General features: G+C 47.5%; 1 protein-coding gene across 1 annotated transcript; it reads left to right on the forward strand.

Annotated features, from left to right (window-relative positions):
• The first annotated feature begins 15,524 nt into the window (after nucleotides 1-15,524).
• Nucleotides 15,525-42,067, forward strand: LOC139269173 (immunoglobulin lambda-1 light chain-like). Its single transcript, XM_070888274.1, has 5 exons — nucleotides 15,525-15,573; nucleotides 15,760-16,045; nucleotides 22,077-22,197; nucleotides 29,102-29,334; nucleotides 42,040-42,067. The coding sequence occupies exons 1-5, from the start codon at nucleotides 15,525-15,527 to the stop codon at nucleotides 42,065-42,067; spliced, it is 717 nt and encodes a 238-aa protein (XP_070744375.1).
• Nucleotides 42,068-72,089: the final 30,022 nt, after the last annotated feature.

The raw sequence follows: 72,089 nt of genomic DNA on the forward strand, positions 1-72,089 counted from the left end.
AGGAGGGAGAGAGAAAGTGGATAATTATGGACCGGTTAGCCTGACATCAGTACTGCGGAAAATGTTGGAATCAATTATTAAGGATGAAATAGCAGCGCAATTGGAAAGCAGTGACAGGATTGGTCCAAGTCAGCATGGATTTATAAAGGGGAAATCATGCTTGACAAATCTTCTGGAATGTTTTGAGGATGTAACTGGGAGAGTAGACAAGGAAGAACCAGTGGATGTGGTGTGTTTGGACTTTCAAAAGGCTTTTGACTAGATCCCACACAGGAGATTGGTGTGCAAAATCAAAGCACTTGGTATTGGGGGTAATATACTGACGCGGATAGAGAACTGGTTGGCAGACAGGAAGCAGAGAGTCGGGATAAATTGGTCCTTTTCAGAATGGCAGGGCCACAGGGCTCAGTGCTGGAACCCCAGCTCTTTACAATATACGTCAATGATTTGGATGAAGGAATCGAGTGTAATATCTCCAAGTTTGCAGATGACACTAAACTGGGTGGCAGTGTGAGCTGTGAGAGGGACGCTAGGAGGCTGCAGGGTGAATTGGACAGGTTAGGTGAGTGGGCAAATGCATGGCAGATGCAGTATAATGTGGATAAATGTGAGGTTATCCACTTTGGGGGTAAAAATGCGAAGACAGAATATTATCTGAATGGTGGCAGATTCGGAAAAGGGGAGGTGCAACGAGACCTGGGTGTCATGGTTCATCAGTCATTGAAAGTTGGCACACAGGTACAGCAGGCGGTGAGGAAGGCAAATGGTATGTTGGCCTTCATTGCTAGGCGATTTGAGTACAGGAGCAGGGAGGCCTTACTGCAGTTGTACAGGGCCTTAGTGAGGCCTCACCTGGAATATTGTGTTCAGTTTTGGTCTCCTAATCTGAGGAAGGACGTTCTTGCTATTGAGGGAGTGCAGCGAAGGTTCATCAGACTGATTCCCGGGATGGCTGGACTGACATATGAGGAGAGACTGGATCAACTGGGCCTGTATTCACTGGAGTTTAGAAGGATGAGATGGGATCTCATAGAAACATATAAAATTCTGACGAGACTGGACAGGTTAGATGTGGGTAGAATGTTCCCGATGTTGGGGAAGTCCAGAACCAGGGGACACAGTCTTAGGATAAGGGGTAGGCCATTTAGGACTGCGATGAGGAGAAACTTCTTCAATCAGAGAGTTGTTAACCTGTGGAATTCCCTGCCGCAGAGATTTGTTGATGCCAGTTCATTAGGTATATTCAAGAGGGAGTTAGATATGGCCCTTACTGCTAAGGGGATCAAGGGATATGGAGAGAAAGCAGGAAAGGGGTACTAAGGGAATGATCAGCCATGATCTTATTGAATGGTGGTGCAGGCTCGAAGGGCCGAATGGCCTACTCCTGCACCTATTTTCTATGTTTCTATGTAAATCTACCAAAGTTCCCTGGATTCTAGAGATGTCCCAGCAGATTGGAAAACTGCAAATATAACGACCCTATTTAAAAAAGGAAGGAGACAGAAAACAGTAAACTATAGACCAGTTAGCCTAACATCTGTCGTTGGGAAAATGCTGGTGTCCATTATTAAGAAAGCAGTAATAGGACATTTGGAAAAGCATAATTCAGTCAAGCAGAGTCAGCATGGACTTATGAAAGGGAAATAATGTTTGACACATTTGCTGGAGTTCTTTGAGGAAGTAATGTGCAGGATGGATATGGGGGAACAAGTGGATACGGTGTATTTGGATTTCCAGAAGGGATTCAATAAGGTGCCACATAAAAGAATACCGCACACGATAAGAGAACAGGGGTTGGTGCTAATACATTAGCATGGTTCGAGGATTGGCTAACTAACAGAAAACAGAGAGTCAAGATAAATGGGTCATTTTCTGGTCGGCAACCAGTAACTAGTGGGGTTTCACAGGGATCGGTGTTGGGGCCTCACCTATTTACAATCTATATTAATAACTTGAATGAACGGATTGAGTGTAAAAAATCGAAGAGCAAATTATTATTTAAATGGAGAAAGATTACAAAATGCTGTAGGACAGAGGGACCTGGGGGCCCTTGTGCATGAGACACAAAAAGTTAGTATGCAGATACAGCAAGTAATCAGGAAGCAAATGGAATGTTGGCCTTAATTGCAAGGGGGATGGAGTATAAAAGCAGGGAAGTCCTGCTACATCTGTACAGGGTATTGGTGAGACCACACCGAGAATATTGTGTACAGTTTTGGTCTCCTTATGTAAGGAGGGATATATTTGCACTGGAGGCAGTTCAGAGAAGGTTCACAAGGTTGATTCCTGAGATGAAGGGGCTGACTTATGAAGAAAGATTGAGCAGGTTAATCAGAACATAAGAAATAGGAACAGGAGTAGGACATACGGCCCCTCCGCCATTCAATAAGGTCATGGCTGATCTGATCATGGACTCAGCTCAACTTCCACGCTCGCTCCACATATTCTTGTAAACTCCAAAGAGTATGAGAGGTGAACTTATTGAAACATATAAGATTCTGAGGGGACTCGACAAGATAGATGCAGTGAGGATGTTTCCACTCATAGGGGAACCAAGAACGAGCGGGCAGAGTTTAAGTATAAGGGGTCGGTCATTTGGAACTGAGATGAGGAGGAATTTCTTCTCTCAGAGGGTTGTAAATCTGTGCAATTCTCTGCCCCAGAGAGCTGTGGAGGCTGGGTCAGTGAATATATTGAAGGTGGAGATAGAAAGATTTTTGAACGATAAGGCAGTAAAGGGTTCTGGGTAGCAGGCAGGGAAGTGGAGCTGAGCCCATTATCAGATCAGCCATGATCTTATTGAATGGCGGAGCAGGCTCGAGGGGCCAAATGGCCTAATCCTGCTCCTATTTCTTATGTTCTGATGATTCTTTGGCCTAGAATTTCCCTGGTCTAGCACCAGCTAATAAGAGGGTTTTGTTCAAATAATTGGTTCAAAGGCAGGAAGCAAAGGGTAATAGTTAACGAGTGTTTTTGTGACTGGAAGGCTGTTTCCAGTGGGGTTCCGCAGGTCTCAGTACTAGGTCCCTTGCTTTTTGTGGTATATATCAATGACTTGGACTTGAATGTAAGGGGCATGATCAAGAATTTTGCAATTGAAACTAAAATTGGCCGTGTGGTTGATAATGAAGAAGAAAGCTGTAGACTGCAGGAAGATATCAATTAAATGGTCAGGTGGGCAGAACAGTGGCAAATGGAATTCAATCCGGAGTAGTGTGAGGTAATGCATTTGGGGAGGGCTAACAAGGCAAGGGAATACACATTAACTGGTACGACACTGAAAAGTGCAGAGAAACAAAGGGACCTTGGAGTACAGGTCCACAGATCCCTGATGGTAGCAGGTCAGGAAGGTAAGATGGTTAAGAAGGCATGTGGAATACTTGCCTTTATTCGACGAGGCATGAATACAAGAGCAAGGACATTATGCTTAAACTGTATAAAACACTGGTTAGGCCACAGCAGGAGTACTTTCGTGCATTTCTGGTCACTACATTACATTACATTACAAGAAAGATGTGATTGCACTGGAAAGGGTGCAGAGGATGCAGAGGTTACATGGCTACGGACAGAGAGCTGGAAAGTGGGATGAGGCTGGATAGCTCTTGATCAGCCGGTGCAGACACGGTGGGCCGAAACGGATTCCCTCCGTGCTGTGAATTTCTATCATGGACAGATGCATCTACAACAGGCAGATTGTTGAGGACGAGGTCAAGTAGGTTTTTCCCTCGTGTTGGTTCTCTCCCCATCTGCTCTGGGCCCAGTCTGGCAGATATGTCATAGAATCATAGAATCACAGAGGTTTACAGCACAGAAGGAGGCCATTTCAGACCATCATATCCGCGCCACCCAACAAAGAGCTATCCAGCCTAATCCCACTTTCCAGCTCTGGGTCCATAGCCCTGCAGGTTACAGAACTTCAAGTGCACATCCAAGTACTTTTTAAATGTGGTGAGGGTTTCTGCCTCTACTAATGAAGGACCTAATATTCCAGGTCCTGACCTATATCCTGAAGGGTGGAAGATGCTTGTGCGTGTATTTTTTTTAACATGTGGTGACCGTTGCACACCAGCCTTCACACGGGCTCGACAGAGCTAGGTCTTGGTCCAGTGGCAAGGGTTAACCAGGACGACTGGAGACCTGCTCTGCTGTACGGACCGAGTGTGCACACATATCACAGTGTGGGCTGGCCCGTGCTACCCCTGGGCCCCTGGCCACACCCCCACGACCCTCTGGGTGAAGAAATTTCCCCTCAAGTCCCCTCCAATCACTTTAAATCTATGCCCCCTGATTGTTGAGCTGGAGGAGGAAATTCAGAAACTCCAACCCTGAGTTCAAGCACAGACCATTGCTTCTTTGAGTATGAATTGAAGCATAATTAAAGTTACATGCTCTGTTGAAGATTTTGTTCATGGGAAAAAAACTTATTTTATTGTAGGAGAGAGCAATTTCAGGTAATATTTGTGTGTCTGGCTAACAGAAATAGGTCCATCCTACCAACTCTTTCCATAATTTTATACACCTCAATCAGGTCTCCCCTCAGCCTCCTCTGTCCAAAGAAAACAAACCCAGCCTATCCAATATTGCCTCATAGTTAAAATTCTCCAGTCCAGGCAACATCCTCATATATCCTCTCCACCCTCGGTTTAACGTCCCATCCGAAGAAATCGTACTGTTAATGAAACACTGAAGGCAAGAACTTTGAAGTGGTGGGAATACTCAATGTATCAAGACAGGAACATTGTAAACATTGATTGTGACATCATGCACTCACAATCTCCCCATAGTATGCACAATGTGAGCACCAGACCCGAGGACAGAACCCAAGGAGATGTGCCCAGCACCAATCCAGGACAATGATCAATGTAAAGCCAAAGCTGAATGTTATCAGGGCTGCTTTGCCGATGATTGCCCTGTGATCGCGGGCACCAGCAGCACACACACCTCTTGTGGGTACAGTCGTGTTGTGGTTATGTTGCTGCAGAGCACTCCACAGGCCTGCACTAATAATCCCCACAATCTCACCATGGCCCTTTGACTATTTCAATTCAGCTCTTTTTTAAATTCTGGAAATAAAAAGCTGGACTCAGTAAAAGTGACCACAAAGCTGTCAAATTGTCACAAAAGCCCACTTGGTTCACTGACATCCTTTAGGGAAGGAAACCTGCCGTCCTTGCCACATAAAAGGTTGCTGCCCAAGATAAGAGCTCACGGGGTTGGGGGTAATATATTAGCATGGATAGAGGATTGGCTAACTAACAGCAAACAGAGAGTCAGGATAAATGGGTCATTTTCAGGTCGGCAAATTGTAATAAGTGGGGTGCCGCAGGGATCAGTGCTGGGGCCTCAACTATTTACAACCTATATTAATGACTTGAATGAAGGGACCGAGTGTAATGTAACCAAATTTGCTGATGTACAAAGATAGGTGAGAAAGCAAGTTGTGAGGAAGGCACAAAGATTCTGCAAATGGATATAGACAGGCTGAGTGAGTGGACAAAGATTTGGCAGATGGAGTATAATGTTGGAAAATGTGAATTTATCCACTTTGGTAGGAAAAATAATTATTATTTAAATGGGGAAAGATTACAAAATGCTGTGGTACAGTTCATTGATATCTTCCTGCAGTCTACAGCTTTCTTCTTCATTATCAACCATAGCCGAGTTTAGTATCATCTGCAAACTTAGTATCATCTGTAATCATTCTCCCTACATTCAAGTCTAAATCATTGATATATACCACAAAAAGCCAGGGACCCAGCACTGATCCCTGCCGAGCCCCACTGGAAACAGCCTGCCAGTCACAAAAACACCCATCAACCATTACCCTCTGCTTCCTGCCTCTGAACCAATTTTGGATCCAACTTGTCACTTTGTCCTGGATCCCATGGGCTTTTACTTTTGTGACCAGTCTGCTGTGTGGGACCTTCTCAAAAGCCTTGTTAAAATCCAAATACACTGCATCATATGCACTGCCCTCATCGACCCTCCTGGTTATCTCCTCAAAAAATTCAATCAAGTTATTCAGACACGACCTTCCCTTAACAAATCCATGCTGACTATCCTTGATTAATCCGTGTTTTGTTAAATGAAGATTCCTCCTATCCCGCCCCCGAGGTTAGGCTGACTGACCTGTAGTGACTCGATCTATCCCTTGCTCCCTTTTTAAACAAAGGTACCACGTTTGCAGTCCTCCAGTCCTCCGGTACCTGGGATTGCAATGTCAGCATCGCCCCTCTCGGCCAGCTCGGTCAGTAATGGTGCTACCGAGACACTCTTGGTGATGGACAGTGAAGTCCCCCACCCAGAGTACATTCTGTACCCTTGCTACTCTGCGTGCTTCTTCCAAGTGGTGTTCAACATGGAGGAGTACTAATTCATCAGCTGGGGGAGGGCGGGAGGTGGTAATCAGCAGGAGGTTTCATTGACCTGATGCCATGAGACTTCATGGGGTCCGGAGTCAATGTTGAGGACTCCCAGGGCCACTCCCTCCCGACTGTATACCACTGAGCCGCCACCTCGGGTGATGGAGGAATCTGGGACATTGGCTGAAAGGTCTGATTCTGTGAGTAGGACAATGTCAGGCTGGTGCTTGACTAGTCTGTGGGGCAGCTCTCTCACTTTTGACACTTTTGGTGAGGCGGACGTTGCAGGGTCAGCACTGAGCCTGGGTCCACTGTCCGAGCCGGTCCGAGCTGCTGTTATTCTGCCTGATTGGACAGTTATTATTAGAGACTCAGACCACAGCAGAAATCCCCCGTGCAAAAAATAACTGAAGAGACTGACAGATCGGAAGAATGAAACTTCAGCCACAGAGGAAGTGAAAGAGGGAGGTTGTCACAGCTGTACGTTTATTAGTGACACAGGAGAAAACTGCGAACTGCGCTCACAGCCTAGAATCTTACAGCACAGAAGGAGGCCATTCGACCCATCGTGCCTGTGCTGGCTCTTTGACAGAATTACCCAATTAGTCCCACCCCCCCTCTATTTCCCCGTAACCCAGCAAATTGTTCCTTTTCAAGTCTATATCCAATTCCCTCTTGCAGACCTGGGCCCACAGCATTAGATTGCCCCTAACCTGGGCACCACATTGGCATCTCATTCATTCACTGGGACAGGAAATGCCTGGTGTGGGAAATGGAGTCCAGGGCTCTGAACATTCCCTCTCCTCTCCTGAGGAAGTCTTCATGCTGGGGTCCAGTTCCATGGGCCCCGACAGCACATTCCGACCTCACCTACTTCCTCATTCCACGTGTGTAAGCCTGGACCCTATCACCAGGATATCTGACTGCAGGAGGCCTCACCACTGTGTCCAGCACTGTCCTCACCCGAAATCCACACACAGTCTGCATTGATCTGGGGCCTTTAACGTGCCAAAGGTCACAAGACACTTATCATCGCTGTTGTAAGAACGTGGGGAACGGGGGTTCGGGGGGCTTTAGGAAGGGTGATTGAAGGCCTGGGTGCAAGGATGGCGTTAGCTGGAGGAGAGAGAGCTGGAGAGGGGGAGGGATTAGAACATAAGAAATAGGAGCAGGAGTAGGCCTATGGCCCCTCGAGCCTGCTCCGCCTTTTAATATGATCATGGCTGATCCGATCATGGACTCAGCTCCACTTTCCTGCTTGCTCTCCATAACTCCTTATTCCCTTATCGGTTAAGAAACTGTCTATTTCTGTCTTAAATTTATTCAATGACCCATCTTCCACAACTCTCTGAGGCAGCGAATTCCACAGATTTACAACCCTCAGAGAAGAAATTCCTCCACATTTCAGTTTTAAATGGGCGGCCCCTTATTCTAAGATTATGCCTCCTAGTTCTTGTCTCCCCTATCAGTGGAAACAGCCTCTGCATCCACCTTGTCAAGCACCCTCATAATCTTACATGTTTTGATAAGATTACCTTTCATTCTTCTGATTTCCATTCAGTATAGGCCCAACCTACTCAACCTTTCCTCATAAGTCATTGCCCTCATCTACGGAATCAACCTAGTGAACCTTCTCTGAATGCCTCCAAAGCAAGTGTATCCTTTCTTAAATATGGAAACCAAAACTGCACGCAGTATTCCAGTTGTCGCTTCACCAATACCCGGTATAACTGTAGCAAACACTTCCTTGCATTTATACTCTATCCCCTTTGCAATAAAGGCCAAGATTGCATTGGCCTTCCTGATCACTTGCTGAACCTGCATAATAAACTTTTGTGTTTCATGCACCAGGACCCCCAGTTCCCGCTGTACTGCAACACTTTGTTATTTTTCTCCATTTAAATAATAACTTGCTCTTTGATTTTTTTCTGACAAAGTGTATAACCTCACACTTTCCAACATTATATTCCATCTGCCAAATTTTTGCCCATTCACTTAGCCTGTCTATGTCCTTTTGCAGGTGTTTTGTTTCCTCCTCATACATTGTGTTTACTCCTTTCTTTATATTGTCAGCAAACTTGGCTACATTACACTCGGTTCCTTCTTCCAAGTCGTTGATATAGATTGTAAATAATTGGGGTCCCAGCACTGATTTCTGCGGCATCCCACTAGTGACTGATTGCCAACCCGAGAATGAACCATTTATCACGACTCTGTTTTCTGTTAGTTAGCCAATCCTCTATCCATGTTTATATATTACCCCCAACTCCATGAACTTTTATCCTGTGCCTTTAATGTGGCACCTTATTGAATGCCTTCTGGAAATCCAAATACACCACATCCACTGGTTCCCCTTTATCCACCCTGCTCATAACATCCTCAAAGAATTCCAGCAAATTTGTCAAACATGACTTCCCCTTCATAAATCCATTCTGACTCTGCCTGACTGAATTATGTTTTTCCAAATGTCCTGCTACTATTTCTTTAATATTTTCCCAACCACAGATGTTAGGCTAACTGTTCTCTAGTTTCCTGTTTTTTGTCTGCATCCTTTTTTTAATATGGGCATTACATTTGCAGTTTTCCAATCTGCTGGGATCTCCCCAGAATCCAGGGAATTTCAGTAAATTACAACCAATGCATCCACTATCCCTGTCATTACTTCTCTTAAGACCCTAGAATGCAAGCCATCAGGTCCAGTGGATTTATCCGCCTTTAGTCCCATTATCTTACTGAGAACCACCTCCTTAGTGATTGTGATTGTGTGAAGTTCCTCTCCCCCCCTCCCCCCCATAGACCCCTGACTATGCACTGTTGGGATATTTTTAGTGTCCTCTACTGTAAAGATTGCTACAAAATATTTGCTCAGTGTTTCTGCCATCTCCATGTTCCCCATGTTCCCCATGACTAATTCCCTGGTCTCGTCCTCTAAGGGACCAACATTTATTTTATCCGCTCTTTTCCTTTTTATATACCTGTAGAAACTCTTGCTATCTGTTTTTATATTTTGTGCTAGTTTACTTTCATCTTCCATTTCTTAATCATTTTTTTAGTCATTCTTTGCTGGATTTTAAAAGCTTCCCAGTCTTCTGTCCTCCCACTAATTTTGGCCACCTTGTATGCCCTTGTTTTTAAATTGGATACCGTCCTTTATTTCTTTAGTTAGCCACGGATGGCTATCTTTTTTTTTACATCCTTTCCACCTCACTGGAATATATTTTTCTTGAGAGTGATTAAATATCTCCTCAAATGTACGTCACTGTTCATTAACCGTCCTACATTTTAATCTATTTTCCCAGTCCATTTTAACCAACTCTGCCCTCATACTTTTGTAGTCTCCTTTATTTAATCTTAGTATACTAGTTTGAGATTCAACTTTCTCGCCCTCGATCTAAATTTGAAATTCAACCATGATATGGTCTCTCATTCCAAGGGGATCCTTTACTGGGAGATTGTTTATTAATCCTGTCTCATTGCACAAGACCAGATCTAAGATAGCCTGCCCCCGGTTAGTTTCTTTACATACTGTACAAGGAACCCATCCCTTATGCACTCTATCAACTCTTCTTCAAGGCTACCCTGACCAATTTGATTTGTCCAATCAATGTGTAGGTTAAAATCACCCATTACAATCATACCATGAGAACTTCCAGTGCGAGTTGCTCCAAGTGAGCGATGGCTTCGAAGTGGGTGATTGGGTGATGGGGTGATGTCATCAGGACCCAGGTCGGCATTTGGAGCGTGGGCAGGAACATCGGCGGACCCAGGTAAAGCAGAGGAGTGGGAAGGTCGCGGGGAGGTGTGGTGAGTGATCGAGGTGGAGGAGCGATGAGGGATCGTGGCTGAGATTCAGTTGGTGATCGTGGCGGAAGTCCGGCAAATGTTTGGCGCAGAGGTGCGGCGAGAGATCGTGGCGGAGGTCAGGCGACTGTTTGGCGCAGAGGTGCGGCGAGAGATCGTGGCGGAGGTGCGGCGAATGTTGGTGACGGAGGAGCGGTGAGGGATCGTGGTGGAGGTGCGGCAAATGAGGGTTCGGGGCCCAAAAGAGCCGAGGGCCCAGGGGCAGCACGGGCCAGCCCACACTGCGATATGTAAGCGCACTGGGTCCGTGCAGAGCAGGCCTCCAGTCATCCGGGTTAATCTTTGCCACTGGATAAAGGCCTAGCTCTGTCAAGCCCGTGTGGTGGCTGATGTGCAACGGTCACCACGTTAAAAAAAATCCATGCACAGGCATCTTCCAGCCCCTCAATTGGAGTTCAGGACTGGATCATCGGGTCCTTCATTGAAACATCTGTGAACTCAGTTGGAAGCAAGTCATCCTCGTTCGAGGGACCGCCAATGATGATGATGAGTAGGTCAGTGAGGTCAGGGGCAGTAGGTCAGTGAGGTGAGAGGTAGTAGGTCAGTGAGGTCAGGGGCAGTAGGTCAGTGAGGTCAGGGTTCATATTGGAGTGAGGCAGGGTACGGACACTGCATTTTGGAAAGTTGGGGTTTATGGAGAGCGGATGAAGGAAGCCAGGAGGGGACAACGAAATAATCGAGTTTAGAGATGAGACTGCACACAGGGAGGTTAAAGTAATAGTGACCTCAGTCTTTATCAAGACACTCCAGAGTGAGGAACAGGCCTTAGGGGCTGGCTTATATACAGTGCTCCCAAGGGATGCTGGGATCCCTTGGGACTTCAGGGGATGTGCTCCCTGGTGGCAGAACATGGGAGTGCATGCTTTACAGATACACAACAGAGCCAAGCAGAGCCATGGGTTTCTTCCATCAAGGGGCTGATGTAGGGCGGAGATGGGCAATGTTGGAGATGGAAATAAGAGGATGTGGCGTACGAAGCTCAGTCTTTGGAGAACCAATAGGAAGGAGCCATGTTTCCTGGTCCCTAGTGGAGGAGCGGCACCCTTCAGTGAGAAAACCAAGGCCTGTCTGAGGCAGGTATTGTGACGGTCAGAGGTCCATTTTGTGGAAGGAGGAAAGGTCAGAGAGACCACAGACATTGTGCTCACCATGGACTCCGCCGCTGAGTGGGGTCAGCGGCCGGAAGGAGGCCAGAGCGTCGCCAGGGGCGAGGGAGGCCCGAGCGTCGCCGGGGGGGGGGGGGCGGGGGGAGGTAGGGAGGCCCGAGCATCGCCGAGGGGGGAGGGAGGGAGGGAGGCCCGTACTTTAGGGTGAGGAGTGAAGGTCGGGCCCAAACCTGTGGATGGGGCGGATCGGAGGCTCACAGCCGTTGAGTTCGCCGGGATAGGTTGGAGCAGCTGAGTCGGCCAATGGGGTGTGAGCAGCGAGGGTCCAGCTGGAGGGACATGGCAGCAGGCAGGTCGACCTGGAAGGTAGGCCGAGGATGGGCGATGGGTAGTGGGACCTTGCGTATGGGATTTTAGGGATTTCGGGGTAGGTAAAATACTTACACCGCAGTCAATCCACCTACGGCCCAAGCACCCAAGGCCCCACCCCACTGCTGGCCAAGAACGAGGAGACACCCATCAAGGACACTGAGGCAGTCAGAACCTGCTGGAAGGAACACTTTGAAGATCTCCTTAATCGAGAATCTGCCTTAGATCTGAGTGTCCTCGACTCCATCCCGCAGCATGCTACCCATCACCTTCTCAGTAAAACCCCAGCCCTGCACGAGGTTGAAAAGGCCATCTGTCAGCTCAAGAACAATAAGGCATCGGGGACAGATGGAATCCCCGCTGAGGCATTAATGTATGGCAGAGCGTCACTATTGACATGAATTTATGACCTCATCTCTCTCATCTGGAGGGAGGAGAGCATGCCGGGAGATCGCAGAGATGCAGTAATCGTGATCCATCTTTAAAAAAGGGGACAAGTTCGACTGCGGCAACAGCAGAGGAATCTCCCTGTTATCAGCCATTGGGAAAGTCATCGCGAGAATCCTCCTCAACCGTCTTCTCCCTGTGGCTGAGGAGCTCCTGCCGGAGTCACAATGCGGATTCCGTCCACTACGGAGTACAACGGACATGATATTTACAGCGCGACAACTGCAAGAGAAAAGCAGGGAACAGCACCAACCCTTGTCCATGGCCGCCTTTGAACTTACAATGGCCTTTGACACTGTTAACCGCGAGGGTCTGTGGACCGTCCTCCTCCGTTTCGGCTTCCCCCAAAAGTTTGTCCCCATTCTCAGCCTGCACCACGACGACATGCAAGCCATGGTCCTAACCAACGGATCCATCATAGACGCAATCCACATTCGGACCGGAGTCAAGCAGGGCTGCGTCAACGCACAAACCCGATTCTCGATCTTCCTGACGACAATGCTCCACCTCACACTATTGGAGAACCAATAGGAAGGAGCCATGTTTCCTGGTCCCTATTGGAGGACCAATAGGAAAGAGCCATGTTTTTGGTCCCTATTTGGGGATCAACAGGAAGGGGCCATGTTTCCTGGTTCCTATTGGGGGACCAATAGGAAGGAGCCATGTTTACTTGTCCCGATTGGGGGACCAATAGGAAGGTATCATGTTTCATGCGACCTATTCGAGGACCAATAGGAAGGAGCCATGTTTCCTGGGCCCTATTCGAGGACCAATAGGAAGGAACCATGGTTCCTGGTCCCTATTGGGGGACCAATAGGAAGGAACGATGTTTCCTGGTCCCTATTGGGGGACGAATAGGAAGGAGCCATGTTTCCTGGCCCCTATTGGAGGACCTATAGGAAGGTGCTATGTTTTGTGGGCCCGATTGGAGAACCAGTGGGATGTGGAGTGTGCATCCGTCATGTTGTAAATGTTGGATCATCGGCACCTGATCCCAGCAAAAATATCCTGACCTGGAGAGGGGCCATGGAAGGGGAAAGGATTCGTAGGTGTTGTGAGCGGAAAGGATGGAGCAGTGGGTCATAGAAACATAGAAAATAGGTGCAGGAGCAGGCCATTCAGCCCTTCTAGCCTGCACCGCCATTCAATGAGTTCATGGCTGAACATGAAACTTCAGTACCCCCTTCCTGCTTTCTCGCCATAACCCTTGATCCCCCGAGTAGTAAGGACTTCATCTAACTCTCTTTTGAATATATTTAGTGAATTGGCCTCAACTACTTTCTGTGGTAGAGAATTCCACAGGTTCACCACTCTCTGGGTGAAGAAGTTTCTCCTCATCTCGGTCCTAAATGGCTTACCCCTTATCCTCAGACTGTGACCCCTGGTTCTGGACTTCCCCAACATTGGGAACATTCTTTCTGCATCTAACCTGTCTAAACCAATCAGAATTTTAAACGTTTCTATGAGGTCCCCTCTCATTCTTCTGAACTCCAGTGAATACAAGCCCAGTTGATCCAATCTTTCTTGATAGGTCAGTCCCGCCATCCCGGGAATCAGTCTGGTGAACCTTCGCTGCACTCCCTCAATAGCAAGAATGTCCTTCCTCAAGTTAGGAGACCAAAACTGTACACAATACTCCAGCTGTGGCCTCACCAAGGCCCTGTACAACTGTAGCAACACCTCCCTGCCCCTGTATTCAAATCCCCTTGCTATGAAGGCCAACATGCCATTTGCTTTCTTAACCGCCTGCTGTACCTGCATGCTAACCTTCAATGACTGATGTACCATGACACCCAGGTCTCGTTGCACCTTCCCTTTTCCTAATCTGTCACCATTCAGATAATAGTCTGTCTCTCTGTTTTTACCACCAAAGTGGATAACCTCACATTTATCCACATTATACTTCATCTGCCATGCATTTGCCCACTCACCTAACCTATCCAAGTCACTCTGCAGCCTAATAGCATCCTCCTCGCAGCTCACACTGCCACCCAACTTAGTATCATCCGCAAATTTGGAGATACTGCATTTAATCCCCTCGTCTAAATCATTAATGTACAATGTAAACAGCTGGGGCCCCAGCACAGAACCTTGCGGCACTCCACTAGTCACTGCCTGCCATTCTGAAAAGTACCCGTTTACTCCTACTCTTTGCTTCCTGTCTGACAACCAGTTCTCAATCCACGTCAGCACACTACCCCCAATCCCATGTGCTTTAACTTTGCACATTAATTTCTTGTGTGGGACCTTGTCGAAAGCCTTCTGAAAGTCCAAATATACCACATCAACTGGTTCTCCTTTGTCCACTTTACTGGAAACATCCTCAAAAAATTCCAGAAGATTTGTCAAGCATGATTTCCCTTTCACAAATCCATGCTGACTTGGACCTATCATGTCACCATTTTCCAGATGCACTGCTATGACATCCTTAATAATTGATTCCATCATTTTACCCACTACTGAGGTCAGGCTGACCGGTCTATAATTCCCTGTTTTCTCTCTCCCTCCTTTTTTAAAAAGTGGGGTTACATTGGCTACCCTCCACTCCATAGGAACTGATCCAGAGTCAATGGAATGTTGGAAAATGACTGTCAATGCATCCGCTATTTCCAAGGCCACCTCCTTAAGTACTCTAGGATGCAGTCCATCAGGCCCTGGGGATTTATCGGCCTTCAATCCCATCAATTTCCCCAACACAATTTCCCGACTAATAAAGATTTCCCTCAGTTCCCCCTCCTTACTAGACCCTCTGACCCCTTTTATATCCGGTCAGATCCTGTCCTGTCGCTCCAGCTCACACTGATGGGGTGAGGATCTCCACCCTCTGCTGGGCCTTCATGAAACCAGCTTTCTGTCCAAACCGGTCCCCACTGAGAAAAGGCCCTTAATTTGGCAATAAACAGCCAGTGTACTGAGAGAGGCCAAGGGATGGCCACTGTGGGGAATGGGGCCTTACTCCAGGAGAATGCATGCTCTGGGGTCAAGGGTTAACATCCATCGGTGGGGCAGGGCACAGGGAGGTTTATTCTGCATTTCAGTATGCTGCACCGGGGAGTCTGAGGGGAAGGGAGAGTGGAAACGGGGAGAGAGAGGCTATGAATCAGAGACAGAGAGGTGTAGAGGAAAGCTGTGAGACATAGAGCAATGAAGGCTGAGAGAGAGAGAGAGAGAGAGAGAGAGAGAGAGAGAGAAGAACCGGGAAGGAGATGGAGGGAGAGAAGAAGAGGAAGTGAAATGTGCTGACGTGGCTTTCTCTGGGTGAAGACATTTACATACTGAGGGATGGGCAATGAGGCTCTCACAGGCTGCAGGTTTATAAAGCAGAGCCCAGTGAAGGGTAGTTTATCAGTAAGCAGGCACAGGGACAGGAGCAGACACCATGATTTCACCCATCCAGCTGATCTGGCCTCTAGCATTCTGCGTCGCAGGTACCAATCTCTCTCCTTCCACGTTTAATATCTCCCTGCTGTCGATTTCTGTCCAACTCTACTGACCAATGATTGAAGGGCAAATGCTGACACTAGAGGAGAGCTCAGTGTCTCGAGCAATCTCTCATTTTACAGCGTCTTTCTGTGACGTGCTTACTTCACTTTCTTTCCCCATTTCCCCCTCAGGTATCAGTGGGGACATCATCATGACCCAGTCTCCCCCAGTGCTGTCAGTGAGTGAGGGACAGACTGCAACCATCACCTGTACCGCCAGTGCATCTGTTAGCAGCAGTTATGTTCATTGGTATCAGCAGAAAGCCGGGCAGAAACCCACTCTGCTGATCTATTATGCAACAACTCGTTTCACTGGAACCTCCGATCGCTTCACCGGCAGTTACCAGTCCAACACGTTCACCCTGAGCATCAGCAACGTGCAGAGCGAGGATGTCGCAGTCTATTACTGTGGGCAAGGGTATAGCTACCCTCTACACTGTGATACATAGCTGTACAAAAACCTCAATATACACAGCCCCACCTCCTGTACTGACTCACCCCACAATTATATATAATTTATAATAATGGACACACAGCCCCACCTCCTGTAAGGTTTTACACATGACTGACACACAGCTCGATGGGAGTGACGGCAGGAATATTCAGCTGGAAGCTGCAGTGAATTGGGAAAGGATGGAGTGGGTCAGAGAGGAGTTGGTGCTGTGTCTTCATCACTGAGAATCTCACAGCTCTACTCTGTACATTCAGACAGCACGGAGACACTGGGTGTTCCCTGTGTCCTCAATCCAAATCATCTCACAAACCCCCCACTATTGAAAGGGCCACAACTTATAAAACCCAAAGCAGAAACATGAAAGGAAAGTGAACAAGTGAAATGTTCGTGCTCTTTCCCTGCCCACCCCACACTCGAGGCCCTGCGGTGCCCACCTGTCGCAGAAGGCCTCAGGCCTACCCTGGGCTCCGTCCCCAGGTCCACCCGGGTGTGGACAAAGCCCCCGAAGGGAGACAGGCAGGCAGTGCGGCCACCCCATGGGCCCCGTCCAACTGGGACCTGTGGATGGTCACCTCCGACCTGCCCACTCCACCCGCAGCGGGTGACCCGACCCAGGAGCAGGCGCACGGGGAGGCCCTCCAACCTGCCCACTCCCCCGGCACTGGGTGGCCAGGCCCAGGAGCAGGCCCACGGGGAGGCCCTCCAACCTGCCCACTCCCCCCGCACCGGGTGACCAGGCCCAGGACCGTGGGACTGAAGTGGAGCCAGAAATCGAGGAGCAGCCCCTTCAAATAGTGGCAGAGGGGCTGCATCCTCTCACACTCCACGTACACACGGGTCACGGACTGAGGAAACAGGTTTCTAAAGCCCCTGAAACTCGTTATTTTATAATGATCCCCGAGGAAGGCCTGTGTCAGCAACACAAACATCTCGCTTGCAGACGGAGCCCGTTGTTCAAGGGGCACAAAGAGGTGAGCCCTGTGTGACGGGGACTTTCATTCTCCAGCAATTCCGTGGCCCCAGGGTTACCGTCTGATGGGGCGGGAAGGGCAGCTGGGAGATTTGTCCCAAACACGTTGGATCTCCCAACTCTCCCGGGCACTACCACAGGCAACTCGGACACAAAGAGAGGGAGGGAGAGTGAGAGAAAGAGAGTGAGAGGGAAGGAAAGAGAGACTGAGGGAGAGAGAGGGAGTGAGTGAGGGGAAGATGCAGAGAGAGAGTGAAGGAGAAAGGGTGAGAGAGAGAGAGAAACCGAGAGAGCAACAGATAGAGTGAGACACTGAGAAAGAGACAGAGGGAGACACACACACACACACACACACACAGACAGAGAGAGGGGGAGAGAGACTGAGTGAGCCAGGGACGGAGTATATTGTACAGCTACTGCACTGGAAGCTGTCACTGTGGCTCACGTTCGGTAAAGGAACCAAGCTCAGACTGAGTAAGTAAACCCCAATGCTCCATTATTAAATCTTTAAATACTGAATCTTTCTAAGACACAAATGCTGAATATGCGAAGGTGTTTGTTTACATATGATTACATTTGATCCTCCCATCTTTCCTCATCTAAATCTATCAGCATAACCCTCTATTCCCTTCTCCTTCATATCCCTGTCTAGCCTCCCCTAAAATACATCGATACTATTCACTTCAATCACTCTCTCTGGTAGCCAGTTCCACATTCTCACCACTTGCTGGGTAAAGAATTTTCTCCTGAATTCCCGATTGGATTTCTTGCTGACTATCTTATATTGATGGCCTCTAGTTCTGCTCTTCCCCACAAGTGGAAACAGTCTCTCTCTATCCACTCTATCAAAACCTTTCCGAATGTTAAAGACCTCTATCAGGTCACCCCTCAGCCTCAAGAGAAAAGAGCCCCAGCCTGTTCATCCTTTCCTGATATGTACACTCTCGCATTTCTGGTCTCATCCTTGTAAACCTTCTCTGCACCCTCTCCAGTGCCTGTGTATGGGTTATATAATATGGTGGGGAGCTGCGGTGAATGAAAGGGTTAATTGAAGAGTGCTGTGTATGACAGGGAGCCCGGCTGTATTCCTTTACCACACTCCCCCTTTACCCAGCAAAGTATAAGTAACGAACTGTTACCCACCGTGTGGAGGAGATCTGGACGTTGACACACTGCGGTCCCGTCCCTGCACCATCCCCGGAAATCGCTCCCGAGCCTCCTGCCTGTCTCAGTGTGACAGACACAGTGTGTGAGACACGGTCAGAGTGTGGGTGTGAGTGAGTGAGCTCGCTGGGGGCAGTCTGTGCTCCTGTCACAGTCTCTGATATAACTGAGCTCAGCCTCAGCACACTGACACTCCCGAGGTCCCGCCTCCCCCAGCTCCAACTCTGATCTGTCCAGCCCCCGCTCACCTCCTGTCCAACTTCTGATCACAAACAGGGGCAGCAGGGCTCGCAATCCGGCGGCTGCAGTGCTCCAGGGTTGTGGGGAGACTCTCAGTTGCTGTTTCTGTGGCTCGAGTTCAGGCCGATATTTATCCCTCAATCTACATCACTTAAACATAGAAAATAGGAGCAGTAGTAGGCCATTCGGCCCTTCGAGTCTGCACCGACATTCAATATGATCATGTCTGTTCCCCTGTCTCAACATCATATTCCCGCTTTTTCCCTATACCCTTTGATGCCTTTTGTAAGCCAAGGGGTAAGCCATTTAGGACCGAGATGAGGAGAAACTTCTTCACCCAGAGAGTGGTGAACCTGTGGAGTTCTCTACCACAGAAAGTTGTTGAGGCCAATTCACTAAATATATTCAAAAAGGATTTAGATTAAGTCCTTACTACTAGGGGGATCAAGGGGTATGGCAAGAAAACAGGAATGGGGTACTGAAGTTGCATGTTCAGCCATGAACTCATTGAATGGTGGTGCAGGCTAGAAGGGCCGAATGGCCTACTCCTGCATCTATTTTCTATGTTTCTAGAAATCCATCTATCTGCCTCTTAAATATATTCAGTGACTTGGCCTCCACAGCCTTCTGTGGTGGAGAATTCCACAGGTTCACCACCCTCTGAGTGAAAACATTTCTCCTCATCTCGGTCCTAAATTTCCTACCCCGTATCCTGAGATTGTGACCACTTATTCTAAACTTCCCAGCCCGGGAAAACATCCTCCCCAGATCCAGTCTATCCAACCCAGTCAGAATTTTATATGTTTCAATGAGATCCCCTCATTCTTCTGAACTCTAGTGACTGCAGGCCCAGTCGACCCAATCTCTCCTTATACGACAGTCCTGCCATCCCAGGAATCAGTCTGGTGAACCTTCGCTGCACTCCCTCTATGGCAAGGATATCCTTTCTTAGGTAAGGAGACCAAAGCTGCACATAATATTCCAGGTGCGGTCTCACCAAGGCCCTGTAGTAAGACCTCGTTGCTCCTGTACTCAAATCCTCTTGCAATGAAGGCCAACGTACCATTTGCTTTCCTAACTGCTTGCTGCACCTGTATGTTTGCTTTCACTGACTGGTGTACAAGAACACCCAGGTCCCTCTGTACATCTACACTTCACAAACCATCACCATTTAAATAATACTTTGTCCTTATGTTTTTCCTACCAAAGTGAGTAACTTCACACTTATCCACAATATGTTACATCTGTCATGTGTTTGCTCACTCACTCAACCTGTCTAAGTTTCATTGCATCCTCCTCACAACTCATAATCCAATCTAATTATGTGCTGTCAGAAAACTTGGAAATATTACATTTGGTTCCCTAATTCAAATCATTTATTTATACATTGTGAATATCTGGGGCCCAAGCACTGATCCCTGTGGTACCCCACTCGTCACTGCCCACCACCCTGAAACACACCCATTTATTCCGACTGTTTCCTGTCAGTTAACCAATTTTCAATCCATGTCAATACATTACCCACAATCCTATGTGCTTTAATTTTGCACACTAACCTCTTTTGTGGGATTTTTATCGAAAGCCTTCTGAAAATCCAAATACACTACATCCACTGGTTCTCCATTACCTATTCTATCAGTTAGATCCTCAAAAAACTCCAGTATGTTACTTTCATAAATCCACGTGACTGTCTTTAACCCCGTTGATGTTATCGAAGTGCACCGTTATCACATCCTTTATAATAGACTCTAGCATTTTCCCTATTAATGACCGGTCTGTAGTTCCCCGTTTTCTCTCCCTCCTTTTTTAAATAGTGGGGTTACATTTGCCACCCTCCAATCTACAGGAACTGTTCCATAATCTATAGAATTTTGGAAGATGACAATCAATGCATCTACTATTTCCATGGCTACCTCTTTTAATACTCTGGGATGCAGATCATCAGACCCTGGGGATTTATCAGCCTTCAGGCCCATTAGTTTCTCCAGCACTATTTTCTTACTAATAATCATTTCCTTTAATTCCTCTTGTTCACTGGACCCATGGTTCCCTAGCATTTCTGGGAAGTTATTTGTATCCTCCTCCGTGAAGAGATTATTTACCTCAGTGCTGTGTGTGGGAGCTTGCTGTGCACAAATTGGCTCCCGTGTTGGCCACATTACAACAGTGACGACACTTCAAAATGTACTTCATTGGCTGTGAAGCACTTTGGGACATCCTGAAGTGTGAAAGGTGCAATATAAATGCAGGTCTTTCTTTAATTTCTCTTTTCTTTTTATTAACTGGGACTCGCACAATTCCCCTGCTGATTAAACCTGGACCCAGCAGAAAATCCCCAGAACACGGACTAACGTTCCATAAGAACATGGGAATTAGGAGCAGGAGGAGGCCATTTGGCCCCTCGAGCCTACTCCATCATTCAATGTGATCATGGCTGATCTTCTACCTCAACTCCACTTTCCTGCACTGTCCCCATATCCATCGATCCCTTAATATCCAAAAATCTATCGATCTCCGGAATATAGAAACATAGAAACATAGAAAATAGGTGCAGGAGTAGGCCATTCGGCCCTTCTAGCCTGCACCGCCATTCAATGAGTTCATGGCTGAACATTCAACTTCAGTACCCCATTCCTGCTTTCTCGCCATACCCGTTGATCCCCCTGGTAGTAAGGACGTCATCTAACTCCTTTTTGAATATATTTAGTGAATTGGCCTCAACAACTTTCTGTGGTAGAGAATTCCACAGGTTCACCACTCTCTGGGTGAAGAAGTTCCTCCGCATCTCGGTCCTAAATGGCTTACCCCTTATCCTTAGACTGTGACCTCTGGTTCTGGACTTCCCCAACATTGGGAACATTCTTCCTGCATCTAACCTGTCTAACCCCGTCAGAATTTTAAATGTTTCTATGAGGTCCCCTCTCATTCTTCTGAACTCCAGTGAATACAAGCCCAGTTGATCCAGTCTTTCTTGATAGGTCAGTCCCGCCATCCCGGGAATCAGTCTGGTGAACCTTCGCTGCACTCCCTCAATAGCAAGAATGTCCTTCCTCAGGTTAGGAGACCAAAACTGTACACAATACTCCAGGTGTGGCCTCACCAATGCCCTGTACAACTGTAGCAACACCTCCCTGCCCCCGTACTCAAATCCCCTTGCTATGAAGGCCAACATGCCATTTGCTTTCTTAACCGCCTGCTGCACCTGCATGCCAACCTTCAATGACTGATGTACCATGACACCCAGGTCTCTTTGCACCTCCCCTTTTCCTAATCTGTCACCATTCAGATAATAGTCTGTCTCTCTGTTTTTACCACCAAAGTGGATATATTCAAGGACTGAGCCTCCACAGCCCTCTGGGGTAGAGAATTCCAGAGATTCACCACCCTCTGAATGAAGAGGTTTCTCCTCATCTCAGTCCTAAATGGCCGACCCCTTATTCTGAGACTGTGACCCCTGGTTCTAGACTTCCCAGCCAGAGGAAACATCCTCCCTGCATCTACCCTGTCAAGCCCTGTCAGAATATTGTATGATTCAATGAGATCCCCTCTCATTCTTCTAAACACTAGAGAATATAAGCCTAATATACTCGATCTCTCCATAGGACAATTTCCCCATCCCAGATGTCCGTCTGATGTGTCTGCGTGTTTGTCACACGTGACGGAGCAGGAGTTCCACCAGCAACACCGGACGTTACCTCAGTGCCCGGCCCACTTTCCCCATCCACTTACCACATTCTTACAGGTAAACGGGCTCAGCACCTGCCCTCAGCCGGTGAAATGTCTCCCCTCTACACCACGGGCTGCCCGTCATCTGCTCCCCATTTCACTCCTGTAGGCACTACCTCTGGCTGGGGCTCAGCTCCTCTCCCCAAGTGGGCTCATTGTCCCAGTGTGAGCCCAGAGACTGAGCTCCCCAAGTGGGCTCATTGTCCCAGTGTGAGTCCAGAGAGTGAGCGTGTCAGGCTAATCGACCGTGAGGTGTCAGCCGTGGCTCAGTCGTTAGCATGCTCGGCTCTGAGAAAAGGAAGATTTGCATTTATATAGCGCCTTTCACGACCACCAGACATCCCAAAGTGCTTTACAGCCAATGAAGTACTTTTTGAAGTGTACTCACTGTTGTAATGTGGGAAACTCAGCAACCAATTTGTGCACAGCAAGCTCCCACAAACAGCAATGTGCTGATGACCAAATAACCTGTTTTTGTTTTGTTGATTGTGGGATAAATATTGGCCAGGACACCAGAGTTTGATTTGAACCCACAATCTCTGACTCAGAAGCGAGGGTGGTTCCAACTGAGCCACTGGCTGATACCATTCGGCCCATCGTGTCCGTGCCGGCCGACAAAGATCTATCCAGCCTAATCCCACTTTCCAGCTCTGGGTCCGTAGCTCTGTAGGTTACGGCACTTCAAGTGCACATCCAAGTACTTCTTAAATGTGGTGAGGGTTTCTGCCCCTACCACCCTTTCAGGTAGTGAGTTCCAGACCCCCACCACCCTCTGGGTGAAAAGGATTCTCCTCAACTACCCTCTAATCCTTCTATCAATTACTTTAAATCTGTGACACCTGGTTAGTGACCCTACTGCAGAGGGAAATAGGTCTTGGCCGCATCCTCCGCCAGGATCAACTGAGAAATGTTCCGCACTCCTGGTGGGTCAGTGGCAGGTGGACTCCCTGCTGGAGGAGCTCAGGCCTTTTGCCTAGAGCACGACCCATTTCCTCTATCTGGGAGTCTACCTTAGCCCTGACGAGGAAGCCTGGCCGGCGAACTGCCAGGAGCTGGAGGCCAAAGTCGCCGCTCACCTTGGGCGCTGGACAGGACTGCTCCGAGTGCTGTCCTACAGGGGTCCAGTGCCATCATAAACCAGCTGGTGGCCTCTATGCTGTGGTACTGGCTGGTCACTTTGACCCCTCCCCCGCGTTTGTCGCCAAGATACAGAAGAAGCTGGTGGACTTCTTCTGGAACAACAGGAAACATTGGGTCTTTGCTGCGGATTTAAGTCTCCCACTTAGGGAGGGCGGTCAGGCGTTGGTGTGCATCAGTACCCAGCATGTGACTTTCCATCTTCAGTCCCTACAGAGATACCTGTACGTCGAGCCCCCTCCTACGTGCATTGGGGACGTATTTCTTCCGCCAGCAGTACTGCCTCAATTATGACATGCAGCTCCTGTTTGTGAGCCTGGGGGGCATCAGGACCCCCATACGGGGGCTTCCTGTCTTTTACCAGGAATTCATCAGAGTCTGGAACAGTGTCACCACCAAGCGCAGGTCTCCCCCGTCTAGAGTGGCGGCTGTCCTGCAGGAGCCGCTGCTCAGGAATCTGTACCTCCATGACCGCGGTTTTAGGTGGCAGGCAGATGAGAGTGCTGTGGCTGGCGAGGTGACCAGGGTCAGGGATCTGCTTGATGGCGGAGGAGTGGGCTGGATGTGGCCAGACTTGGTAGGATGTTGCCTAAACTGGGTCAACATCCAACGTGCGGCCAATGCCATCGAGTCGCTAAAAACAGCACTGGTCCCTGACTCCGTTAGGTGTGTCGAGGAGGCTCAAGCACGTGGGTTGATCCCCTCCGAACTGACCCCCGTCCAGACAGAATTCCTCATCGCACCAAGCCCCAAAACCTCCTTTTGGAGCCGGCACCTCCCAACTTGAGCCTCCTCGGGGAAATCCCCTCGTGCCTTTCAGTTCTGCGTGGAGGGGTTTCCTGTACGGGCTGTTCCTGCACACTCTCAACCTTGCCATTCTCGTCTGCCGTCCAGACACGCCATGGCATACCATCTTGTCGTCCGGAGGAGGCGGGGGTCCCCAGTGGAGTGCACTCTACGCGGGAGTCCTCCCTCTATTTATTGGGGACTTGGCCTGGAGGGTGTTGCACGGAGCAGTCCCGTGCAATAAGTTTTTAAGTCGGTTCACGGGCTCCCAGGCCGCTTGCAATTTCTGCTGTCTGGAAGAGTCCGTGTTCCTTGTTTTTATGGAGTGTGTGAGGTTGCAGCCCCTCTTCTGTTATTTGAAGGGGCTGCTCCTCAAATTCTGGTTGCACTTCAGTCCCATACACCTGATCTTTGGGCACCCTGTGCGGAGAGGAGCGGGCAGGTCAGAAGGCCTCCCCGTAGGACTGCTCCTGGGCATGGCCAAGTGGGCCATCAGCCGGTCCAGGCAGCGGGCGGTCGAAGGGGTCGTTCATCCTGACTGCCTGCCTCTCTTCCACGGTTACATCCGAGCCAGGGTATCCCTGGAGCTGGAGCACGCGGTGTCCACCGGTACTTTCACGAGAGGTGGGCACTGGAGGGACTGGAGTGCATCATCACCCCCGGCAGCCAAATTTTAATTTGATCATTTAATTTTATAGTTTAATTTGTTTAATTTGCCAGTTTTAGTGCCCCCCCTTTTTGGCCCAGGGGACACTTGTATAATTTGTGTGTTGGTGCCCTCAAAAAAAAACGGGCACTGGAAAAATGTATCTTGGTGTGTGACCCTCCCCCCGCCCCCCTTCAGGGGGCATTTGTTTAAAGTGCACAAATAAAATAGTTGTGGGAAATAGGTCCTTCTTAACCACTCTATCTCGGCCCCTCATAGTTTTATACACCTCAATTAAATCTCCCCTCAGCCTCCTCTGCTCCAAAGAAAATAACCCAGCCTATCCAATCTTTCATCATAACTAAAATTTTCCAGTCCTGGTAACATCCTCATAAATCTCCTTTGTACTCTAGCTGTGGCTGAACTACTATTTTAAACAGTTATAACATAACCTCCCTGCTCTTATATTCAGTGCCACGACTAATAAAGGCAAGTATCCCATATGCCTTCTTAGCCACCTTATCTACCTGGCCTGCTACCTTCAGGGATCTGTGGTCCTGCACTCCAAGGTCCCTTTGTTCCTCTACACTTCTCAGGGTCCTACCATTTAATGTGTCTTCCCTTGCCTTGTTAGCCTTCCCCAAATGCATTACCTCACAGTTCTGGATTGAAATCCATTTGCCACTGTTCTGCCCACCTGACCAGTCCATTGATACCTTCCTGCAGTCGATAGCTTTCTTCCTCACTATCATCTGCAAACTTCTTAATCATGTTCTCGACATTGAAATCTAAATCATTGGTGTACATTACAAAGAGCAAGGGACTTAGTACTGAGCCCTACGGAACCCCACTTGAAACAGCCTTCCAGTCACAAAAACATCCGTTAACCATTACCCTTGGCTTCCTGCCACTGAGCCAATTTTGGATCCAACTTGCTACTTTCCCTTGGATCCCATGGGCTTTTACTTTTCTGCCACATGAGACTTTGCCAAATGCCTTGCAAAAATCCATGTAGACTACATCAAAGGTGCAACACTCATCGACCCTCCTTGTTATCTCCGCAAAAAATTCACTCAAGTTAGTCAGGCACGACCTTCCCTTAACAATTCCATGCTGACTGTCCTTGATTAATCTGTCGCTTTCTATATGACAATTTATCCTCTCCCTCAGAATTGTTTCCAATAATTTTCCAACCACCGAGGTTAGGCTGACTGGCCTGTAATTACTCGGTCTATCCCTTTCTCACTTTTTAAACAAAGGTACCACGTTAGCAGTCCTCCAGTCCTCTGACACCACACCTGGAGCCAGAGAGGATTGGAAAATGATGGTCATAGCCTCTGCTATTTCCTCCCTTGCTTTTCTTAACAACCTGGGATACATTTGATCTGGACTTGGTGATTTATCCACTTTCAAAGCTGCTAAGCCCCTCAATACTTCCTCTCTCACTTTGTTTATCTTATCTCATATTTCATACTTCTCCTCCTTAATTACAATGTCTGCATCGTCCCTCTCTTCTGTGAAGACAGATGCAAAGTATTCACAAAGAACCATACCCACGTCTTCCGTCTCCACACACAGGTTATCTTTTTGGTCTCCAATAGGCCCCACTCTTGCCTTGCTCTTTATGTATTTATAAAACATCTTTGGGTTTTCCTTGATATTACTTGCCAATATGTTTTCATGCCTTCTCTTTGCATTCCTAATTTCCTTTTTAATTTCACCCCTGCACTTTCTAAACTTCTCTGGGCTTTCTGCAGTATTTAGCACTGGGTATCTGACATAAGCTTCCCTTTTTTGCCTTATCCTACCCTGTATGACCTGTGCCATCCAGGGGGCTCTAGATTTGGGAGTGCCACCCTTTTCCTTTGTGGGAACATACTTGCTCTGAACCCTCACTATCTCCCACTGCTCTGACACTGATTTACCTTCAAGTAGCTGTTTCCAGCCCACTTTTGCTAAATCACCTCTCAGCTTAGTAAAATGGGCCTTTCCCCAATTGAGAACCTTTATTCCTGCTCTGTCTTTGTCCTTTTCCAAAACTACGCTAAATCTAACTGAATTATAATCACTAGCACCAAAATGCTCTCCCACTGATACCCTTTCCACCTGCCCAGCTTCATTCCCTAAAACTAAGTCCAGAACCACCCCTCCCTTGTTGGGCTTGCTACGTACTGGCTATAAAAGTTCTCCTGAATGCATTTGAAGAATTCTGGGACCTCTGTACCTTTGACACTGATTCCATCCCAGTTAATGTGAGGGGAGTTGAAATCCCCGACTATTGCTGCCCGATTGTTTTTGACCTTCTCAGCAATTTGCCGACATATTTTCTCTTCTATCTCCCTCTGACTGTTGAGGGGTCTATAGTACACTCCCAGCAGTGTGATCGCCCCTTTTATGTTCATCATTTTAACCCATATGGACTCATTTGATGATCCTTCTAACATATCCTCCCTCTGTCAGAGGTGCTGTCTTTCAGATGAGACGTTAAACCAAAGTCCCGTCTGCCCTCTCAGGTGGACATGAAAGATCCCATAACTACTACTGGAAGGGCAAGGGGGTTCTTCCCAGTGTCCTGGCCAATATTTATCCCACAACAAACATAGTTAAAACTGATGATCTGGTCATGATCTCATTGCCGTCTGGGAGCTTCATAGAATCAGAGAAATTTACAGCATGAAAGGAGGCCATTCGGCCCATCGTGTCCACACCGGTCGACAAAGATCTATCCAGCCTAATCCCACTTCCCAGCTCTTGGTCCGTAGCCCTGTGGGTTACCGCATTTCAAGTGTACATCCAAGTATTTCTTAAATGTGCTAAGGGTTTCTGCCTCTACCATCCTTTCAGGCAGTGAGTTCCAAACCCTCACCACCCTCTGGGTAATGACATATCCCCTCAAATCCCCTCTAAATCTCCGACCAATCACTTTAGATCTATGCCCTGGTTATTGAGCCCTATGCTAAGTGAAATAGGTCCGTCTTATCCATGCTATCTAGGGCCCTCATAATTTTATACACCTCAATAAGGTCTCCCCTCAGCCTCCTCTGTTCCAAAGAAAACAACCCCAGCCTATCCAATCTTTCCTCATAGCTAAAATTTTGCAGTCCAGGCAGCATCCTCGTAAACCTTCCTGTGTGCAATTGGTTGTGAAGCAACTTCGGAAGTCCTGAGGTTGTGAAAGGCGCTATATAAATTCAAGGCTTTCTTTCATTGAAGTGGGTGGGCCCTGATCCTGACCCTCAGCCATTGTCCGCACACTCTGACCTTCCAGGAGGTCATTGGGAGCAGTGACCCTGCCTGACCCCGGTACACTGAGGCTAATTGTAGCCTCACCATTGACCTCACCCCGGTGCTGGGCAGCAAGCTTTTAAATGCAATCTAGAAGCATCTACACCGACACCCAACATGAAGCCTTGCTGAAGTGTGTTTATACAAGTGTGCCGCAATGTTCCCGGATAAAGTTCTCCCGATCTGTGTGTGATCTGAGCTTTCTCACTGCTGAGCCTGTTTCCCCTGTATCCACCCATCTACAGTTCGAGCTTCCTGCCAGTGAACAGTGTCTTAATGGGACACTCAGTCTTTACCGACTCTTACTGTTAACCATTTCAGTGCTGAATGTGTGCCAACCCTGCACTGCAGATGTTTATACAACAGTCCAATCTGATTTTGAGTATCAGCTGTGGCTCACTGCGTTGCACTCTCGCCTCGGAGTCAGAAGGTTGTGGGATCAAGTCCCACTCTACGGACTTGAGCACAAAAATCGAGGCTGACACTCCAGTGCAGTGCTGAGGGAGCGATGTAAAACCGAGGCCCCGTCTGCCATCTCAGGTGGATGTAAAAGATCCCATGCCACTATTTTGAAGAAGAGCAGGGGAGTTCTCCCCGGTGTCCTGGCCAATATTTATCCCTCAACCAACATGACAAAAGAACAGATTATCAGGTCGTTATCACATCACTGTTTGTGGGAGCTTGCTGTGCACAGATTGGCTGCCGTGTTTCCCACATTGCAACAGTGACTACACTCCAAAAGTACTTCATTGGCTGTAAAATGCTTTGAGATGTCCGGTGGTTGTGAAAGTTGCAATATAAATGCAATATTTCCTTTTTTTTTAATCACCTTAACATCAAACGCATTTATATTTAGATCAAGCTGATCAAGCGAGGCAAAGAAGATGAAGAATTAGTGTTGCTCACCTCTAATGGTTAATCACCAGCCAGGAGTTCATTAACCCAACTCTCCGTTATCAGATGTGAATTATCCCCACACGGAAACACCCACAGTGACACACACACACACACACACACACTAATATACACCTATTAAACATCCTTCTCCTCCCTTTCAGGCCGAGGGAAGACACCACCCACGCTGACCCTGCTGCCCCCCTCCCCGGAGGAGGTCACGACCAAGGGCACTGCCACCCTGGTGTGCCTCGCCGATCACTTCTACCCCGATGCGGTGGAGGTGGAGTGGAAGAAGGACGGGGCGACCATTTCGGCCGGGGTCCAGACCAGCGACTACCTGCGAGCTTCGGACAACACCTACAGTGTCAGCAGCCTGCTGACCCTCTCTGGCTCCGACTGGGAGTCCAACGCCAGCTTCTCCTGCAGCCTCACCCACGAGAGCCTCTCCTCTCCCCTCAGCAAGGGGGTCAGGAGAGCAGAATGTGCGTAGTGTGTCAGGGACAGTCCGCGGGGGAGACACAACTTTAAATAGAACAAGGGGTGAGCCGGGAGGGCAAAGGTCATTGTCAGCACTGCATTTCTCCTTTCTTCCTTCTCGGGACTGGGTCAAGGAAAGCATCTGAGTCTCAGGGGGTAAGGCAAGTTATTGGGGCAGTGTCGAGGGAGCTTTACTCTGTATCTAACCCGTGCTGTACCTGCCCTGGGAGTGTTTGATGGGACAGTGTTGATTCGTGCTGCCAAGTAAAACCTCTCGAAGGTGCTGAGGACTGTCAACAGAGTAAAACTAATGTTAAACTGTGAAGTGCCGCTTCAGTAAGCAGACCTCCTCCCTGCTCACCCTGCTGTTACAATTCAAGGTTTTGTCTCCGTTTAAAAGGGACAGGATTCTCACGGTGTGGAGAAAATCCCCACAACTGTTTTAATAAAGCTGCATTCTCCCTGTGAATGTCTCCAGCTCGCTCTCGCTGGGCTGTTTATTCAATTCTTGTTACTCTAAATGTGAATCTGTAAAAGGCAATAAACGTGAAGAATATTCATTCTGTGTCTGGCGAGTGCTTTGGAAATGCCCCTCCTCCCCCTCAGCTAGATTGGCTGCATTTCAGTAAGTGTATGTCCTGATTGGCTCGGTGGGCTGTCAATCAATGGCATGTTAGCAGGAGATTTGTTTTAAAGCCAATTATCAATCATTTTAAAACGATCAATTTGACCTCGAACCCCTGGAGTGCACAAGATTAAACACAGAGACAGTAAAAGCTGCTGGGATTAAACTCTCCCAGTCTGGGCATTGTCTCTCACTCTGCACACTGGGCGTGTTGGGGCAGCCCCGATAGTGGGATCGCACTGTGCACTTGTGCTGACTGCTGGGGGCAATCTGGGGGCAGGAGGCCAAGGTCACAACGTTGCATTCTCTCTCCTTAACGTGTGGCTCGTGGCAGCAGCACAAAACTGTCCCGAGTGAGGCCTCAGCTTCGGGAGAGGAGCAGTCAGTGTATCACCGTGTACATGTCCCTGAATGTTAGTGTGGCTTACCTAGCACCGCCTGTAGGTGTGTGTGTGTGTGTGTGAGTGTTACCCAGCATTGTTATGTCGGCCTGAGGAGTGCTCCGCGGTGATGCGGTCTTTAAGGGACTGTGGGGGAGGAGGGGAGTGGAGGGGTGACCAGGGCGATGATCAGGGGCTGACCTTGTGTGGAATGGTGGGGACCAGGGCGATCGGGGGGGTGTTCTCAGGGAGTCTCACCAATACCCTGTGCAGATGTAGCAGGACTTCTCTGCTTTTATACTCCATCCCCCTTACAATAAAGGGCAACATTACATTAGCTTCCCTTATCACTTGCTGTACCTGCATACTAACTTTTTGTGTTTCATGCACCAGGACCCCCAGGTCCCTCTGTACTGCAGCAGTTTTCAAGTTTTCTCCTTTTAAAAAATAAATTGCTTTCCTATTCTTTCTGCCAAATGGATAGCCTCACATTTTCCCACATTATACTCCATCTGCCAACGTTTTGCCCACTCACTGAGCCTGTCTATATCCCTTTGCAGATTTTTAGTGTCCTCTTCACAATGTGCTTTCCCAGCCACCATCATAGGCAGTCCCTCGGAATTGAGGAAGACTTGCTTCCAATCTTAAAATGAGTCGTTAGGTGACTGAACAGTCCAATACGAGAACCACAGTCCCTGCCACAGGTGGGACAGACAGTCATTGAGGGTAAGGGTGGGTGGGACAGGTTTGCTGCACGTTCCTTCCGCTGCCTGCACTTGATTTCTGCATGCACCACGGCGATGAGATGCGAAGTGCTCAGCGCCATCCCAGATACATTTCCTCCACTTCGGGAAGTCTTTGGCCAGGGTCTCCCAGGTGTCAGTGGGGATTTTTCACTTCATCAGGGAGGCTTTGAGGGTGTCCTTGTAACGTTCCTCTGCCCACCTTTGGCTAGTTTGCCGTGAAAGAGTTCCGAGTAGAGCGAGTATTCAAAAAGGAGTTAGATGTAGTCCTTACTACTAGGGTTAGGGTTAGGGGTCAAGGGGTATGGCGAGAAAGCAGGAATGGGGTACTGAAGTTGCATGTTCAGCCATGAACTCATTGAATGACGGTGCAGGCTCGAAGGGCCGAATGGCCTACTCCTGCACCTAGTTTCTATGTTTCTATGTTTCTATGTTTGGGTGTCTTGTATCTGGCATGTGGACAATGTGGCCTGCCCATGGAGCTGATCAAGTGTGGTCATGCTTCAATGCTGGGGATGTTGACCTGGTCGAGGACACTAATGTTGGTGCGTCTGTCCTCCCAGCAAATTTTGCTACTTTACACTCAGTTCCTTCGTCATTAATAGAGATTGGAAATAATTGAGGCCACAGCACCGATCCCTGTGGCACCTCACTAGTTACTGTTTGCCAAAGGGAAAATGACCCATTTATCCTGATTCTCTGTTTTCTGTTAGTTAGCCAATCTTCTATCCATGCTAATATATTACCCCCAACCCCGTGAACTTTTATCTTGTGTCTTTTATGTGGCACCTTATCGAATGCCTTCTGGAAATACAAATACACCACATCCACTGGTTCCCCTTTGTCCACCCTGCTCGTTACATCCTCAAAGAATTCCAGCAAATTTGTCAAACATGATTTCCCTTTCATAAAACCATGCTGACTCTGCTTGATTGAACTATGCTTTTCCAAATGTCCTGCTACTGCTTCCTTAATAATGGACTCCAGCATTTTCCCAACGACAGATGTTAGGCTAACTGGTCTATAGTTTCCTGCTTTCTGTCTGCCTCCTTTTTTAAATAGGGGCGTTACATTTGCTGTGCGTGCTTTGGAGAGGGCGTTAAAAGGAGCGGCGACATCCAGAATACCAGATTTTGCCTCAATTCAACAACAACAACTTGTATTTATATAGCGCCTTTAACGTAGTGAAATGTCCCAAGGCACTTCCCAGGCGTATTATGAGATACAAAATTTGACACCAAGTCACAAAAGAAGAAATTAGTGTAGGTGACTAAAGAGGTATGTTTTAAGGATCGTCTTGAAGGAGGAAAGAGAAGTAGAGAGGCGGAGAGGTTTAGGGAGAGAGTTCCAGAGCTTGGGGTCTCGGCAACAGAAGGCACGGCCACCAATGGTTGAGCGATTATAATCAGGGATGCTCAGGAGGGCAGAATTGGAGGAGCACAGACATTTCGGGGGCTTGTGGGGCTGGAGGAGATTACAGAGATAGGGAGGGGCGAGGCCATGGAGGGATTTGAAAACAAGGATGAGAATTTTAAAAATCGAGGCATTGCTTAACCGGAAGCTGATGTTGGTCTCTACCCTCCCCTTTCCCCCGCCCCCCCGAGCTGCTCCCAAGCCTCGCTCCCTCCCCTCCCTCACTCCTGCCTTCCTCACACCCCATCCCTCCTTCTCCCTCCCCCCAATCCCAACCCTCCCATCCATCACCCTGCACTCCCTCCCCACCTCCGTGCCCCCCTACCTCACATGCCCCTCCTCTCCCCCCCATCCTCTCTGTCCCTCCCAAACTGGAGTAGCCCATTCGGCCCCTCGAGCCTGCTCCACCATTCAATGAGATCATGGCTGATCATTTATCACAACTCCACTTTCCTGCACTGTCCCCATATCTCTCGATTCCCTTAATATCCAAAAATCTATCGATCTCCATCTTAAATATACTCAACGACTGAGCCTCCACAGCCCTCTGGGGTAAAAAAATTCCAACGATTCACTACATTTTCTGAGTGAAGAGGTTTCTCCTCATCTCAGTCCTAAATAGAGGACCCCTTATTCTGAGACTGTGACCCCTGGTTCTTGACTCCCCAGCCAGAGGAAACATCCTCCCTGCATCTACCCTGTGAAGCCCTGTCAGAATTCTGTATGTTTCAATGAGATCCCCTCTCATTCTTCGAAACTAGAGAGTATAGGTCTAGTCTACTCAATCTCTCCAAAGGACAATCCCCCATCCCAGATGTCCGTCTGATGTGTCAGCGTGTTTGTCACATGTGACGGAGCAGACAGCAGGAGTTCCACCAGCAACACAGGACGTTACCTCAGTGCCCGGCCCACTTTCCCCATCCACTTACCACATTCTTACAGGTAAACGGGCTCAGCCCCTGCCCTCGGCCGGTGAAATGTCTCCCCTCTACACCACAGGCTGCCCGTCATCTGTTCCCCATCTCACTACTGAAGGCATTACCTCTGGCTGGGGCACAGCTCCCCTCCCCAAGTGGGCTCACTGTCCCAGTGTGAGCCCAGAGACTGAGCTCCCAAGTGGGCTCACTGTCCCAGTGTGAGCATTTCAGGCTAATCGACCATGAGGTCTCAGCCGTGGCTCAGTCACTAGCACGCTTGTCTCTGAGAAAAGAAAGAAAGACTAGCATTTATATAGCGCCTTTCACAACCGCCAGACATCCCAAATGCTTTACAGCCAATGAAGTAATTTTTGAAGTGTACTCACTGTCGTAATGTCGGATATGCAGCAGCCAATTTGTGCACAGCAAGCTCCCACAAACTGCAATGTGATGATGACCAAATAACCTGTTTTTGTTATGTTGATTGAGGAATAAATATTGGCCAGGACACCGCAGTGGGATTTGAACCCTCAAATTCTGACTCAGAGACTAGGGTGCTACCAACTGAGCCACTGGCTGACTCCATTCGGCCCATCTTGTCCGCGCTGGCCGACAAAGGGCTATCCAGCCTAATCCCACTTTCCAGTTCTGGGTCCGTAGCCCTGTAGGTTACGGCACTTCAAGTGTATATCCAAGTACTTCTTAAATGTGGAGATTGTTTCTGCCTCTACAACCCTTTCAGGCAGTGAGTTCCAGACCCCCACCATCCTCTGGGTGAAGGCATTTCATAAGAACATAACAACATAAGAATTAGGAACAGGAGTAGGCCATCTAGCCCCTCGAGCCTGCTCCGCCATTCAATAAGATCATGGCTGATCTGGCCGTAGACTCAGCTCCACTTACCCGCCCGCTTCCCAGAACCCTTAATTGCCTTATTGGTTAAAAATCTATCTATCTGTGATTTGAATACATTCAATGAGCTCGCCTCAACTGTTTCCTTGGGCAGAGAATTCCACAGATTCACAACCCTCTGGGAGAAGAAATTCCTTCTCAACTTGTTTTAAATTGGCTACCCCATATTTTGAGGCTGTGCCCCCTAGTTCTAGTCTCCCCGACCAGTGGAAACAACCTCTCTGCCTCTATCTTGTCTATCCCTTTCATTATTTTAAATGTTTCTACAATATCACCCCTCATCCTTCTGAACTCCAACGAGTAAAGACCCAGTCTACTCAATCTATCATCATAAGGTAACCCCCTCATCTCTGGAATCAGCTGAGTGAATCGTCTCTGTACCCCCTCCAAAGCTAGCATATACTTCCTTAAGTAAGGTGACCAAAACTGCACGCAGTACTCCAGGTGCGGCCTCACCAATACCCTGTACATTTGCAGCAGGACCTCCCTGCTTTTGTACTCCATCCCTCTCGCAATGAAGGCCAACATTCCATTCGCCTTCCTGATTACCTGCTGCACCTGCAAACTAACTTTTTGGGATTCATGTACAAGGACCCCCAGGTCCCTCTGCACCGCAGCATGTTGTAATTTCTCCCCATTCAAATAATATTTCCTTTTACTGTTTTTTTTTTTCCAAGGTGGATGATCTCATATTTCCTGACATTGTATTCCATCTGCCAAACCTTAGCCCATTCACTTAATCTATCTAAATCTCTTTGCAGCTTCTCTGTGTCCTCTACACAACCCGCTTTCCCACTAATCTTTGTGTCATCTGCAAATTTTGTTACGTTACACTCTGTCCCCTCTTCCAGGTCATTGTAAACAGTTGTGGTCCCAGCACCGATCTCTGTGGCACACGACTAACCACTGATTCCAACCCGAAAAGAATCCATTTATCCCGAATCTCTGCTTTCTGTTAGCAAGCCAATTCTCTATCCATGCTAATACATTTCCTCTGACCCCGCGTACCTTTATCTTCTGCAGTAACCTTTTGTGTGGCACCTTATTGAATGCCTTTTGGAAATCTAAATACACCACATCCATCGGTACACCTCTATCCACCATGCTTGTTATATCCTCAAAGAATTCCAGTAAATTAGTTAAACATGATTTCCCCTTCATGAATCCATGTTGCGTCTGCTTGATTGCACTATTCCTATGTAGATGACCCGCTATTTCTTCCTTAATGATAGCTTCAAGCATTTTCCCACTACAGATGTTAAACTAACCGACCTATAGTTACCTGCCTTTTGTCTGCCCCCTTTTTAAAACAGAGGCGTCACATTAGCTGCTTTCCAATCCGCTGGTACCTCCCCAGAGTCCAGAGAATTTTGGTAGATTATAACGAATGCATCTGCTATAACTTCCACATCTCTTTTAATACCCTGGGATGCATTTCATCAGGACCAGGGGACTTGTCTACCTTGAGTCCCATTAGCCTGTCTAGCACTACCCCTCTAGTGATAGTGATTGTCTCAAGGTCCTCCGTTCCTACATTCACGTGACCAGCAATTTTTGACATGGTTTCTGTGTCTTCCACTGTGAAGACCGAAGCAAAATAATTGTTTAAGGTCTCAGCCATTTCCACATTTCCCATTATTAAATCCCCCTTCTCATCTTCTAAGGGACCAACATTTACTTTAATCACTCCTTTCCGTTTTATATATCGGTAAAATCTTTTACTATCTGTTTTTATGTTTTGCGCAAGTTTACTTTCGTAATCTATCTTTCCTTTCTTTATTGCTTTCTTAGTCATTCTTTGCTGTCGTTTAAAATTTTCCCAATCTTCTAGTTTCCCACTAACCTTGGCCACCTTATACCCATTGGTTTTTAATTTGATACTCTCCTTTATTCCTTGGTTATCCACGGCTGGTTATCCCTTCTCTTCCCGCCCTTCTTTTCACTGGAATATATTTTTGTTGAGCACTATGAAAGAGCTCCGTCCAGTCCTCCACTGTTCCTCAATTGTGCCACCGTTTAGTCTGTGTTTCCAGTCTACTTTAGCCAACTCTGCCCTCATCCCACTGTAGTCCCCTTTGTTGAAGCACAGTACGCTCGTTTGAGACACTACTTCCTCACCCTCAATCTGTATTACAATATCAACCATACTGTGATCACTCATTCCGAGAGGATCTTTTACTTGGAGATCGTTTATTATTCCTGTCTCATGACACAGGACCAGATCTAAGATAGCTTGCTCCCTGCTCCCTTCCCCTCACATACCCTCGAAACCTCCGACCAATTACTTTAAATCTATGCCCCCTGGTTGTTGACCCCTCTGCTAAGGGAAATAGATCCTTCCTATCCACTCTATTTCAGCCCCTCATAAGTTTATACACCTCAATAAGGTCTCCCCTCAGCCTCCTCTGTTCCACGGAAAACACCCCCAGCCTATCCAATCTTTCCTCATGGCTAAAATTTTCCAGTCCAGGCAACATCCTCGTAAATCTGCCTTTGTGCAATTGGTTGTAAAGCACCTTTGGATGTCCTGAGGTGGTGAAAGGCGCTATATAAATTCAAGGCTTTCTTTCATTGAAGTGGGAGGGCCCTGATCCTAACCCTCACCCATTGTCCGCGCACTCTGACCTTCCAGGAGGTCACGGGATCATTGGGAGCAGTGACCCTGTCTGACCTCGGTATTTTGAGGCTAATTGTCGCCTCACCCTTGACCTCACCCCGGTGCTGGGCAGCAAGCTTTTAAATACAATCTAGAAGCTTCTACACCGTCACCCAACATGAAGCCTTGCTGAAGTGTGTTTATACAAGTGTGTCGCAATGTTCCCAGATAAAGTTCTCCCGATCTGTGTGTGATCTGAGCTTTCTCACTGCTGAGCCTGTTTCCCCTGTATCCACCCATCTACAGTTCGAGCTTCCTGCCAGTGAACAGCATCTTAACGGGACACTCAGTCTTTACCGACTCTTACTGTTAACCATTTCAGTGCTGAATGTGTGCCAACCCTGCACTGCAGATGTTTATACAACAGTCCAATATGATTTTGAGTATCAGCCATAGCTCAGTGTGTTGCACTCTCGCCTCTGAGTCAGAAGGTTGTGGGTTCAAGTCCCACTCCAGGGACTTGAGCACAAAAATCTAGGCTGACACTCCAGTGCAGTGCTGAGGGAGAGCTGCACTGTTGGAGGGGCCGTCTTTCAGATGAGACGTTAAACCGAGGCCCAGTCTGCCCTCTCAGGTGGATGTAAAAGATCCCAGGACGCTATTTTGAAGAAGAGCAGGGGAGTTCCCCCCGGTGTCCTGGTCAATATTAATCCATCAAGCAACATGACAGAAGAACACATTATCACCACACTCTGAGTGAAGATGTTTATCCTCATCTCAGTTCGAAATGGCTGACCTCTTATTCGGAGACTGTGACCCCTGGTTCTCGACTCCCCAGCCAGACGAAACATCCTCCCTGCATCTACCCTGTAAAGCCTTGTCAGAATTATATATGTTTCAATGGGATCCCTTCTCATTCTTCAAAACTCTAGAGAGTACAGACCTTGGAACTTGCGGAACCAGGTGGGTAGATGGAGTTCAGATACAGATGAGCAATGATCTGATTGAATGGGGGAACAGGCTCAAGGGGCTGAATGGCCTCCTCCTGTTCATTGTGTCCAGCAGCAGCTGTGTACCTCTCCGCAACCTCATCTTGACTTTTATCAGTCGCATCAGAGCCTTGATTCCCTCACCAGGGGGTTGGTGTTTCCAGATCAATGTCCAGCTGATCGATGCCATGAGTCAGACTCAGTGAGCGCTGTCAGAGGATGGAAAGGCTGCTCTCACTGCAGCCTTGTTCTAATGCATTTGGGGAGGGGCAACAAGGCAAGGGAATTCACAATAAATGGAATGGTACTGAGAGGGGTGGAGGAACGGAGGGACCTTGGAGTGCATGTCCACAGATCCCTGAAGGTAGCAGGCCAGGTCGATAAGGTGGTTAAAAAGGCATATGGAATACTTGCCTTTATTAGCTGAGGCATTTGAATACAAGAGCAGGGAGGTTATGCTTGAACTGTATAAAACACTAGTTAGGCCACAGCTAGAGTACTGCGTGCAGTCCTGGTCACCACATTACAGGAAAGATGTGATTACAGAGGAGATTCACGAGGATGTTGCCAGAACTGGACAATTTTAGCTCTGAGGGAAGATTGGATCTGCTGGGGGTGTTTTCTTTGGAACAGAGGAGGCTGAGGGGAGACCTTATTGAGGTGTGTAAAATGATGAGGGGCCTAGATAGAGTGGATAGAATGGACCCATTTCCCTTAGCAGAGGGGTCAACAACCAGGAGGCATAGATTTAAAATAATTGGTGGAAGGTTTAGAGGGGAGATGAGGAAACAATTCTTCACCCAGAGGGTGGTGGGGGTCTGGAACTCACTGCCTGAAAGGGTGGTAGAGGCAAAAACTCTCACCACATTTAAAAAGTACTTGGATGTGCACTTAAAGTGCCGTAACTCACAGGGCTACGGACCCAGAGCTGTGTAGCTCTTTGTTGACCGGCGCGGACATGATGGGCCGAAATGGCCTCCTTCCGTCCTGTAATTTTCTGTGATTCTATGGTGGTGTTGACCACTTTAAAAGACGCAGCATACATTTTATTGAAACTATTTCTGTTCCCGGTTTCCCCGCTGCCAATAATTGGATCAATTGATGCTGCAGCGCCCCCTTGTGGTACATCTATATGTGCTCCACCCAAACCCCTGCTTTCAACCCTTGAACCCACATTGCCTACGCTAGCTGGAGCCCCGCTCCTTTATCACAGCATCTCACAGCACAGAGGGAGGCCATTCGGCCCATCAAACCTGTGCTGGCTCTTTGAAAGAACTGTGGACTACAATGGCCTCGACTAATGATCCAGAGACACGAGTTCAAATCCCACCACGGCAACTGGGGAATTTAAATTCAGTTGATTAAATAAATTTGGAATAAAAAGCTAGTGTCAGTAATGGTGACCATGAAACTGCCGGATTGTCACAAAAACCCATCGACCTGGCCTGCTCCCTTCAGGGATCTGTGGACATGCAAACCCAGGTCCCTTTGTTCCTCGACACCTCTCAGTGTCCTACCATTTAATGTGTATTCCCTTGCCTTGATAGACCTCCCCAAATGCATGACCTCACACTTCTCCGGATTAAATTCCATTTGCCACTGTTCTGCCCACCTGATCATTTCATTGATATCTTTCTGCAATCTGCAGCTCTTTTCTTCATTATCAACCACATGACCGATTTTAGTATCATCTGCAAACTTCTGAATCATACCCCCTACATTCAAGTCCAAATCATTGATATGTACCACAAAAAGTTAGGGACCTAGTACTGACCTCTGCAGAACCCCACTGGAAACAGCCTTCCAGTCACAAAAACACCCATCAACCATTACCCTTTGCTTCCTGCCTCTGAGCCAATTTTGGATCCAACTTGCAACTTTGCCCTGGATCTCATGGGCTTTTACCTTCGTGACCAGTCTGCAATGTGGCACCTTATCAAAAGTCTTGGTAAAATCCATATACACTACATCAAATGCACTGCCCTCATCGACCCTCCTTATTACTTCTTCGGTGAATTCAATTAAGTTCGTCAGACACGACCTTCCCTGAACAAATCCATCCTGACTGTCCTTGATTAATCCCTCTATCTTAATGAAGATTTAACCTGTCTCTCAGGAGTTTTTTCCAATAACTTTCCCACTACTGAGGTTAGGCTGACTGGCCTGTAATTACTCGGTCTATCCCTTTCTCCCTTTTTAAACAAAGATACAATGTTAGCAGTCCTCCAGTCCTCCTGCACCACACCTGTAGCCAGAGAGGATTGGAAAATGATGGTCAGAGCCTCTGCTATTTCCTCTTTTGATTCTCTTAATAGCCTGGGATACATTTCATCCGGGCCAGGGGATTTATCCACTCTCAAAGCTGCTAAGCTCCTTAATACTTCCTCTCTCACTATGTTTCTTTCATCTCATATTTCCCACTCCTCCTCCCTGATTGCAATGTCTGCATTGCTCCTCTCTTTTGTGAAAACAGATGCAAAGTGTTCATTAAGAACCAGACCCACGTTTTATGCCTCCACACACAGATTACCTTTATGGTCTCTAATAGGCCCAACTCTTTCTTTAATTATCCTCCTGCTCGTAATGTATTTATAAAACATCTTTGGGTCTTCCTTGATTTTACTTGCCAAAATGTTTTCATGCTCTCTCTATGCTTTCCTAATTTACTTTTTAATTGCACCCCTGCACTTTCTATACCCCTCTAAAGTTCCTGCAGTATTGAGCCCTCGGTATCTGTCATAAGCCTCCCTTTTTTAATTTATCCTACACTGTATTTCCCTTGACATCAAGAGGCCTCGAGATTTGTTAGCCCCACTTTTTCTTTAAGGGAACAGACTTACTCTGAAACCTCACTATCTCCACCTTGAATGCCTCCCACTGCTCTGACACTGATTTACCTTCAAGTAGCCGTTTCCAGTCCACTTTGGCCAAATCTCATCTCAGCTCAGCAAAATTGGCTTTTCCCCAACTGAGAACTTTTATTCGTGCTCTATCTTTGTCCTTTTCCATAACTACCCTAAATCTAACTGAATTATGATCACTAGCACCAAAATGCTCTCCCACTGATACCCCTTCCACCTGCCCCTCTTCATCCCCCCAAACCAAGTCCAGAACCGTCCCCTCCCTTGTTGGGCTTGTTACAAACTGGCTAAAAAAGTTCTCCTGAAGGCATTTTAGGAATTCCGCACCCTCTATATCTTTCACATTAATTTTATCCCAGTTAATATTAGGGTAGTTGAAATCCCCTACTATAACTGCCCTATAGTTTTTGCACTTGTCAGAAATGGGCCGACATATTTGATCTTCTCTCTCCCTCTGACTGTTTGGGGGTCTATAGTACACTCCCAGCAGTGTGATTACCCCTTTTTCGTTCTTCAATTCGACCTATATGGCCTCATTTGATGATCTTTCCGACATATCATCCCTCCTCATAGCTGTAATTGTTTCTTTCAATTGTTTCAGAACAGCGACCCCCTCCTTTTTTATCCCCCTCTCTATCCCGTCTGAAATCCTGTAACCAGGAATGTTGAGCTGCCATACCTGCCCTTCTTTCAGCCATGTCTCAGTAATAGCTATAATATCGTACTCCCAAGTGTCTATCTGTGCTCTCAGCTCATCTGCCTTATTCCCTATACTCCATGCATTGAAGTATATACCATTTAGCACTGCCAAACTGCCTTGTTGTCTATTTTCTAGGCTTTGTTTCCTCTGTCTTCCAAAATCACTTTCTATTTTTCTGCTTTCCAATTCCAGCTTTGCTTCTCTTCCCACTGAATCCATTCTCAGGTTCCCATCCCCTGGCAAGCAAGTTTAAACCCTCCCCAAAGGCAATAGCAAATCCCCCCACAACGATATTCGTCCCGGCTCTGTTGAGGTGCAACCCATCCGGCTTGTACAGGTCCCACCTGCCCCAGAAATGGTCCCAATGCCTCAGGAAACTAAAGCCCTCTCTCCTGCAACATCTTTCTAGCCATGTAGTCATCTGCTCTACCCTCCTATTTCTGTAGTCACTATTGTGAGCTCAAAATAAAGTGTGACGTTAGTCTTTTTTGCAGGTCTCCAGAGTGCCCCCGCATCCTGTGAAGCCTCCTTAAATACCTTTGCTCTCAAGCGATTATGGGATTCCTTGGGACTCCAGGGGATGAGCCCTTTGGTGGCTGTACATAGTAAATACAAGTCCACATATACAACAACTAGCACGTGGCACTGGCAGTAATACGGAGATTACTACCTTTGAGGTCTTGCTTTTTTATCTCTCTCCTTGGTCCCTACTCTCCCCCTGTAGGATCTCATCCCTCTTTCTACCTGTGTCATTGGTACAAATATGGACCACAACCTCTGGCTGTTCACCCTCCCCCCTCAGAATGTACTGCAGCCTCTCAGTGACATCCTTGACCCTGGCACCAGGCAGGCAACATACCATCCTGGAGTCACGTTTGCGGCCGCAGAAATGCCTGTCTGTTCCCCGAACTATCGAATCCCCTACCACTATTGCTCTTCCACTCTTCTTCCTCCTCCCTGTGCAGCTGAGCCACCCGTGGTGCCGTGGACTTGGCTCTGGCTGCATTTCCTAGAGGTACCATCGCCCCCACCAGTACTCAGAACACAATACTGGTTGGAGAGCGAGATGGACTCAGGGGACTCCTGCACTACCTGCCTGGACCTCCTCTTCTGTCTGGTGGTCACCCATTCCCTCTCTGCCTGCACAGTCTTAAGCTGCGGGGTGACCACCTCTAGAAACGTGTTATCCACGAAGTTCTCAGCCTCATGGATGCACCGTAGTGACTCCAGCCACCGCTCAAACTCCGAAACGCGGAGCTCGAGTTGCTGTAGCTGGTGACACTTCCTGCACATGTGGTCGTCCAGGCCACGAGAAGTGTCCAGGACTTCCCACATGGCACAGGATGTGCACTGCACGGGATAGAACTGCTCTGCCATGCCTCTATTTAATAGACTGAGAAGTGACTGAGCAGAAATAAACTTAAAACTATTAAAAAAACAAATAATAGCCTGGCCTACATCAGTTAGGCCCTAATTTGTGGATTCTTTCATCCCACTGAGGGCGAACACCATCGATGGGCCATTAATGGTCTTAAGTTTTCAGCTCAGTCAGCTGTGGCTCAATGGGCAGCACATTCGTCTCTGAGTCCAAAAGTTGTAGGTTCAAGTCCCACTCCAGAGACTAAGCTCAGAAATCTAGACTGACAGTCCCAGTGCAGGACTGAGGTAGTGATGCACTGTTGGAGGAGCCGTCTTTCTGGTGAGAGGTTAAACCGAGGCCTTGCCTGCCCTCTCAGGTGGGTGTTAACAATCCCATGCCACTACTTTGAAGAAGAGCAGGGGAGTTTTGCCTGGTGTCCTGGCCAATATTTATTCCTCAATCAAAATCAGACTGGGGACGAAATTGCCCTGCTGTGCACCTACCATTAGTGCCTCAAGGGGATGTGACAGTGTTTTCCCCGGGGAGGTGGGGACAGCTACCAGCTCCCGCGGGATTTAGCAGAAACACGCAACGGAGAACGTCCCATGAGCCGTGTCTGTGCCAGTCCTGAGGGTCACGAACCGGTCCGCACTTCGCTGGCGAGGTGAAGCTTACTGCGATGTGCGCGTTGCCATTTGTTTTTGCCGAATTACCGGTCGGGCCTTTCTGTGCCAATGTGGCGGGGTCGGTGCTGCGATGGTGCAGCCCAACACTCGCCCCCCCGAGCCCACCCCCAGGGGAAGTGCAGTGCACCACATTGCGCTCCACTTCCTGTCAGGGGCCGCGACCCCAATTTCGCTTCCGGGGCGGGACTTCGTCGTGGGAAAAGTTACTGCACCATCCGGGGCAATACGCAATTTGGGTCCATTATCTGGTCATAGTCACATGTGGGAGCTTGCTATGCACAAACTGTCTGTCGTGTCTCCTCCATTACCGCTGTGACTACACTTCAAAAATACTTCATTGGCTGTAAAGCGTTTTGGGACGTCCTGAGGTGGTGAAAGGCGCTATATAAATGCAAGTCTTTCTTACCAATTCAGCTCAACATCTTTGAAACCCAAACCCACGGACAGTGACGGACAGGTAAAGACCCTGTGGTCCATCCAGCCCATCCCACACAATTGTGATACCTTGTGTATCACAGTATAGACTCTCCACCCCACCCAAAACGACCTGATCTCCTGGGAGAGGCGAAAAACCAGGGAAAAAACCCATTGGGGGAAATAAATCTGGGAAACTCCTCTCCGACCGCCCCCGCTCTCCCCCCGGGCGATGGAAACTAGTCCAGGAGGTCACTGTGGCCCTGAATTCCCTGCAGTAACTACCTTCTGTAAGTGGTGATCTCCGCACCGGCCACAAACAGGTCCTGCTCTCGCTTATGTACAGCTCATGGATTTAAAATTACAAGCTTTCCCCACAGTGTCAAGTGCTGCAAATACTGTGTTACATTATCAGGGTTATATTCTCACTGTCTGTCATTGTCACAACACTTGCTATATAAATGCAAGTTGTTGTTGTGTTCAGGGGCCGCTGTATCTGGCTCAGGCTTCTTATCCATCCCCCCTTCCCTTCCCCCTCCATTGGGGGCCATGCCTTCAGCTGCCTGGGCCCTAACTCCCTGCTCCCTAAACCTCTCTGCCGCTCCACCCCTCTCCTCTTTTAAGATCTCCCTTCAAACCCAATCTGTGACTCTCCCTCCCAGCCCCTGCCCCTTTGGCTCAGCACCACTTTGACCAGATTACGCCTCTGTCAGCTGCCTCGGGATGTTGTTCTAATGTTCCAGTTGCTATAGCAAATCAGGTTGTTGTTGCTGTACCTGGTGGCAGAGCGTCTCTGTGTAGATGTACCCCGTGCACCGAGCTCCGCGGTGATGCCTCCCACAGTGGAATGGCCTGCCGATGCTCGCTGCAGTGCGGAGTGGCTACTAACCCGCCAATCGGTCTGAGACACCGCCTCAAGAGCGGACAAGGAGATACACGCTGAGATCCACCATCAAATGACACACGGGGAACTGGAAATGATTCTGCAAACCTGACTGGAGGTTTGGTACAAACGGGTTTTACAAACCAATCAATTGAGTGACACAGAAATTGTTCAAAAATGTGGTCTTTTCAGAATCAACATCGCCCCCTTTTGGTATGAAGAGAGCACTGCCAATTTCCCTCACAATTTGACTGAGCTGCAATTTTCAATGTCTCCTTACGTGGTTCGCTGTCAATCTTTATTCTATAACGCTCCTGTGAAGTGCTCGGGGAGTTTTACTGTGTTAAAGGTGCTGCATAAAAGTTGCTGTTGTTGTTAGTTCTGAGTTAGCTGTTTCAACTGAGGTTGGGATATGACTCACAGCTCAGACTGTGCGGCATCCAGTGATGCAATGTTGTATCTGGGTTCAAGCCCCACTCCAGGGACCTGAGTGTAAAAGAAAGACATACACTACTGTGCAGTCCTGAGGGAATGCTGCACTGTCAGAGGGGCAGTACTGAGGGAGTGCTGCACTGTCAGAGGGGCAGTACTGAGGGAGTGCCGCACTGTCGGAGGGGTGGTACTGAGGGAGTGCCGCACTGTCGGAGGGTGTGCGTGTGTGCATTGGTAAATTTCAGTCCTAGTCACACAGCAATTGTTGGCAACGTTCTCTGATGAAGTCCATGTAGCCCCTGTTGGGTTCCCCTGGATTATTCTCAGTTACTGAGGAAGTCTCGGCCGATCCAATACATGGGAATACCGTGCGCAGTGTTGACCGACTGGACCTGGTGACCTGCAGCAACACCTGGACCCTCCGATTCCCCTCTTGGCCAAGTTTCCCAGCACACTGAGCGCTTCAGTCCTCACTTTATCTCACGGCATCGCAGAGCGGTTGAATCCTTGCCTGGGATTTGTCTGCAAACAGTTGGATGGTGTCTGCTCTCAACTGGATTATGTTCTTCCAGAGGCTCGACAGCACCTCCTTCTGGTTCTCCTTGTTCCCCCACAACAACAACAACAACAACTTGTATTTATATAGCGCCTTTAATGGAGTGAAACGTCCCAAGGCGCTTCACAGGAGTATTATGGGATACAAATTTGACACCTAGCCGCATAAGTAGAAATTAGTGCTGGTCAAACAGGTCGGTTTTAAGGGGCGTCTTGAAGGAGGAAAGAGAGGTAAAGAGGCAGAGAGGTTTAGGGAGAGAGTTCCAGAGCTTGGGGCTCAAGCAACAGAAGGCACGGCCACCAATGGTTGAGCGATTATAATCAGGGGTGCTCAGAAGGGCAGAATTAGAGGAGCGCAGACATCTTGGTTGGTTGTGGGGCTGGAGGAGATTACAGAGATAGGGAGGGGCGAGGCCATGGAGGGTTTTGAAAATAAGGATGAGAATTTTGAAATCAAAGGCGTTGCTTAACCGGGAGCCAATGTAGGTCAGCGAGCACAGGGGTGATGGGTGAACAGGACTTGGTGCGAGTTAGGACACAGGCAGCTGAGTTTTGGGTCACCTCTAGTTTACATCGAGTAGAATCTGGGAGACCAGCCAGGATTGCGTTGGAATAGTCGAATCTAGAGGTAACAAAGCATGGATGAGGGTTTCAGCAGCGGATGAGCTGAGGCAAGTGCGGGGACACGTAATGTTGTGGAGATGGAAATAGATGGTCTTAGTTATGCTGCGGATGTGTGGTCGAAAGCTCAGACTAATCAATGTGCCCGTCACTTTATGAGACCAGTAATGGGCTCCAATTGTAATGTTGCCCAGGCCCGTGACACACAGCAACTGGACAAGTGTAGAGCAAACACCCCAACAATCTGCTCACCAGCGTGTCTGTGAGCTGCAGCTGTGAAACCCGTGGAGATTTGAACAGCTCTCCGAAGGAGGAAGCCACGGTGATTGGCTGACAGTCTGGGACGGTAAGGATCGGAGCTGCCTGCCCTTCCACAATGCCAGGCAGGCTGAGGCCAGTGTATTTCACCATTGCTCTGACCGGCAGGACAGCCTCCTTGTCGGACTTTCCCAGGTCCATCATCTGGTCCCATCCCCCCCTTTTCACCGTGTCCTTACCGACTGTTTTATTATTGGTCGGAGCCAGTGGGTCCTTTAGTGCCCCCACACAGTTCATGCCCATCTCTGCTTCTCCATGTTCCACAGCCAGCTGAGAAATCTCTCTGGTTGGATTTGCCGTGGGGAGCAGTACCATTGAGCAGAGAAACATTAACACAGGGGTTGAGATGAATGAGCAGGGCGCAGAATAACAGCGGGAATAATGTAGTCACTGCCTCTGCCAACTCGGGCTTAGTGTTCAGACGGTGGCCAGGGTTCGAAGGGTTAATTAGATTGAAGCTCTCTCCTCGTTGCTCTCTCAGGCACAAATGCACAGTCTGTAGCACTTTGCTGTGATTGGTCCACCCCTGAGGTTTCTGTGTTGCCATGGTTTCCATTATGAGGCCAGGGGACATGTGCCCTCAGTGGTGATGTGACCCGCGGAGGTCATGTGCCCATATAAGTCCTGCCCGCTGTGTGTATCAGTTTAAGGTGGGTGTTGGGGGTGAAGGGCCAGACCTGAGATACAGACCATACGGACAAGGCAACATTCACATCCCTGGGCAGCCATGTTGCATTGAGCAGCTGGTTTTTACTAATAGACAACCCTCCGCACCACAGACTCTCAAAGTCCTTGTGGCAAAAGTTGTAGAAATGGGAGTGTCCCACAGACATTTCCAGCAGCATTGCCCCAAATTGGGATTTTCATGTGTCGGGAATTGAAACTGTTTAATGACGTCATGAAGAATTAGTTGTGACATCAGAGCATTTTGTTGTGACATCAGAGCGGTCCATTGTGACATATGTTCCAGTCTTCGCCCCTTAAAATGGCCGTTTATTGCCGACCAGCCCAGGTTTCTACCCCACATATCCTCCCTGCTTTCCTCCTTTGGCCTCGAGAGAGAAATCTCAGATCACACACAGATCGGGAGAACTTTATCCGGGAACATTGCGGCACACTTGTATAAACACACTTCAGCAAGGCTTCATGTTGGGTGTCGGTGTAGAAGCTTCTAGATTGCATTTAAAAGCTTGCTGCCCAGCACCGGGGTGAGGTCAAGGGTGAGGCGACAATTAGCCTCAGTTGACCGGGGTCAGGCAGGGTCACTGCTCCCAATGATCCCGTGACCTCCTGGAAGGTCAGAGTGCGTGGACAATGGGCGAGGGTCAGGATCAGGGCCCTCTCACTTCAATGAAAGAAAGCCTTAAATTTATATTGCGCCTTTCACAACCTCAGGACGTCCCAAGATGCTTTACAACCAATTGCACCCAGGAAGATTTTCGAGGATGTTGCGAAGACTGGAAAATTTTAGCTATGAGGAGAGATTGGATAGGCTGGGTTTGTTTTCTTTGGCACAGAGGAGGCTGAGGGGAGATTTAATTGAGGTGTATAAAATTATGAAGGGCCTAGATAGAGTGGATAGGATGGAACTATTTTCCTCAGCAGACTGGTCAACAACCAGGGCATAGATTTAAAGTAATTGGTGAGAGGTTTAGAGGGGATTTGAGGGGAAATTTCTTCACCCAGAGGGTGGTGGGGGTCTGGAACTCACTGCCTAAAAGGGTGGTAGAGGCAGAAACCCTCACCACTTTTAAAAAGTACTTGGATGTGCACTTGAGTTGCCGTAACCCACAGGGTTACGGACCCAGAGCTGGAAAGTAGGATTAGGCTGGATAGATCTTTGTCGGCTGGCGTGGACACGATGGGCCGAATGGCCTCCTTTCATGCAGTAAATTTCTCTGATTCTATGAAGCTCCAGACTGCAATGAGATCATGACCAGATCATCGGTTTTAACTATGTTAGTTGTGGGATAAATATTGGCCAGGACACTGGGAAGAACCTCCTTGTCCTTCCAATCATGATTATATGAGCTTTCATGCCCACTTGAGTTAGATTTAGCGTAGTTATGTAAAAGGACAAAGATAGAGCAGGAATAAAGGTTCTCAATTGCGGAAAGGCCCATTTTACTAAGCTGAGAGGTGATTTAGCAAAAGTGGGCTGGAAACAGCTGCTTGAAGGTAAATCAGTGTCAGAGCAGTGGGAGGTATTCAAGGGGGAGATAGTGAGTGTTCAGAGTAAGTATGTTCCACAAAGGAAAAGGGTGGCCCCTGGATGGCAAAGGGCATACAGGGTAGGATAAGGCAAAAAAGGGAAGCTTATGTCAGATACCCAGAGCTAAATACTGCAGAAAGCCCAGAGGCACATCGAAAGTGCAGGGGTGAAATTAAAAAGGAAACTAGGAATGCAAAGAAAGGGCATGAAAAGATATTGGCAAGTAAAATCAAGGAAAACCCAAAGATGCTTTGTAAATACATAAAGAGCAAGAGGATAACTCAGGAAAGAGTTGGGCCGATTGGAGACCAAAAAGGGAACCAGTGTGTGGAGGCAGAAGACGTGGGTATGGTTGTAAGTGAATACTTTGCATCTGTCTTCACAGAAGAGAGGAACGATGCAGACATTGTAATTAAGGAGAAGTATGAAATATTAGATGTGATAAACATAGTGAGAGAGGAAGCATTCAGGGGTTTAGCTTCTTGGAAAGTGGATAAATCCCCAGGCCCAGTTGAAATATATCCCAAGGGAGGAAATAGCGGAGGTTCTGACCATCATTTTCCAATCATCCCTGGCTACAGGTGTGGTGTTGGAGGACTGGAGGACTGCTAACGTGGTACCTTTGTTTAAAAAGTGAGAAAAGGATAGCCCAAGTAATTACAGGCCAGTCAGCCTAACCTCGGTGGTGGGAAAATTATTGGAAACAAATCTGAGGGAGAGGATAAATTGAGCAATAGTGATTGGGGATTCAATGGTGAGGGGAATAGATAGGCGTTTCTGCGGCCGCAACCGAGACTCCAGGATGGTATGTTGCCTCCCTGGTGCAAGGGTCAAGGATGTCTCGGAGCGGGTGCAGGACATTCTAAAAAGGGAGGGAGAACAGCCAGTTGTCGTGGTGCACATTGGTACCAACGACATAGGTAAAAAAAGGGATGAGGTCCTACGAAACGAATTTAAGGAGCTAGGAGCTAAATTAAAAAGTAGGACCTCAAAAGTAGTAATCTCGGGATTGCTACCAGTGCCATGTGATAGTCAGAGTAGGAATCGCAGGATAGCGCAGATGAATACGTGGCTTGAGCAGTGGTGCAACAGGGAGGGATTCAAATTCCTGGGGCATTGGAACCGGTTCTGGGGGAGGTGGGACCAGTACAAACCGGACGGTCTGCACCTGGGCAGGACCGGAACCAATGTCCTAGAGGGAGTGTTTGCTAGTGCTGTTGGGGAGGATTTAAACTGATATGGCAGGGGGATGGGAACCAATGCAGGGAGACATAGGGAAACAAAAAGGAGGCAAAAGCAAAAGACAGAAAGGAGATGAGGAAAAGTGGAGGGCAGAGAAACCCAAGGCAAAGAACAAAAAGGGCCACTGTACAGCAAAATTCTAAAAGGACAAAGGGTGTTAAAAGAACAAGCCTGAAGGCTTTGTGTCTTAATGCAAGGAGTATCTGCAATAAAGTGGATGAATTAACTGTGCAAATAGATGTTAACAAATATGATGTGATTGGGATTACAGAGAAGTGGCTCCGGAATGATCAGGGCTGGGAACTCAACATCCAGGGGTATTCAACATTCAGGAAAGATAGAATAAAAGGAAAAGGAGGTGGGGTAGCATTGCTGGTTAAGGAGCAAATTAAGGCAATAGTTCGGAAGAACATTAGCTTGGATGATGTGGAATCTATATGGGTAGAGCTGCAGAATACCAAAGGACAAAAAACGTTAGTGGGAGTTGTGTACAGACCTCCAAACAGTAGTAGTGATGTTGGGGAGGGCATCAAACATGAAATTAGGGGTGCGTGCAATAAAGGTGCAGCAGTTATAATGGGTGACTTTAATATGCACATAGATTGGGTTAACCAAACTGGAAGCAATACGGTAGAGGAGGATTTCCTGGAGTGCATAAGGGATGGTTTTTTAGACCAATATGTCGAGGAACCAACTAGGGGGGAGGCCATCTTAGACTGGGTGTTGTGTAATGAGAGAGGATTAATTAGCAATCTCGTTGTGCGAGGCCCCTTGGGGAAGAGTGACCATAATATGGTGGAATTCTGCATTAGGATGGAGAATGAAACAGTTAATTCAGAGACCATGGTCCAGAACTTAAAGAAGGGTAACTTTGAAGGTATGAGGCGTGAATTGGCTAGGATAGATTGGCGAATGATACTGAAGGGGTTGACTGTGGATGGGCAATGGCAGACATTTAGAGACCGCATGGATGAACTACAACAATTGTACATTCCTGTCTGTCGTAAAAATAAAAAAGGGAAGGTGGCTCAACCGTGGCTATCAAGGGAAATCAGGGATAGCATTAAAGCCAAGGAAGTGGCATACAAATTGGCCAGAAATAGCAGAGTACCCGGGGACTGGGAGAAATTTAGAACTCAGCAGAGGAGGACAAAGGGTTTGATTAGGGCAGGGAAAATGGAGTACGAGAAGAAGCTTGCAGGGAACATTAAGACGGATTGCAAAAGTTTCTATAGATATGTAAAGAGAAAAAGGTTAGTAAAGACAAACGTAGGTCCCCTGCAGTCAGAATCAGGGGAAGTCATAACGGGGAACAAAGAAATGGCGGACCAATTGAACAATTACTTTGGTTCGGTATTCACTGAGGAGGACACAAACAACCTTCCGGATATAAAAGGGGTCGGAGGGTCTAGTAAGGAGGAGGAACTGAGGGAACTCCTTATTAGTCGGGAAATTGTGTTGGGAAAATTGATGGGATTGAAGGCCGATAAATCCCCAGGGCCTGATGGACTGCATCCCAGAGTACTTAAGGAGGTGGCCTTGGAAATAGTGGATGCATTGACAGTCATTTTCCAACATTCCATTGACTCTGGATCAGTTCCTATGGAGTGGAGGGTAGCCAATGTAACCCCACTTTTTAAAAAAGGAGGGAGAGAGAAAACAGGGAATTACAGACCGGTCAGCCTGACATCGGTAGTGGGTAAAATGATGGAATCAATTATTAAGGATGTCATCGCAGTGCATTTGGAAAGAGGTAATATGATAGGTCCAAGTCAGCATGGATTTGTGAAAGGGAAATCATGCTTGACAAATCTTCTGGAATTTTTTGAGGATGTTTCCAGTAGAGTGGACAAGGGAGAACCAGTTGATGTGGTATATTTGGACTTTCAGAAGGCTTTCGACAAGGTCCCACACAAGAGATGAATGTGCAAAGTTAAAGCACATGGGATTGGGGGTAGTGTGCTGACATGGATTGAGAACTGGTTGTCAGACAGGAAGCAAAGAGTAGGAGTAAATGGGGACTTTTCAGAATGGCAGGCAGTGACTAGTGGGGTACCGCAGGGTTCTGTGCTGGGGCCCCAGCTTTTTACACTGTACATTAATGATTTAGACGAGGGGATTAAATGTAGTATCTCCAAATTTGCGGATGACACTAAGTTGGGTGGCAGTGTGAGCTGCGAGGAGGATGCTATGAGGCTGCAGAGCGACTTGGATAGGTTAGGTGAGTGGGCAAATGCATGGCAGATGAAGTATAATGTGGATAAATGTGAGGTTATCCACTTTGGTGGTAAAAACAGAGAGACAGACTATTATCTGAATGGTGACAGATTAGGAAAAGGGCAGGTGCAAAGAGACCTGGGTGTCATGGTACATCAGTCATTGAAGGTTGGCATGCAGGTACAGCAGGCGGTTAAGAAAGCAAATGGCATGTTGGCCTTCATAGCAAGGGGATTTGAGTACAAGGGCAGGGAGGTGTTGCTACAATTGTACAGGGCCTTGGTGAGGCCACACCTGGAGTATTGTGTACAGTTTTGGTCTCCTAACCTGAGGTAGGACATTCTTGCTATTGAGGGAGTGCAGCGAAGGTTCACCAGACTGATTCCCGGGATGGCGGGACTGACCTATCAAGAAAGACGGGATCAACTGGGCTTGTATTCACTGGAGTTCAGAAGAATGAGAGGGGACCTCATAGAAACGTTTAAAATTCTGACGGGGTTAGACAGGTTAGATGCAGGAAGAATGTTCCCAATGTTGGGGAAGTCCAGAACCAGGGGACACAGTCTAAGGATAAGGGGGAAGCCATTTAAGACCGAGATGAGGAGGAATTTCTTCACCCAGAGAGTGGTGAACCTGTGGAATTCTCTACCACAGAAAGTTGTTGAGGCCAATTCACTAAATATATTCAAAAAGGAGTTAGATGAAGTCCTTACTACTAGGGGAATCAAGGGGTATGGTGAGAAAGCAGGAATGGGGTACTGAAGTTGCATGTTCAGCCATGAACTCATTGAATGGCGGTGCAGGCTAGAAGGGCCGAATGGCCTACTCCTGCACCTATTTTCTATGTTTCTATGTCATATAGAAAGGGACGGATTAATCAAGGACAGTCAGCATGGATTTGTTAGTGGAAGGTCGCGCCTGACTAACTTGAGTGAATTTTTTGCGGAGATAACAAGGAGGGTCGATGAATGTTGCACCTTTCATGTTGTCTACATGGATTTTTGCAAGGCATTTGGTAAAGTCTCACATGGCAGAAAAGTAAAAAGCCCAGGGATCCAAGGGAAAGTGGCAAGTGGGATCCAAAATTGGCTGAGTGGCAGTCTCTCACTCTGTCTCCGTCTCTCGCTCTCCCTTCCCCACAGACTCCCAGGTGCAGCACACTGAAATGCAGAGTAAACCTCCCTGTGCCCTGCCCCACCAATGGATGTTAACCCTTGACCCCAGAGCATGCCTTCTCCTGGAGTAAGGCCCCATTCCCCACAGTGGCCATCCCTTTATCTCTCTCAGTACACTGGCTGTTTATTGCCCAATTAAGGGCCGTTCTGTGCTGTGGGCCAATTCTCAGTGGGGACCGGTTTGGACAGAAATCTCATTTCATGAAGGCTCAACAGAGGGAGGAGATCCTCACCCCATCGATGTGAGCTGGAGCGACAGGACAGGGTCTGACCCACGGCCCCATCCTGTCTGCTCAGAACATCTTCGAATCCCTTCCCCTCTCCTTCCCCTTCCCCTTCCATGGCCTGGCTCCAGGTCAGGGTGTGCCAATGATCCCAAATTTGCACCAGGAAGGGTCCGCACTCCACGTCTACCATGGACTCCATATCCCACTGGTCCTCCAATCGAGCCCAGGCAACATGGTTCCTTCTTATTGGTCCCCCAGTAGGGACCAGGAAACATGGCTCCTTCCTATTGGTCCCACAATAGGGACCAAGAAATATGGATCCTTCCTATTGGTCCCCCAATAGGGACCAGGCAACATTGCTCCTTCCTATTGGACCACACTGAACTACTGCCCCTGACATCCCTGCCCTCTGAGAGTCTGTGCTGAGGGTGAGGTGCCCTGCGGTCAGTTATCCTGTTGGCAAGCATCTTGAGAATGTTGGCACGTTAAAGGCACCAGATCAATGCAGACTGTGTGTGGATTTCGGGTGTGGATAGTGCTGGACACAATGGTGAGGCCTCCTGCAGTCGGATATCCTGCTGAGAGAGTCCAGGCTTACACACGTGGAATGGGGAAGTGGGTGAGGTTGGAACGTGCTGTCAGGGCCCATGGAACTGGACCCCAGCATGAAGCCTTCCTCAGGAGAGGAGAGGGAATGTTCAGAGCCCTGGGCTCCATTTTCCACACCAGGCATTTCCTGTCCCAGTGAATGAATGAGATGCCAATTTTGTGCCCAGGTTAGGGGCAATCTAGTGCTGTGGAAAACTGCAAAAGTAATGCCCCTCTTTAGAAAAGGAGGCAGTCAAAAAGCAGGAAACTATAGACCAGTTAGGCTAACATCTGTAGTTGGGAAAATGTTGGAGTCCATTATTAAAGAAGCAGCAGCAGGAGATTTGGGAAAGCATAATTCAGTCAGGCAGAGTCAGCATGGATTTATGAAGGGGAAGTCATGTTTGACAAATTTGCTGGAATTCTTTGAGGTTGTAAAGAACAGGGTGGATAAAGGGGAACCAGTGGATGTGGTGTATTTGGACTTCCAGAAGGCATTTGAGAAGGTGCCACATAAAAGGTTACTGCGCAAGATAAAAGTTCATGGGGTTGGGGGTAATATATTAGTATGGTTAGAGGATTGGCTAACTAACAGAAAACAGAGAGTCGGGATAAATGGTTCATTCTCAGGTTGGCAATCAGGAACTAGTGGGGTGCCATAGGGATCAGTGCTGGGACCTCAATATTTACAATCTATATTAACGACTTGGATGAAGGGACTGAGTGTAATGTTGCCAAATTTGCTGATGATACAAAGATGGGAGGAAAAGCAATGTGTGAGGAGCACACACAAAATCTGCAAAAAGACATAGACAAGCTAAGTGAGTGGGCAAACATTTGGTAGGTGGTGTATAATGTTGGAAAGTGTGAGGTTATGCCCTTTGCCACAAATAATCATTGAGCAAATTATTATTTAAATGGAAACAAATTACCAAGTGCTTCAGTACAGCAGGACCTGGGGGTCCTGGTGCATGAAGCACAACAGGATAGTATGCAGGTACAGCAATTGATCAGGAAGACAAATGGAATCTTGGCCTTTATTGCAAAGGGGATGGAGTATAAAAGCAGGGAAGTCTTGATACAATTATACAGGGTATTGGTGAGGCCACACCAGGAAAACTGCATACAGTTTTGCTTTCCATATTTACGAAAGGCTAAGCTTTCAAGCAGTTCAGAGAAGGTTCATAGAAACATACAAACAAAGAAAATAGGTGTTGGAGTAGGCCATTCGGCCCTTCGAGCCTGCACCACCATTCAATATGATCATGGCTGATCATGCAACTGCAGTACCCCATTCCTGCTTTCTCTCTATACCCCTTGATCCCTTTAGCTATAAGGGCCATATCTAACTCCCTTTTGAATATATCTAACAAAGTGGCCTCAACAACTTTCTGTGGCAGAAAATTCCACATGCTCACAACTCTCTGACTGAAGAAGTTTCTCCTCAACTCGGTTCTAAATGGCTTACCCCTTATCCTCAGACAGTGATCCCTGGTTCTGGACTTCCCCAACATCGCAAACATTCTTCCTGCATCTAATCTGTCCAATCCCGGCAGAATTTTATATGCTTCTATGAGATCCCCACTCATTCTTCTAAATTTAATTGAATATAAGCCTAGTCGATCCAGTCTTTCTTCATTTGTCAGTCCTGTCATCCCAGGCATCAGTCTGGTGAACCTTCGCTGCACTCACTCAATAGCAAGAACGTCCTTCCTCAGATTAGGAGACCAAAACTGTACACAATATTCAAGGTGTGGCCTCATCAAGGCCCTGTACAACTGCAGTAAGACTTCCCTGCTCCTATACTCAAATCCTCTCGCTATGAAGGCCAACATGCTATTTGCCATCTTCACCACCTGCTGTACCAGATGTCTCATTGAGCAAGAAGCGCTTCAGGTGCCTGGACAGGTCTGGAGGCGCCCTTCAGTACTCACCAGCGAGGATGTACAGGATAATTGTGGTGTGCTGCATTATGCAAAACATAGCACATCAATGAGGACTATTTGTGCAGGAGGAACCAGTAGCTCAGCACTCCTCATCTGATCTGCATTCCAATGAAGTGGAGGAGGACAAGGAGCAGGAAGAGAACGAAGAAGCCGCCAAAGTCACCACTGGGATGATTCCGGGGATGAGGGGGTTGACTTATGAGGAAGGTTGAGTCAGTTGTGCCCTTGCTCATTGGAATTTAGAAGAATGAGAGGTGATCTTATCGAAACGTATAAGGTTATGAGGGGGCTCGACAAGGTGGATGCAGAGAGGATGTTTCCACTGATAGGAGAGACTAGAATGAGCGGGCATGATCTTAGAATAAGGGGCCACCCATTTAAAACTGAGATGAGGAGGAATTTTTCCTCTCAGAGGGTTGTGAATCTGTGGAATTCGCTGCCTCAGAGACCTGTGGAAGCTGGGTCATTGAATAAATTTACAAAAGCGAGCGACAGTTTCTTAACCGATAAGGGAATAAAGGGTTATGGGGAGCGGGCATGGAAGTGGAGCTGAGTCCATGATCGGATCACCCATGATCTTATTAAATGGTGGAGCAGGCGCGAGGGGCCGTATGGTCTCCTCCTGCTCCTATTTCTTATGTTCAATATGTTCTTAAAGTGAGGAGGAGTGGGACTAAATGGGTAATTCTTTCAAAGAGCCGGCACAGGCACGATGGGCCGAATGGCCTCTTTCTGTGTTATAAGATTCTAGGCTGTGAGTGCAATTCACAGTTTTCTCCCGTGTCATTAACAAACGTACAGCTGTGACAACCTCCCTCTTTCACTTCCTCTGTGGGTGAAGTTTCATTCTTCTGATCTGACAATCTCTTCAGTTATTTTTTGCACGGGGGATTTCTGCTGTGGTCTGTGTCTCTAATAATAACCATCCAATCAGGCAGAATAACAGCAGCTCGGACCGGCTAGGACAGCAGACCCAGGCTCAGTGCTGACCCTGCAACGTCCTCCTCACCAACATCTGGGGACTTGTGTCAAAAGTGGGAGAGCTGCCCCACAGACTAGTCAAGCACCAGTCTGACATTGTCCTACTCACAGAATCAGATCTTTCAGCCAATGTCCCACAGCCCACCCCTCACACCGCACCCCCCCACCCCCCGAATCCCGTGAAAAATAAACAGGAACTCTTTTGAAGAAGAGTCTGTTCTGAGATTCTGGGTGTGAGATATTCTGTGCTGAGAAAACAATCACTATCACTACAGAAAAAGTACTTGGTAAAATAATGGAACTAAAGGTGGACAAATCCCCTGGACCTGATGGCCTGCATCCTCGGGTCTTAAATGAAGTTGCTGCAGAGATAGTGGATGCATTGGTTGCAATCTACCAAAGTTCCCTGGATTCTGGAAAGGTCCCAGCAGATTGGAAAACTGCAAATGTAACGCCGCTATTTAAAAAAGGAGGGAGACAGAAAGCAGGAAACTGTAGACCATTTATGCCCAACATCTGTGGTTGGGAAAATGCTGGAGTCCATTATTAAGGAAGCAGTAGCAGGACATTTGGAAAAGCATCATTCAATCAAGCAGAGTTAGCATGGTTTTATGAAGGGAAAGTCATGTTTGACACATTTGCTGGAGTTCTTTAAGGATGTAACGAGCAGGGTGGAAAAGGGAGAACCAATGGTTGTGGTGCATTTGGATTTCAAGAAGGCATTCAATAAGTTGACACAAAAGATTAATGCGCAAGATAAGTTGCCCCTCGAGCCTGCTCCGCCATTAAATAAGATCATGGCTGACCTGATCATGGAGTCAGCTCTACTTCCCTGCCCGCTCTCTATAACCCTATGTTCCCTTATCGCTCAAAAATCTATCGATCTCCGCCTTAAATATATTCAATAACCCAGCCTCCACAGCTCCCTGGGGCAGAGAATTCCATAGATTTACAACCATCTGAGAGAAGAAATTCCTCCTCATCTCAGTTTTAAATGGGCGGTCCCTTATTTTGAGACTATGCCCCCTAGTTTTAGTTTCCCCTATGAGTGGAAATATCCTCTCTGCATCCACCTTGCCGAGCCCCCTCATTATCTTGTATCTTTCAATAAGATCACCTTTCATTCTTCTGAACTCCAATGAGTATAGGCCCAACCTACTCAACCTATCTTCATACGTCAACTTCTCATCCCTAATTGCCCTTGAGAAGATGATGGCGAGCCGCCTTCTTGATCTGCTGCAGTCCCAAAGTGCTGTTATTGAGGGGTATCACTCCAGTGTGTGGGTTTATCACTCCATTGGAGGCACTGAGGCCGATGAACACCGTAAACCAGAGGCAATCGTATTGGAGGGCAACTATTAGAAAAGGAAGATTGAGGTTGTAATTAAAGAATATCATAAATGGAGGAACTATTTTAAAAATAGATCACACAAGAATAGAGATGATGATTTGTCCAGCCTGGAAAACGAGGATATCATTGCAAAGAGTGTGGAAAAATGGTCAAGTCAAATATTACAAGATTCAGTCCCCATGGAGGAGGGGGACACAATTCTCTGCGACTTAGAATACCTTCTCTCCGATATCTCGGATACGCTGTTCACCATGATGCACCAGACAAAGCCATGGCCAAATGCAGGCCGGGGCCATTAGAGGGAGCAGCACCTGCTGATGCACTGTGGGCAGGTACAGCAGGAATGGCAATGTCAGGACGAAGGAGCGGCAATAGTTTATAGAATGATGTGATCGGTGCCCAGGAGAGGCGAGGGCCCAGGGACAGCACGGGCCAGCCCACATTGTTATATGTGTGCGCACTAGGTCCATGCAGCAGAGCTGGTCTCTGGTCGTCTTGGTTAATCCTTGCCACTAGACCAAGACCTAGCTCTTGCACATCAGCCACTACACGGGCTTGAAACAGCCACCACACGTTAAAAAAAGTCCATGCACAGAAATCTTCCACCCTTCAGGATGTAGTTTGGGATCCGGAATAGCAATGAAATACCTGTGAACTCATCCCTTTTCGGCATGGAAGCAAGTCATCCTCATTTCGGGGGACTGCCTATGATGATGATGACATTGAGGAAGTTCTATGATTTTGACCTCGTGACGATGAAGAAACAGAATATACGTTTCCAAGTCTGGATGGTGTGTGACTTGGAGGGGAACTTGGAGGTGATGGTGTTCCCATGCGCCGGCAGCACTTGTCATTCTAGGTGGTAGAGGTCGTGGGTTTGGGAGGTGCTGCCGAAGAAGCCTTGGCAAGATGCTGCAGTGCATCTTGTATATAGTACACACTGCAGCCACGGTGCGCCGGTGGTGGAGGGAGTGAATGTTTAAGGTGGTGGTGCCAGTCAAGCGGGCTCCTTTGTCCTGGATGGTGTCGAGTATCTTGAGAATTGTTGGAGCTGCCCTCAGCCAGGCAAGTGGAGAGGTTCCATCACACTCCTGACTTGTGCCTTGTAGATGGTGGAAAGGCTTTGGGGAGTCAGGAGGTGAGACACTCGCCACAGAATACCCAGCCTCTGACCTGCTCTTGTTGCCACAGTATTTATGTGGCTGGTCCAGTTAAGTTTCTGGTCAATGGTGACCCCCAGGATGTAGGTGGTGGGAGGTTTGGCGATGGTAATGCCGTTGAATGTCAAGGGGCAGTGGTTAGATTCTCTTGTTGGGAGAATGCTCATTGCCTGACACTTGTTTGGTGTGAATGTTACTTGCCACTTATCAGCCCAAGCCTGAATGTCGTCCAGGTTTTGCTGCATGTGGGCATGTGCCAGTTCATTGGATATATTCAAGAGGGAGTTAGATATGGCCCTTACGGCTAAGGGGATCAAGGGATATGGAGAGAAAGCAGGAAAGGGTTACTGAGGGAATGATCAGCCATGATCTTATTGAATGGTGGTGCAGGCTTGAAGGGCCAAATGGCCTACCCCTGCACCTATTTTCTATGCTTCATTATCTGAGGAATATTAATTAAGGAAAGCCAACATAGATTTGTTGAAGGCAAATTGTGTTTTGCCAATTTGATTGAGTTTTTTGATGAGGTAACAGAGAGGGTTGATGAGGATAATGCGGTTGACGTATTCCAAAAGACATTTGATAAATTGCCACATAATAGGCTTGCCAGCAAATTTGGAGCCCATGGAATGGGGAATGGTAGCATAGTGGTAATGCTACTAAACTCATAATCCAGAGACCTGAACCAATAATCCACAGACATGAGTTCAAATCCCATCACATCAGCTGGGAAATTTAGATTTAGTTAATTAAATAAATCTGGAATAAAAAAGCTAGTGTTAGTAATGGTGACCATAGAAACATAGAAAATGGGTGCAGGAGTCGGCCATTCGGCCCTTCGAGCCTGCACCGCCATTCAATAAGATCATGGCTGATCATTCCTTCAGTACCGCTTTCCTGCTTTATCTCCATACCCCTTGATCCCCTTAACCGTAAGGGCCATATCTAACTCCCTCTTGAATATATCCAGTGAACTGACATCAACAACTCTCTGCGGCAGGAAATTCCACAGGTTAACAACTCTCTGAGTGAAGATGTTTCTCGTCATCTCAGTCCTAAATGGCCGACCCCTTATCCTAAGACTATGTCCCCTGGTTTTGGACTTCCCCAACATCGGGAACATTCTTCCCACATCTATCCTGTCCAGTCCCGTCAGAATCTTATATGTTTCTATGAGATCCTCTCTCATCCTTCTAAACTCCAGTGAATAAAGGCCCGGTTGAGCCAGTCTCTCCTCATATGAGAGCCCAGCCATCCCTGGAATCAGTCTGGTGAACCTTCGCTGCACTCCCTCAATAGCAAGAACGTCCTTCTTCGACTAGATGAACAAAAATGAACTCAAGATTTGATAGAGAATTCAAACTGGCTGCATTCAGACAGGCTGTGAAAATTCACAGACACCAAGTCAGAGCTGCTATGTGAGTGGGAGCATGTTGCATTAAGTCATCAATCAACTTGACATTTTAGGATTTTGGGTAGCGAGCCAATTAAAAGGTTAAAAGACTATAAATTAAGCCAATAAGGTCAAAGAAGGGGAGTTCTTTTCTGTAACTTGATCCAGGTATAAGTACAGCCATTTTGACCATGTGATATCAGAAGGACAAAGACCTGGCTTAAAGCCAAGAGCTTCTTACTGCTGCCAAAAATAAAGTGACATTAAAACTACAATCGGAGTTCGTATTTCATTGGAAATTAAGAGATCTAACAATTTTGACGTCACGAACACGATCGCTGAGGGAAGAAACTGAATTTTGGACATCGGACCTACATACTGAGGTAAGGACTCCTCTTTATAAAAGTCCTCAGTCAAAAGTCTAAATTCGCCTCTCCTTCTTCGTGATTCCAAAAGCCTCCGGTTTGCGAACCCTCCAGTTGGTAGTCGGTTCGAGGTCCCATCGACGTCTAAACTTCGGCGGTGTGTTAGTTAATTAATCACCGACCTATTGATCGGCTAGAAAGCCGACGACTCGAGACTCCAGCAAAAAAATCAGTATTATGGCAGCAGGAGATAAGAGCAAAGAATTGCCTACAACTGTTAAAGGTGGGCAAGCACCACCTGAGGTTTCGCTAGATGAAATTCTCGAACAGTTGAAAGAATACATAGAGCAACAATTCAATTTATCTAAAACCTATATTAAGATCGAACAAAAGTACGGAACCTCCAAAGGACAATGGTCCTTGGACGAGATTAAAAAGGTCTGGGGAAAAACGATCCGTGTGAAAAATAAAGAGCGAACTAGATGGTCCCTAGCCATTATGGGAACGATCCGAAACTGGAATGAAATTATAATGCGTTCCCAACCTGATCGAGAACTGACCAGTACAAAGGATCAATTGCAAGCTGTTTGTGCACAGCTGCGACAGAAAAAGCTTGAACTTGAAAAGCTGGAAGCGGAAGTTAAATATTTTAAAGGTGAAATTACAGAATGGAAAAAATCATTCGGTCAAGAGACAGTAATAGGAAAAGGAAAATGTATCGGTCAATTCCCAGGGTATCCATGTTTGGATAAATTAAAAGCGCAAACCCCAAGACACGACCGAGGAATCGATACGAATTCTGAATCCTCCGACGATACAGGGTCGGAGGATGAAGAATTAGGGGTGCGCTTTGCCCCATTTAAAAAAAGACGAGTTGTAGTCAAATCAGAAGAGACTGCGGATGAGGGCGGAACCAAAAAAACGAGGAAAAGGGTGTACGAAAAATACTTGGTTCATGATACGGCAGACCCAGAGAAAATTGATAAATGGTCCAAGGAATTGCCCAATCCAAAGAAAGGGGGAGTGAAAACGTGGGACCAATTGGACCGCTTAAGAAATATATATCAACTTCATCCCTGGGACGGAGTGCAAATTTTGACCATAATGGTGCCAAAAACACAGGGAAGAAAATTGCACGACAAGATAGAAGAAGCTTTGGGGCAGGATGAGCAAGAATTAGACACAGGGTGGGAGGCAATTAAACACTGGCTGCAAGCCTTCAGTCCAGCTAAGACAGAATGGGGAAAAATTGCAGCCTGCCAACAGAAAGGAAGAGAGGAGGTCCTGGAGTATGCCGAGCGGTTTAGATGCACGTGGCTAGAGCATTCGGGTATGAATAATACGGATGAGGAAATGGATGAACAAGTGTTTGGACCCCTGAAAGCAGCTTTCGTGGCAGGTCTGAAGCCAGAACTGTCCAAAATGCTTAAGGTAGTGTTACCGGACTGGGAAGGTAGAGGAACTACCTTTGCAGCATAGGTGGATCGATGTAACCAATTAGATCGGGATATGGGAGCTAAAGTCTGAGCTGTACAGGCTATGGGATGGAAATCCCAGAATTCCGATAAACAGTCATTAGGAAAATTACCCGGAAAATGTCATTATTGTGGGAAGGAAGGTCACTGGGCCAAGACGTGCAGGGCAAAACAGCAAGGTCGTGGCTGGGGAAGAGGACGCAGCCAGGGATACATTCAGCCAACAAGCCAGGCTTGTCACAAGATAACGACCTCATAGAAGCATTTAAGCGACTGACAATACAACAACAGAAGGAGTTACTTGGGATAGCAAAAAACAATTAGAGCCCACCCTGGCCCCCCTCCTCGCACTGATACAACAGAGGGGAGATGGGCTATATATAACTGTGAGGGTGGGCGATAAGGATGTGGACTGTCTTTTAGACACAGGGGCGGAATTAACATGCTCACCCCTACAAAATGGAAACTTTTTGCCATTGGATGGTAGGGCATGTACAGCCTATGGAGTTGGAGGCCATAAAATGGAAATTAAAAGGACAACACCGGTACTTATAGGGCTGGGTCCACATGAACTAACCACGCCGGTCTGGATAGGCCCAGTAGATCAACCCCTTTTGGGAATGGACGTTCTAATCCAAATAGATTCATCGTTGCATTTTGAGGATGGTCGGGTGACATGGCCAATTAGAACTTTGAAGAAAGAAGAATTGAAGGAACACCCGATATGGGCTAAAGATAAGAACGATTGTGGCCTACTCCAGATGGAGCCTGCGCCATTTACCGGGACCAAGCCTCCATGCACTAAACAGTATCCCATCAGTGCAACTGCCATCGCGGGAATCTTACCGGTTATTCAGCAATTGGAGAAACAAGGGGTGCTTATTAAAACGCATAGCTCCTCCAATAGCCCCGTGTGGCCGGTACAGAAATCTAATGAGACTTGGCGTTTGACTGTCGATTATAGGAAAGCTAACCAGTGTATTGATCAAAAAGCTCCTTTGGTCGCAGATCCCGCCACCATTTTTAATGCCCTCAAACCGGAACATAAATATTTCTCGGTTATAGATATGGCCAACGGATTTTGGTCGGTGCCTCTGGCACCGGAGGTTCGACAGTGGTTTGCTTTCACGGTCCAAGGACAGCAGTATACTTGGACCCAGTTACCGCAGGGTTTCCACAACAGTCCTACGGTATTCCACATGGCTTTACAAAGCCATTTGCGAGAATTACCTCCCCTGTCATCCACAGTCATCCAATATGTAGACGATATCCTGCTAGCTTCAACCACGGAAGAACAGCATGAACAAGATTTACGAGCTTTGCTGGACCACCTTCGGCTGAAAGGACAGAAAGCCAGCATCGACAAAGCACAAATATCCCAAGAAAAGGTTGTATACCTGGGACAAAAGATTTCACAAGGAAAGAGAGAACTTACCCAGGATAGAACTGCAGCCAATTGGGCTGCTAAAAAACCCACCACTATTCAGGAACTAAGGTCTTTTTTGGGATTGTGTAACTTTAACAGAAATTGGATTGACTCCTTCACACAGCTTGCTCAGCCATTGAATGATATTTTAAAGGGGAAACGTGCCTCTAAAGAAGCCATCACCCTCACTAAGGAACAACAAGAGGCCTTCCTGAGTTTGAAAAAGGCTTTGTGTTCGGCACCGGCTCTAGGAATCCCCGACAGTGGTAAGCCATTTATCCTGTTTGTCCATGAGAAAGAAGGATATATGACAGCGAAACTGACACAAGCACATGAGGATCGGCAAAGACCTATTGGCTATTATTCGGCAAAACTGGATGCGGTAGCCCTCGGATGGGGAAGTTGCCTAAGGGCTATGGAAGCTACATGTCGAACGGTAATGATCACTGCGGGTCTAGTCCTCGACCAAAAGCTGATTGTCAAGTGTCCCCACAATGTACATGCTTTGCTGTCTCTGAATAGAATGTCTCAGGTGACGGCAGCTAGATGGACCCGCTGGACAGCAGTTTTGGAAGCTCCAAATCTCCATATCGTCCGGGCCAGCCCGGTTAATCCCGCAACTATGCTCCCGATGTCAGAATCGACGGAGCAAGAGCGGGGAGAATGTGAAGAGCATGACTGCGTGGAGATTTAAAAAGAAACAGAAGAAGCAGCCTTAGCAGCAGAGGAGCCTCTACACAACCCAGACCTCATCCTGTTTCCAGATGGTTCCTCCTTTGTTGACAATGGTACCAGAAAAGCAGGATGGGCAGTTACAGCCTTATATGAGGTAGTGGCAAAAGGATGTTTACCCTCAGGAACGTCAGCACAACAGGCCGAGTTACGGGCTCTGTCAGAAGCATGTCGAATAGCAGAAGGACAGACAGCTAATGTCGACACAGATTCACGTTATGCTTTTGGAGTCGTTCACGACTTTGGTCAGTTATGGCGGAAAAGAGGATTCCTCACTGCTGCTGGTACACCTATCCGAAATGGAAAAGAAGTCCGAGACTTACTGGAGGCCATACAATTACCTCAGGAAGTGTCCATCCTGAAGTGTAAGGCCCATACCAAGGAAAATACCACAGAAGCTCAGGGAAATGCCCGAGCCGACCAGGCAGCTAAAGATGCCGCCTCACAGGGCGTTCCTCCAGAAGAACCAACACAAATGTGCAGATTGAAAGCACTCAGGACTCTGACACGAGACATTCAAACAATGCAAGGCGAGTGCTCCCGAGAGGAAAAATGGACATGGATTGAGGCAGGAATTAAGCTATGTGAAGATGGTGTCTGAAGACAAAGAGTTACCGACAAGCCAGTTGCGCCACAAGTGCTTATGCCTTTTTTAGCCCAACAGATCCACTCGTGGGGACACTTGGCCTCACAACAGATGACGGCACGGTTCCAGAAAAGCTGGTGGGGTCGGAGATTTAAAAAACATGCCCGGCTGGTAACAGACCGCTGTGTGGTCTGCCAGAAAAATAATTCTGGACCCATCACGGTAATGCCCCAACTGAGGCCTCCTGCCCCTGTCGGACCATTCCAGCATCTGCAGGTTGATTATATATCTCTTCCTTCATGCCAAGGATACACTAACATTCTAGTCATGGTCAACAGACTCTCTAGATGGGTAGAAGCTGTCCCAACTAAAAGAGCCACAGGCAATCACACTGCAAAGGTCTTGTGTAAGGATTACATTCCCCGATGGGGAGTCCCGAGTAGCATTGACTCAGATCAGGGAACACACTTCACAGGTGCTGTCTGCCAAGAAGTCTGTAGGTTACTGAACATTACATAGGATTTACACTGTCCTTATCATTCACAATCATCAGGACAAGTAGAACGAATGAATCAAACTCTGAAACAACAGCTTGCCAAATATCACCAAGAAGGAACACCATGGCCCCAGGCATTACCAATAGTGTAGCATTAGGGCAACCCCGAACAGAACTACAGGTCTAAGCCCATTTGAAATTATAACAGGAAGAACCATGTCGCTGCCAGGAACTATCGATTTACGGAAAGCTGATGTTTACTTAATGAGTGACACTTTGTTATCATACTGTCAGAACTTAACCAATGCTATTAGTTCTGTTTCCTGACAGGTATCGACAGCTTGGGGTAATCCACCTGAAGGAGGACACGACATCATCCCGGGAGTCTGGGTGTATGTGAAAAAGTTGCATAAAGAACCTTTGGGTGTCAAGTGGGAGGGATCTTATCAAGTGTTATTGACCACCCAGGCAGCTGTTGAAGTCCAAGGAAAGAAAGCCTGGATCCACGCTTCACACGTTAAACGAGCACCCGTAACTGAAGCTGAAATCTAATAAGGACAATTACTTTTTGCCAAAATATATAAATTTACTGTATTACTGATTGAAGGTATCCTAGGCATAGACCTACTTCTTACTAGCCGACCCTCTGCACCAAAGGGAAATAGTAGGGTAGCAAGGGAATTACATGTAAATACCTTTTTATATATGTCATACATTTATGCCAAACAAGGTAACATTTCTAGTTGTTGGGGTGTGCGCATATTCCTATTTACTCAAAGGGAGGGATTCCCTTGAGGCCAGTTCCTTGAATATCTCGGAAATGGCTGAGTGGATAATTAATCAAAACAAAACAGGCAATGCGTTTCAGGATCAGGAAAACTGGGCACGTAAATGGAAGTCAGCAGGTTACAATCTGACTACCTTTGAAGGGGGATACGAACCGTGCTACAATAATTCCAAACGGCCCCCATTTTTTGTTGTCACTAATACAACGGGAATAGGAAGACCGGGGGAATCGGTCTGTCTGATTATAAACATGAAAGGAGGCCAAAATATGGGGTATAGTAACTGCTCCCGGAATTATAATATAATCAAGCCACGGAACCGTCCAATCTGGGCCGATGTGGGAATTCTTAACCTAACGGGGATTCTGAATAAAACGGATGGAAAAGCGTGGACAGGCCCCGGAGTGTTGCTGACAAAGAAACAGCTAACATTCATTGCCTATAATGGCACCTATTGGGTGTGTGGCCACAAGGCCTACCCTTGGCTGCCCCAGAATTGGACGGGATCCTGCTATTTAGCCTACATTGTGCCTTATATATATCATATAAAGTCACTGTCGGAACACGTCCTAAGAGAGCTATCACAGAAACAGAGAGGTTCTTTGCCATTCTGATTCCCAGGTATGGGATCGCCAGACTGGCAAGAGAATCCATTAACATGGCATCCGTTGTGGAACGGGTAGCCAATGATACCTCAGAGGCCCGAGTTAAAATCAATGCAGAAATGGTAGCAATCCGCACAATAGCCCTACAGAATAGACTGGCACTTGATTACATCCTGGCTGAAAAGGGAGGTACTTGCGCCCTACTCGGAACTGAGTGTTGCACATATATCCCAGATAGCTCCGAACAAATTACCCACTTAACGGAGCATATCCAAAAGGAGGTAGAAAAACTTAAGCAACCCCCATCATTCACTTTGTGGAGTGGAGCTACTGAATGGCTAGGTTCAATAGGAACTTCATTGGTGGAAGGTTTAATTCTATTTGTTGTAATTATTTTACTTTTATATTGTTTGTTTATGTTGATTAAATGTTGTTGCGACCAGGCGGCTGTAGCTGCTGTCCCACATGTGAGACTCCTTGCAGGTCCCAGCAGACCGTCTGTACGTGGCACAGGGGTATGTTATGCTTAAGGAAAGGTTGTTTACTGGTTGAATTAAGATATTGATTTGGATTAAATTGGAATAAGGTTAATTAACCTACTAAAACCAGACTTCCATTGTGGCCACGATGGAATTCGGGTTGGTGTAAATTTGTGTCGAAGCTACTAGTGGCGAAACACATCAACAAATTTTAGAAGGTGACTCTATTAAAATCTATGAAATTATTTTGTAGAATGTTGAACCAGTGATAGCTGATGTTTTATGATTCAGTTTGTGAAAGAATCAAAGGGGTGATGAATCGAGAATTCAAACAGGCTGCATTTAGACAGGCTGTGAAAATTCACAGACACCAATCAGAGATGCGACATGAGTGGGAGCATGTTGCATTAAGTCATCAATCAACTTGACATTTTAGGACTTTGGGTAGCGAGCCAATTGAAAGGTTGAAAGGCTATTAATTGAGCCAATAAGGTCAAAGAAGGCGAGTTCATCTCTGTAAATTGATCCAGGTATAAGTACAGCCATTTTGACCATGTGATATCAGAAGGACAAAGACCTGGCTTAAAGCCAAGAGCTTCTGACTGCTGCCAAAAATAAAGTGACATTAAAACTACAATCGGAGTTCGCATTTCATTGGAAATTAAGAGATCTAACAATATTCCAGGTGAGGCCTCACTAAGGCCCTGTACAGCTGCAGGAAGACCTCCCTGCTTCTATATTCAAATCCCCTTGCTATGAAGGCCAACATACCATTTGCCTTCTTTACTACCTGCGTGCCCACTTTCAGTGACTAATGAACCATGGCACCCAGGTCTCGTTGCACCTCCCCTTTTTCTAGTTTGCCGCCATTCAGATAATATTCTGCCTTCGTGTTTTTGCCCCCAAAATGGATAACCTCACATTTATCCACATTATACTGCATCTACCATGCATTTGCCCACTCATCTAACCTGCCAAGTCACCCTGCTGCCTCTTACAGTCCTCCTCACAGCTCACAATGCCACCCAGTTTAGTGTCATCCGCAAACTTGGACATATTACACTCAATTCCTTCATCTAAATCATTAATGTACATTGTAAAGAGCTGGAGTCCCAGCACTGAGCCCTGCGGCACTCCACTAGTCACTGCCTGCCATTCTGAAAAGGACCCGTTTATCCCGACTCTCTGCTTTCTGTCTGCCAACCAGTTCGCTATTCACATCAGTATATTACCCCCAATACCATGTGCTTTGATTTTGCACACCAATCTCTTGTGCGGGACCTTGTCAAAAGACTTTTGAAAGTCCAAATACACCACATCCACTGGTTCTCCCTTCTCCACTCTGCTAGTTACATCCTCAAGTGGTTGACATTTAACTGCCCTGTGAAATGGCCCAGTGAGTCACTGTAAGATGTGTGGATTTACCTCTCACCCATCCAACAGTTTATAGAGTTCGGACCCATGGAACAGACAGCTCAAGACAAAGATTTCTGGAATAAGTTCTCTTTACTTAAAATCAACAAGAGATTACAAGTAAGCCTCTAATAGTACTGTTACACACAGTAATCCCGGATTATAAATAAGCCTCTAATAGTACTGTTACAAACTTTCGCAGCTTTTTTTATACCCCAAAACTGGGCAGTCCCTCAGTGTGTCCGTGTCCCATTCGATGGGAGTAAAGGGCAGTCCCTCAGTGTGTGCATGTCCCATTCGATGGGAGTAATGGCCGTAGATGTTCTTCTCCTCTCCTGATCAGTTAATCAGTGGGCCTCAAAACTGGAGACTTCATGTGTGCTGATGTTCCTGTTTCTGGGTCTGTTCTCGCAAAGCTCTCACGGTCTGAAGGCCACTATTTCCCTTACCTGTGAAACACAGCTTTCGAAGTAGCTCAACCACAGGACAGCTTGCAGCGTTCAGCAGCTTTAATGAACATTTGTGCAGCAGAAAGTCCTGTTGGCCTCGCGAGGCATGCTGGTACATAAAATCTGGTCAAGTTACAGCAAACTTGTACAAAATCTTTCCCCACTCAGTTGTACAAACCACTATTAAAAAAAGGAACTGCGGTTCTTCTCAAGGGCAATTAGGGATGGACAATAAATGCTGCCTTACTGGTGACACCCACATCCCAGGAACTAATAAAACAAATTAAAGGGACAGTGGCAGCATGGATACGAAATTGGCTAAGGGACAAGAAACGGAGAGTAGTGGTGAACGGTTGTTTTTCGGACTGGAGGAAGGTATACAGTGGTGTTCCCCAGGGGTCGGTACTGGGACCACTGCTTTTCTTGGTAAATTTCAATGATTTGGATGTGAGTACACAGGGCACAATTTAAAAATTTTCAGATGAAACAAAACTTGGAAGTACAGGTTGTACCTCCCTTATCGAGAATTCCCTTATCCGGAATCACTCCTCGACCAGAACCATTTCCGGCCACTCCGACGTGAACAAATTGAAGAAATGAAAGTCCTTCCTCACTGCCGACTCTCACAATCGCTGGCCTGACCCCGTGATCCACCGCCTCTCCTAATGATCTCTCTACCACTCTCCCAGCCCCAAGCCAGCCAACCCCGATAACCCCTTGCTCAGTACCTGTACCATCCAATTTAACATGACCATCCCTCGTCTGGAAAAATCCCTTATCCAGAACAGGCCAGGTCCCGAGGGTTCCGGATAATGGAGGTTTAATCTGTACAGTGATCAATGAGGAGGATGCTGATAGGCTTCAAAACATAGACAGGTTGGTGGAATGGGCGTAGACGTGGCAGTTGAAATTTAATGCAAAAAAGTGTAAAGTGATACATTTCAGCAGAAAGAATGATGAGAGGAAATATAAACTAAAGATTACAATCATAAAGGGGGTAGCATGAACATAGAGACCTGGGGGTATATGTGCACAAATCGTTGTAGGTGGCAGGGCAGGTTGACAAAACGATTTCAAGAAAGCATACGGGATCCTGGGCTTCATAAATAGAGGCATAGAGTACAAAAGCGTGGAAATTATGATGAACCTGTATATAACACTGGTTTGGCCTCAACTGGAGTATTGTGTCCAAGGAGGTGAAAGCCTTGGAGAGGGTGCAGAGGGGATTTACAGGAATGGTTCCAGGGATGAGGGACTTCAGTTACGTGGATAGACTGGAGAAGCTGAAGTTGTTCTCCTTGGAGCAGAGAAGGTTGAGAGGACATTTGCTGGAGGTGTTCAAAATCATGAGGGGTCTGGATAGAGTAGATAGAGAGAAACTGTTCCCATTGGCTGAATGGTCGAGAACCAGAGGACACAGATTTAAGGTTTTTGGCAGAAGAACCAAAGGCGACATGAGGGAAAACTTTTTTACGCAGCGATTTTTACGCAACGTGGTTAGGATCTGGAATGCGCTGCCTGAAAGGGTGGTGGAGACAGACTCAATCGTGGCTTTCAAAAGGGAATTGGATAAGTACCTGAAAGTAAACAATTTGCAGGGCTACGGGGAAGGGGGAGTGGGACTTGCTGAAGTGCTCTTGCAGAGAGCTGGCACATGCTTGATGGGCCGAATGGCCTCCTCCTGTGCTGCAACCATTCTATGATTCAGTGAGATGCGAATGGAACTGAACACTGTGCAGTCATCAGTGAACATCCCCACTTCTGACCTTATGGTGGAGGGAAGGTCATTGGTGAAGCAGCTGAAGATGGTTGGGCCTAGGACACTGCCCTGAGGAACTCCTGCAGTGATGTCCTGGGGCTAAGATGATTGACCTCCAACAACTACCACCATCTTCCTTTGTGCTCGGTATGACTCCAGCCAGCGGAGAGTTTTCCCCCTGATTCTCAATGACTTCAGGTTTAATGGGCCCCT

This window comes from Pristiophorus japonicus, chromosome 8 (assembly GCF_044704955.1).
Source record: "Pristiophorus japonicus isolate sPriJap1 chromosome 8, sPriJap1.hap1, whole genome shotgun sequence".
NCBI classification, from domain to species: Eukaryota; Metazoa; Chordata; class Chondrichthyes; family Pristiophoridae; genus Pristiophorus; species Pristiophorus japonicus.

What these genes read in the sequence shown, in the direction of transcription:
- LOC139269173 (XM_070888274.1), top strand. Translation starts at nt 15,525, where the DNA reads ATGATTTCACCCATCCAGCTGATCTGGCCTCTAGCATTCTGCGTCGCA. An exon ending in TCTAGCATTCTGCGTCGCAG is followed by an intron (nt 15,574 to 15,759) that starts GTACCAATCTCT and finishes TTTCCCCCTCAG; the next exon opens with GTATCAGTGGGGACATCATC. An exon ending in GTCTATTACTGTGGGCAAGG is followed by an intron (nt 16,046 to 22,076) that starts GTATAGCTACCC and finishes TCCCCATCCCAG; the next exon opens with ATGTCCGTCTGATGTGTCTG.